The sequence below is a fragment of the Chenopodium album genome, chromosome 8 (genome assembly GCF_948465745.1).
Source record: "Chenopodium album chromosome 8, dcCheAlbu1.1, whole genome shotgun sequence".
Classification (NCBI taxonomy): domain Eukaryota; kingdom Viridiplantae; phylum Streptophyta; class Magnoliopsida; order Caryophyllales; family Amaranthaceae; genus Chenopodium; species Chenopodium album.
This window is the reverse complement of record NC_137841.1, coordinates 53,902,227-53,974,315: the sequence shown is the minus strand read 5'-3', so window position 1 is coordinate 53,974,315 and position 72,089 is coordinate 53,902,227. Positions and strand designations below refer to the sequence as shown.

The 72,089-nt window shown below is 36.6% G+C and overlaps 1 protein-coding gene and 1 pseudogene across 1 annotated transcript in view; one reads left to right on the top strand and one right to left on the bottom strand.

Moving 5' to 3' along the window:
* The window catches only part of LOC145641859 (spliceosome-associated protein 130 A), an 11,367-nt gene extending 3,559 nt beyond the window's left edge, over nt 1–7,808 (top strand). Inside the window, exons 2-4 of the mRNA XM_081692864.1 lie at nt 3,321–3,812; nt 4,251–4,405; nt 7,419–7,808. Coding sequence (XP_081548990.1) covers nt 3,321–3,812; nt 4,251–4,388 — 630 coding nt within the window. The 3' untranslated portion in view covers nt 4,389–4,405; nt 7,419–7,808. The remainder of the gene's footprint in view (nt 1–3,320; nt 3,813–4,250; nt 4,406–7,418) is intronic.
* Nucleotides 7,809–20,876: 13,068 nt separating this feature from the next.
* On the bottom strand, nt 20,877–68,276 carry LOC145643050 (uncharacterized; annotated as a pseudogene).
* Nucleotides 68,277–72,089: the final 3,813 nt, after the last annotated feature.

Genomic DNA, 72,089 nt, shown 5'->3' with positions numbered 1-72,089 from the left:
TGCTATCTAAAACACAATAACATCATCAACATTAAGTCAATGGCTTTAAAAAGGCCATTGCTATTGGCTTGATGGGTGTCGGGCATAGGGGTTTTTCTAATACCAGTTGGCGGTGAGTCAGTGACATTAATTTGCTCTCTTTTGTAGTTTTGTTTTACATCATTACTTTTAAGACTAGGGATTCTGTTGTAAACTGATCTAAGGAGGGGCATTGTGTGTAGTCTAGTATTATCACGTTAATAACCTTCATATATATTATAAATAGAGAGAGCTGCCACTTGTGCACGTGAGACAAAAGCTAGTCAAGAATCATCATAGGGATTGAAACCGTGTATATAAATTGAGAGTGATGAGGAAGGAGGAGGCATGAATACTTTGAGACAAAAGCTATTCACTAACTTCGAGATTCGTAGCTTCAAGCTTATAAGTTTGTAAGAACGGCTTAGCATTATCAATTAATGTTTATATCTCTCTTATTTTTTTGCTTATTTGCTCAAAAATATAAATCAATCTAGAATTGTTGGCTATTTGGCTCCGTTTGAAAAGGATACTACTACCAGCCACATGACATGTTTTTTGATAATTGAGACCTTGTCATATACTTCCTCCATTTTAATTGCACCTTTTGCTTTGGGCACAAGATTTAAGAAAGGGAGTAAAAGGTGGGGGTTATTGAAAACGCCCATGTGAGTACAAACAAAGCAGAGAGAAATGGTGGGGTTAATATTGGTTATTATCAAATGTCTAATAAGGTATAATGGATATTTGGTATGTGAACACATGCTCAAGGTTTATGAAAGTATACCATAAAAGGAATTGATGCAATAAATATGCAACTTCCCATAAAGGCAAATGCTGCACTATAAAAAACCAATTTATATATATTTATTTTCCCAACATATTCATTCTTGTACCTTTAGTGTAGGCATTGAGATTGACAGTCCTACTGTGGACATAGTTATGATTTAGATTGATTGGCATATGTAACTAAGAGGGGCTAGATTCCTGTAATTTAGATAGCTAACATGATTTCAAATTACCACAACGTCCTTAAGAAACTAGTTAATTGCTTTAGTAAGGGAACAATTTGTTAGCCATTGTGACTTTTTTTTTCTCAAATTTTTGGGTATGCGACTACTTTTTGAATGAAGGAATGGAAGGGTTGGTGTAAAGATGGAAGTCATGGCATCAAGCCATGCATGATCCATTTGAAAATTTGATAGTAGACCGGGTATTGTTGTTTTGGATTGGCTTGAATACAGAATAAGAATGGGAAAAGGTGGGCTGTGCCCCAAATTTGCTTTGATCATGGGTTTGGTCCTTGGTTGTAAATCTGTAATGGCTCAAACAGAAATCTATTCATGCTATACCTTACTAAGTCTAGCACATACCAATTCAATCTTTAGGCTTGGGTAAAGTTCTTTATTTCATTAGTCAACTTCTGCTTCAAATGGTTTTTTATTAAACATATGCAGGGCCATCACAGCACAGGTTTTTGTGACACTGTGAATCCAATCTTCTATGAGAAGATTGAATCAATGTGATCAACTATTTGTCCTTTGGATGTTCCACATTGTTTTGGATACAAATATAAGACATAAAAAGTGAAGGACTTGATGACACATTTCAAAAGGATTTGAAACATAACTAGGCTTAGGAGCACATAAAATAATAGAATTTATTTATGTATATAACTAGGCTTAGGAGCACATAAAGGGTACATTCTTTTTATTTTATATAAACATATTTGAACTTACCCGAACTAATCTGACCTTATATGAAGTTAGTTATGAACTTGCTTTTGTCGTAAATTAAACTTGTGTAGTCCTTATTAGCCCATATTTGAATTTATTCCCCTAAACTAATTTTATCCGGACTTATTAATTCTTATTTGATTTTATAACTTAATTATTTTTGAAATTAGTAGAATTAAGGTGAACAATACATGCCCGAAGATGAACACTTTTAATTATTTTGGCAAGGTCTCACCAGATTTCTAGTATTCCTGCATCTGACCCAACATCTCCGTTTTATACGTACACGTAACTAATAATGGCTGAAATGTAAATACCTTAATTTTGGAATTCTAAGGTTATAAAAACTAAAAGGGAGAAATGAATGTTTAGTGGCTGTCAGGTGGATTCCATTTTCCCACACCTACTAGGTTACCCCTTATTCTTACATTAAAAAAAAGGGAAAATTGGGTGCTGGAATATCATTGCAATTGAGAAAATAATGAAGAAAACCAAGCCTTTAAATTTGTGGATCTGGTCTACACATCATTCTTTCATGTTCAGAAGCTTCAATGTCCTGTCTCTTTTTTAGTGGATATCAACATCCATAGTAAGTGTAGGGGTACTGATCTCTACCAACTCCAATACCCATTTTTGTGATGGGTTGGGGTGGGTTGTGTTGACACTAGTATGACAGGTTAATTAGATGAGTCTATTCATTGATGTGTGCTAGCCTACTAGACTGCCATACTTTAATATCAGGTAAATTAGTGCCCTATAGATTTTAATCAACAATACCTTACTAGAGTTACTACAACTCATTATTTAACGAGACTTTTTTGGGGGGCTGGGGAAGTATTTAAATGATCTGCTGGAAAATAAATAAAAATATACTTCCATTTTATCCCCTATCGACTTCTAAATATACTAGAAGTATTTTAAATAGCTTAATTTCTTGCAAAAACCATTCATCAGTTTCCTTTTGTAAGGGCAAATTTTAAACTTTCATGATTGTTAATGCAAACCTTTGGTCATTAGTATCTTCTATTACTGTCTAGTATATATAAAGTTTGATTTTTGAAAGTATATTTCAAAACAAATCAAACTAGCCGAACATGACTATTGCCTTTCATAAAATTACAAATGATTGTCAACGTCAAATTGTTGCACTTGTAAAAAAATGGCAAAAGTGTAAAAAATTGCTTTTAATATGTACCATGTCCTCGAGTCTATATTCAAAATCTAGATGTTTCTATTAATGTGTCCTGTAGCGGGCATCCTTGAATTTCCAAGTCCAATATCATAGCCTGACACTATCGAACATAATAAATACTACTTTTAATTTTTCTAAAGTTACTTGTATTATATTTTTTATTCCTTTTGGTCCATTCCCATTGCTGTCTTTTGCATTGTGAGTCCTGTAATTTTTTGTAATTTTGCAATTTCATTAACTTGTTTGGAAATGTTTCTGTATGACCATTTTTTTAGCCTTTTCATCTCAGTGTTTTTAGTTGTTACAGATTTGGTTGTTTTGTTGTGTTTGGTTCTGTTGACATTTGCAAAAAAAATATCTTTTGCTGTTTGCAGTCATTCCATTATTGCAAGTATAGACGGGATGAGAACCAGCTCTACATATTTGCTGATGATGTTTACCCAAGATGGCTCACTGCGTCACACCATGTTGATTTTGACACAATGGCTGGTGCAGACAAATTTGGGAATGTATATTTTGTTCGGCTACCTCAGGATGTCTCTGATGAAATTGAAGAGGACCCTACTGGTGGGAAAATAAAATGGGAACAGGGTAGATTAAATGGAGCTCCTAACAAAGTGGAGGAGATAGTTCAGTTTCATGTTGGTGATGTTGTATCAAGTCTGCAGAAGGCATCACTCATACCTGGTGGTGGAGAATGCATTATTTATGGCACTGTAATGGGGAGCTTGGGAGCATTCCTTCCTTTCACGTCCCGTGATGATGTTGACTTCTTTTCGCACTTGGAAATGCATTTGAGGCAGGAGCACCCACCTCTGTGTGGCAGAGATCATATGGCATATAGATCTGCATATTTTCCTGTTAAGGTATGCTTGTTGCCTCCTGAATTCATCTTGTTAACCCTTTAAATTTTCATTTGATTTCATTTTAATATTGAACCTTAGGGTAGCCTTGGAGTGATGAAGGTAATTAATAAATGGACAATCTGAATTCAATTAAAGGATGGTTCTTATTAGTATATGGTCGATTGGGTGGAAGAACATAAGTTAGTAAAATTATCTGTCTGGAGTAATTAACTTCCGCTTCAGGATCATGGGCTGCCTCCAATTACTGTAATAGTTTCCTCACCACTACATCCCTCCCCTTTATCTATCAATTCCTTATTTTCAGACCCTTATTTAACTGCTTGAGCCTTGGCTGAATTAGTTTATAGGTGGGTAAGATTGTATGGTCTGCTCATTGTTAGGCTCTCTTCAAGCATTTTTATTTTCCTATGATCGCTGAAATTTTGCTTGGTTTTGTAGGATGTGATTGATGGAGATCTGTGCGAACAGTTTCCAACTTTACCTATGGATATGCAGAGGAAGATTGCAGATGAATTGGACAGAACTCCTGCAGAGATTCTAAAGAAATTGGAAGAGATTCGAAATAAGATTATTTGAGGCAGATGTTTTGGAAGGTATATTACAATATGCTTTATTTATATATTCTTTATATAAGTGCCACCTCATTTATCATCTCCTAGTTGGATGTTGTGCCAGCTTGCGATTTTTTTTGGCAGTTGATATATTTTATAAATTAGTACAGATTTGATTTGTTGGTTGAATTTCCATCATCTCTTATTGACAGCTGTACTAGCTGCAAGAACCCCTGCCCTTTTCCTGAGATTTTTATCTGCATTGATTTTGAAACTCTTGGAATTTGTCAAGTATGTATGCTTTTTAATATATTATGGTGATTGAATTGATACCGTCTCCAAAGAATAGTAACAGCCGTTTTCTATTCAACTATAAAAAGGACTAGAGACCATTTAAATCCCATCTTAGTTTAGTCTGCTACTCTGCTATTTTGTTTATATATAAATGAAAGTGCGAATTGGAAATTATATTTTTAATCCTGGATTATAGTTATTCTCCTTTTAATTTTAACCTTTTGATCTAGGAAGAACTGCAGGACCTAATAGGAAACCAAATTGGCCTTTTAGATTTTTTTAGTCTAATTGAGCAGAGTTTATAAATCTATGTGTTTTGTAGAGCTATGACAGCTCTACTATCTATTAGAATCAGCTGAGTGATTATGGCCAGTTACTGGGAAAGAAAAGAGACAAAGTATGGAGAAGATAGAGTGTATCTATGTCATGTGCCTTATTCTGGAATTTGCTTGAAATTCTTTCAAATATTATTCAATTCTGGGTTGTATAAGCAAGTCACAAGACCAATTTATAATCACAATGTACAGTCTATGAGATTTTTGTACCTATCCATTGAGGCAGGGAAGTGAAAATGGGGAACTGCTGTAAATTGTATGTGTTTAATTTATAATATTATTGTCACCTGATCATTTAAATGTGAAACTCTTGTGAAACTAACTTAAAATCTTGTCTAGTTTTTGGGGTACTTGATTTTAGAATTTAACTTTATATTACTTTAAAGGAAATTTTGACATTTGCTACCTGGAAAAACGCCTCGATTCACATTTGCTACCGTTTTAATTTTTATTTTTTTATTTTGCTACCACCTAAATCAGAGTTTGTTAGAAATTACTACCCATGCCTTACGCCGTTAACAATTTCCGTTAGAGGGGCTGAACCACCGTCCAGCCACCCCCTCCCCCCTCCCCCCCCCCCCCCCCCGCGGCCGACGCCCAAAATTACGGCTGGCTACCCCACCCCCTCCCTTTCTTCCACCCACGAAGCTAACCCCCCTCCCCTTTCCCCCACCTCCCTTCCCCCCCCACCCACCGAATTCAGCCCCCCTCCCCGAGTCCTCGTTCCCTCCACCGGAATCGACCCCCCTCCCCTTCTCCTACCCTTTTCGGCCACCCCTAAACCCTAAATCACCACCCCAAAACCACCATGAGCGAAACCCTAAAACTTGTTAAGGGTGGTTTCAGGCTGGTGGTTTAGGGTTAGGGGTGTCGGTTTTTGGGTGGGGGAAGGGGAGGGGGGTTGCTTCCGATGGGGGTAACAGGGAGGGGGGCTGATTTCGGTGGGGGTTGGCTTCGTGGGTGGGGGAAAGGGAGGGGGGTGAGGTCGCCGGCGCCGGCTGAATCTTTTGGCGCCGGCAGGGGGGAGGGGGAGGGGGTGGCTGGTTTTTTTTTTTTTTTAATATATATATTTTTAATATTTTTATTATTTATTTTAACGGAAATCCTAACGGATTCCGTTAAGTGGTAGTGATTTCTAACAAACTCTAATTTAGGTGGTAGCAAAGTAAAAGAAAATTTTAAAATGGTAGCAAATGTGAATCGAGGTGTTTTTCCTGATAGCAAATGTCAAAATTTCCTATTTTAAATGCTCAATTATTCTTGATATTAATGGTATGGAATTATAGATCAATTTGTGTACAAGTAATTTCATGTATACTTGGACTTGCTTTGCAAGGCCTGTTGGCTGCTGCAACTATGTATACATGGGAAGAGTTGCTATGTATGGTGGTGGTAGGTCACTTCTAATCAAGGCGGACCATCCCCTGTCTTCTCATGCTTTCCTCTACTACTGCAAACTGTACCATATAATTTGCAAATTAAAATTAGGCATTGCTGCGAGAAATTCGATTTCCCTTGAGCCTCCATATTTCTGATACCTCAATCATGCTTAATTGACTACAGGATGTCTAACTTGTATCCAAATTTTAGCTCTTTCCTTGATCATAAATTGTGCAAACAGAATCCTTAAGCCATTTAGAGTGTAGGTGTTTTAGTGAAATTAGATATTGTAAATCTTTAGGTGGGGAGCCAAGGGCTATGTTACTCGGACTCGGGTACCCATGTCCGACACGGGTACGTTTCCAAGTGTCCGACTCGGCTATTTTGTGAAATTTTTTTATGATTTTCAACTGAAATGAAGTGTCCATGTGTCATACCCATGTCCGAGGGTCAAGGGTCCGACACGGGTACTTGAGGTAAAATGAAGAGTCCGAGTAACATAGGCCAAGGGTGTACTGCAAATTAATTTAAAAATGCTGGAATAATAGTTGCCTTATTAAGTTGTCAGTGAAATCAGGTAAGAAGACTATTCATAGCAACCTTTTATGATTTTTTGGGATATGTGTTCTCTTGTAGAATTGAGGGATTTTGGTTTTCTTGTGTCTACTTTTGCTTGTTGCTCCTTCACGATTCAAACATTTGAGCCTATTGGTAAATTAACTTCATGTACTTTGTTTGTTATTTTTTTTTAAATTTTTTTTATTTTTTTGCTGTAAATATATTAGTCGAAAAAGTATGAAAAAGGTTGCAGTACTGTTTTCTGTTGATTTTTCTTAATTTATTCCTGCTCATCTTGACATGTCCAGAAGCAGCAAATTGTGTAAATAGTTTTTATGTGGGAAATGTTGATAAATCCTAAGATGGACAATTAAAGGAATGTTGTGAAGGAGAAAGAAAAGACATTGTTATATGTTCTTATTATGACATTACTGTGCTTTGCTAAGTTAGACACTATTGAGTTTTGATGCTGATTTTTCTATCCGCAGGCAACTTTGCTATTTCTCCATGATAATGATGTTGCACCATGAGCCTTGGAATAGAATGGTTGCAGCAAAACTTGCTCCATAATCGTGAAGTTTCACCACGAACCTTGTGAGAGAAATGTTTGCAGCAAAACTCCGAAGATGACTGTTATCCTAATTGAGATGCTAGGAATTCATGTATCGTGTTTAGATCTAGACATAGGTAGTGGTCGTGAAGGCCGTTTTTTCAATTTTCTTCTGTGCTGACTTAAGTTTTAAGCTGTATTCGTATGAGTGTATATTATAAATGACATGAATTTTTGTAACTTGAATCGTTAGCACAGTTCTTACACAATTTATTTATCGACCATAAAACTCATGACACAATGCCATCATTTTTCTTGTTTGTTAGAAGCAATGCGTTGTGTTTATTACTCTTCTGTGACCAAAATCTTGTATCAAGGGTTGGAATGATACAAGATAAGTATACTTGGATTGTCAAATTTCCTTGTGCATTTAACCTTGTCCTTTCTATGATTCCAGTGCTCAGAAAGTTCTAAACTTGTCATGAATGTGAAGTATACGCTAGCTCTGTATTATTTGGCTACCCTTTGTTCTTTGTGTTGTTTTTCTGGTTGTCAATTGCTTTTTTTTTTGGCCTATATATTCACTATGTTGCAGTGGCAAACACCAGCTAGTATACTTATGTTCATATATACTGTACAAAATTCAACACGAAGAAAACAAATGATGTAATAAGACTAATAACACAAATAAATTAAAGTGTGCAAGATGAAAGAGTTAGTCTATTACAAATAAGTACAAATTTAATTAACGTGTTAAATCCTTAATTCGAAAAATTAATGGTTTGGCTAACAAAGCATATTGAAGCCTCTGATGGGTCACCAAGTATTCGAACTGGTAAAACATTTGAGTATAGTTTCATTAACAAGGAGTTTAATTAACTTTCTTATTTCCTTCTCTCTCCTTTTCTCTTTGAAGTCGCTCTGACTCTAATTCAAGGCGTTGTCTCTCCCATTCAGCCCTTTGCCTTTCAAATTCGACTCTTTGCCTTTCAAATTCAAGCAATTGTTTAGACATTTGTTGTTGAGATTGCTCTAAACAAATTGAAAGCTGCGAAACAAGTGAAGGTTGGTAAACACTAGAAGTAGAAGTTGAATTTTCTGGTCCTAATTTCTGAAGTCGAATACTACTTGCTCCCTCATCTTTAGTGTCATCACTTCTTGAAGTAAATGCATGTCCCTACACATTCATCATATTCATTATCATGTAGAGCTCAACTATTAGTTTTTAACATCAAACGTTATATTGTAAGATTTGTAATTCAGTGTTGCTCGATTTTTACCTCTTCAAGTAGTCGGATTTGATCTTGGTCATCTTGGTTTTCTGTGGGAATTGCATAATTTCTTCTCGCAAATGAAACTGAAATTTGAGGTGGTTCCCTACTGGTACCGTCGGCTGTTTGATTGACTTCATTCCCCCAAGTAAATAACTTTCTCTGAATTGAATACATTTTATAAGGCATGGTTTGCTTTAAAAAAACAAATAACAAAAAAAAAAAAAAAAACCGCAAGGTTACTTTACACACCATAGTAAATAACTTTCATGATCAACATATTTTATAAGGCAAGGTTACTTTACACACAATAGTTCCCTTTAGGTTTTTCTTGTGAGGGTTTTTCTAGGAATTCTTCTAGCCTTCTAGGTTCTCCTTATCTCGAAGGTTTTTTCTCGATCTTGAATCGATGTTCTAATTGTGATTACGGCATCATTTTTTTTTTTTTTTTTCATATTCACTATCCTCCCCCCACTTTAAGCGGCAAGATTATTTTATACACGATAGTAAATAATCGTAATTATAAGTGGAATAAATTATGTTTTCTTAGAACACAAAATGTTTTAATACCTCCTCAAGCAATGTTTTTAAATCTAAACTTGACAAATTAGGGAGAAGAGAGAATGAATAGCCTTTGTATTGCTTGATTATTATTCATCAATAGGTTGAGTAAGCTCATAAGATAGGAAACAATCTTCCTAAAAGATATACGTCTAACCATAAACCCTAAAGATATATTCACAAAATAATATCTTAACATAAATATCCTAATTAAATATATTATTCTCTTAAATGATATCTACGGAAAATATATCAAACATATATTTTCCGATATCTCTAACAAAACTAGAACACAAAATGTTTTCTTAGATTAAATATAAACTAAAAAGATGTACTTCAGATTATTATTGATTTGGGTATTTTATACCCGGCCAGGTGGCCCAATCAGAAAGCGCCACGTGTCCTCCAAAGAGGTGCCATTTGGACCTATGGAATGATGACACGTGGAAGGCGGACACTTTTCTGTCCTACGCAGACTGATGATCCAGCATGGACTATTCAGTTGGCGACACGTGTCACCCAAAAGATGCCCAAAGGCCTTTTGGGCTCAGTGACACGTGTCACTCAGGCATTGCCCCTGGGATGGCGGCCTTTAAAGGCCCAAATCCCGAGGCGCCGCAAAACGGCGTGACCTAATTCCTAGGTAACCAGATCCTAGGAGGGGCACACTTTCCAAAAGGACCCTATAAATAGGGACATTCTTACATTTATGACAAGACAGAAAATATACACGCAATACGAGACAACACGTCACTTACCACAGAGCTGTCGTTTTCAAGGAACACACAGCACTTTACCTGAGCTTGGAATCCGAGCAGATAAACTTTACTTCCGCACGTTTTATTACCGAACGCTTATTAACTTAATCTTCGGAGGCGGACCACCGACCATCCGGCGGTCCGTTTGCTTTGCAGGTACAGACGTCCTTTGCTGAATCCAGTCTCAGTGTTGTAACTCTCCCAAGGGACAAAAACCCTCGAAACATTTGGCGCCGTCTGTGGGGAGAGTACCTCTGAAATGGCTTCACAAGCACCTGTACCGAAGCCAGAGGCCAATCGGCCTCCAGAAGACGTAGAGGTCCAAACGGATCATGACTCAGGTGACGACGCTGATGTCGAAACCTATGTGGATCCAAATGGATCCCTCATCTCTAAACGCATCCGCAGTAAGGAGAGGCGGGAGCGCCACCATGACCAGGCAGGCCCAAGCAAAACTGCTGGTCAGCCAAAGAAGCCCTCGGGGCGGCCAGTTGATCCTTCCCAGGCGGCAAGATCGACTCCCGTCACTCGAGATGAACTAATGACAGTCCTGAGCAGCCTCAGGGGTGAAATCAAACAACTCGTCTCAAAGAAGTCGCCTGCTCCTAGAAAGGAGCAGTCGGCCAAGAAGCCAGCCCAAGCTGGCAAACAGAAGTCGGTCAGGGACCGTCAGCCAACTCCTCATCCTGCCCCTAAGGAGAAGGCCCGACCCTAATTTGACCTTACTCGGCTCCGTTTCCCAGAAACGGGAGCAAGAAAACCCATCCGGCACATACAGCCGGATGGTAGCAAGAAAACGTTCTCTGACGCTCGACAATACATTGAGGAGAAGAGAACCCAGCTATCAGAGTCGGCTTCAACGTCGACTTATCATGATAGCTTTCGGAATACATCTGTGAGGTGTTCCCAGTCTGTACATGAGACTCCAGCAAGCAGCCTACGGGTTCAGTCTGGTCCTCATATGATTCAGTCGGCCCAGTACATGGCACAACCATTGTACCAGGCGCCAGTTTTACCTTACATGCAACCTGCCCTCTTTGGAGGACAGGCGGCATACGGCTATCAGCCGATGGACTGGCAGCTTAGGATGCAACACCTTGGAGATCAACCCTCTGCTTTCTCCAAGGAAATAACTGAAGCCGTACAGCCGGCTAAAGTTAAAAACGTTCTGGTTGGAGCCTATGACGGGACCTCCAACCCAGAAGACCACCTGCTAGCATACACCCACCTCATGTATTTACAGGGGTTGGATGATGCCGCATGGTGTCGTTGCTTTCCAGCCACCCTGAAGGGCATAGCCCAGCAGTGGTTTGGCAATCTGCCGGCTGGTTGCATAAACAGCTTCAAGACGCTTGCGTTCTTGTTTGCTTCAAACTTCTCTATGAACATCCCTGCCAAAAAGACAAGCCTTGACTTGGGCAATGTATAGCAGGGAGATAGAGAAGGCTTGCGTTCCTACGTCAGGCGGTTCAATCTGGTCCGAATCCAGATTCATGGGCTGTCTGATGAGGTCGCTTTCACAGACTTCTTTAAGGGTCTGAAGGACGGGTCTACTTTTAAGTACGAACTCGTCCGCAAACAAATCTTTACTCTGCAAGGAGCCTTGCGAGAGGCGGAAGCCTATATACAGGCGACCGAACTCTTCTCCTCCAATAAGCAGTCGGACCATAAGAAGTCCGACTGACAGAAAGAAAGTCGGCCTGCTCAGCCGGCTCCTAAGCCAGAAGAGAGCAAAAAGAAAAAGCAAGTCTGGGCCATTGATAACTCTGATCAACCGGCCCAGAAGAAGAAAAAGGAGTGGAAACCGTACTGTAGGGAATAGTTTCAAGCCTTTAAAATCCCACTAGCTTGAACCCCACTGTGATCATACACTAAAGTACGGTGGCGTCCAAAAGGGAAGAAGATAGAGCAAAAGAGTCGCCAACAAGTTTTTAAGGAACTTGTAAACCGTTCACGAGGTGAAGGTTACACCCCTTAACGATCCAAGAGATCGTCAACTCCATAAGGTCATGAACCAAATAAGGGTTCGGGGATGATGGTACAAATCCAACCTAAAAGAGATTGAACCTGCTCTAATAATAGGCCTCTACTTTATTCTGCTCGTATTCATGTGCGCTTTCTGATTAACATACAATCAATAGATTAATCCTAACCTGTTTAATGTATGTTGGTTGAACATTAATGCACAAATAAACTATTATTGGTGATCACTTGAAATTATAATCACAATTAACCTAACAAGATTATTAATTATCTTATTTAGCGTGATTGCAAATACCAATTCCCTTTAACCTGCAATAAAAGGTGATCAAGCAATAACAAATAAAATAATATGCATATCAAGCAACATAATAAAAATCAACATCATGAATAATAATTATAATAATAATAATATCAATCATAATCATGTTAAAGCATAGCAAGATCCTAGGCATGATACTAACAAGATTAATAACAAACCCTAGCATGTCACTAAGCAATAAAAATCAAATCTTTAGCCCTAACATGATACTAACAATCATAAATATTAGGAAGAAAATAGGAAGCATCGCAGGAATCATATTTAATATTAAAAACACCCTAGACATGATACTAGGAATATCATAATAACGATATAAACATCATTTCTACATCATAATATCAATAAAATCAATTAAAGTACTTACTTGGATGCCTCGTACCTCTTTCTAATTACAAAATACACACGTTAGTAACTTCAAGGAAAATAATAATCAAAACAATTAACTTAAATAATTGAAAGAGAGATTTGGGACCAAACCCTCAGAAATTAAAACCTTTCACGTCTAGGGCGAAGGCAACTTCGAATATGGCTAGGTGTATCAAGATCTTGTGAATGCGGAATTTTGTATTAAAGAGCAAAGTATAGAAAATAATACTAAAAGATCAATAATTCATAAAGTAATTGTTGACGATTGATGATTGTAGATGATGATTGAAAACGGAATTTATTAAAACTTCAGAATAAAAGAAATTGGTGAATGAATAGATATAGATGAATGAATGGTGAATTAATATTGATAATCCGTCCCTCAAAACGGAGTTTTTGATACGATATTTATAGAGAAAAACATCCAAAAAAGATAATTTATCAAAACAGAGTCTGAAGATCGCAAAAACCACCTTGGCGCCAGACCTGGCTCATTGGCGCCAGGACCAGTGGCTAGCGCCAGGCTCCAATGGCTGGCGTCTGGCGCCATCCTGGTTCCAGGCGCCAAGGCCTGGGGTTGGACGCCAAACCGGATTTTAACGCGTTTTCGAAAATCTGATAAAATTCCCGTACTGGAAGATAAAATAATATAATTTCACTCGAAAATGCTATTTGATCTAATTAAAACTCTGAAGAATCCTAATTGAATTAAGAATGATAAAACCTTCTAGAATGTTCTAGAAGACCAAAACTATTCCTAATTACATTAGGAATGATAAATCATATTAGGCCCTCCCCTAGATCATTGGGCCGTACTTAAAACTCAAACCGGGCCCAGTTTAGTAAATTGGCCATAACTTCCTCAATATTCATCGGAATTGGGCTTATAATATATCGTTGGAAAGGTCTTTGCAAGCCCCATCCAACTACACCACTATTGGACCCATATCATGGACCAACCAAACTGGATTGACTGTTTTCTTAAAATAAAGTTTTCAAAAACAGAGAGAAGAGAAAAGAAAAGAATAAAAAACTTTCCGCAACACTAGACCTTTCCACACTTTCGTTTCATTCGATTATGATTCGACGTGAAAGGCACTCATCACTGGGTTTGGTTTTGGGGAGACACAAATGGGTGTCTACACGTACGTCCCAAGGTACGAATTCCACAAGGGCTGCTGCTCCATCCTCTTGGAAATTAAGGATCGGCTAACTCTTGAAAAGCTGACTCCTATGAAAGATTCCGCCGAAAATCGGAACAAAAACAAGCATTGCCATTTCCATGAGGATGTTGGCCATGACACGAACGACTGCTTTAGTCTCAAGCGGGAGCTCGACCATCTGGCCGACAAAGGACAACTGAAGTCCTATGTGAAGTCCAAAGTGACTTCAAAGGCAAATCCGGGGCAGTCCAAGAAAAAGACTCCCCAGCCTGCTGTGCGTGCCGAAACTGATGAAGATCCGGTATACACCATAGCAGGAGGATTTGCCGGTGGTGGCCCGACCATTCGGGGCACCAAGGACCATCTGAGAAAGATGGTCAACTCTGTTGAGGAAGGGGATGTGGCAGGCACATCCACCTTCCCTAAAGTTGTCATCACCGAGCAGGACAGAGGCAAAGTCCGTCGGCCGCAAGATGACCCTGTTGTCATTGAGTGCAAGGTCGCCAACCAGTTGGTTGGCCGAATTCTGATTGACACAGGAAGCTCCTCTGACCTCATCAGCCTCAAATGCTTATCCAATCTCAAGTATAAACCGGATAGCATGATGGAGGTCTCCCACACCCTTGTTGGGTTTGAGGGAGGACTTGTGCACCCAGTCGGACGAATTGACCTACCTATCCGCCTGGGAAGCAGGGGAGACGGTCGGCACATGACCATCCGTTTCCTAGTGGTTGAAGAGCTCACAGCTTACAACCTCATATTTGGCCGTCCCACTCTTAACGAGTGTAAGGCCGTCATCATCCCTGCTCTCATGCTACTCAAGTATGAGAAGGATGATGGAACAGTCGGCTTCCTTAATGGGGACCAAAAGACGGCTCGAGAGTGTTACCTCTCGGATGTCAAGCCCGCGGCTGTAGCATCTGGTCGGGGCAAGCAAACAATCGACCTCGACGATGTCGAGGAAGAACAGTCAGCCCCACCAACCGGAAAGAAAAGAAAGACTGATCAGCTGGTGGTGGTCAAAAAAGAAAAACAATAGCAATCACTGACCGGGGAACGGTCGGATGACCTCCGTCCTCAGCCTACTGGTGAACACATTGATATCCCTCTGGACGACAGCCGTCCAGAGCGGACTGTTAAGGTGGGGACGGTTGCATTTGCAAAGCTGGGTGAAAGCCTTCACCAGCTGCTGAGGGAATTCAAAGACATCTTTGCCTTTGAAGTGGAGGAGATGCCAGGCATCAGCCAGGATCTCGCTGTCCACAAACTCGCTGTGGATCCTAAAAAGAAGCCCATCCGGCAAAAGAAAAGAAACCACGGCGAAGAAAGAAGTCAGGCGGCAGCTGCCGAAGTAAAAAAGCTGTTAGATGCCAAGTTCATTCGGTCGTGCAATTTCCCTGAGTGGGTAGCTAACGTTGTGTTAGTAAAAAAGCCGAATGGAACTTGGCGGATGTGTGTTGACTACACAGACCTCAACAAGGCATGTCCAAAGGATAGCTATCCATTGCCTAAGATCGACAGTCTGGTCGACTCAACAGCCGGACATGCCTTGATGAGTTTTATGGATGCCTATTCAGGTTTCCATCAGATCCCCCTGTGGAAAAAAGATCAAGAAAAGACGACATTCGTCACTGATCAGGGGTTGTTCTGTTATACGGTGATGCCGTTTGGTTTGAAGAATGCGCCTGCTACTTTCCAACGAATGATTAACACGGTCTTCATTAATCAAATCGGAAGGAATATAGAGGCGTACATTGATGACATGATAGTCAAATCCAAACAACAGGCGGATCATTTTGCTGATCTTCGAGAAACGTTCGCCACACTCAGGCGGCACAAGGTCATGCTAAACCCAAAAAAGTGTGTCTTTGGTGTTGAGTCTGGGAAGTTTCTCGGATTTTTGATTGACCAAAGGGGAATAGAGGCCAACCCTGAGAAAATACAGGCGGTAATCGACATGCAGTCGCCCTGTACTGTAAAGGAAGTGTAAAAACTAACAGGTTGTCTGGCGGCCTTGGGGAGATTCCTCAGTCGGTCAGGTGACAAGTGCCTCTATTTTTTCCAGGCAATAAAAAAGAAGACAAACTTTGAATGGGGGGATGATGCAGAGGCGGCCTTTCAAAAGCTGAAAACTCATCTGCACTCTTTGACGAGGCTTGTCAGCCCTTTGCCCAAAGAGAAACTCTTCATGTACTTATCCGTCTCTGATCATGCCCTCAGTGCCGTTCTCTTAGTTGAAAGAGACGGCATCCAGCTCCCGGTGTATTTCATTAGCCATGTTCTAAGAAATGCGGAGCTTCGGTACCCCATGGTTGAGAAATTCGGCCTTGCCCTTTACATGGCCATCAAGAAGCTTAAACCCTACTTCTTGGCGCATGCGGTAGAAGTCTATACTGACCAATCGATCAAACGGCCACTCACAACCTTGGAGTCTTCTGGACGAATGCTCAAATGGGCGATTGAAATGCAAGGATTGAAAATCACTTACGAACCAAGGAAAGAAATAAAGGGGCAAGCATTCGCCGACTTTATTGTGGAAATGACAAGGCCGGTTGCTCCGGATGATACTAGTCAGGTTTGGAAAGTGTATGTGGATGGGAGCTCCACTGCGAACGGCTTTGGTGCAGGAATTATCTGTCAGTCTCCTGAAGGAGACAAATACGAGTATGCACTACGGTTCAAGTTCCAGGTCTCTAACAATGAGGCCGAGTATGAAGCCCTACTTGCTGGCATTCGGTACTGTAAGGCAGCAGGGGCAAAGAAAATTGACACCTGCTCGGATTCACAACTGGTCGTACTCCAAGTCAATGGGACGTACGAGGCCACTCATCCGGCCATGATTAAATACTTGCAGGCGGTCAAGAATGAAGTTGGGACACTTGAAGAGTTCAATCTAAGTCAAGTGCCCAGGTCTTCAAACAATCAGGCGGATGCTCTGTCCAAGCTGGCATCATCCGCCTTCTGTGAAACGCCTCGGTCAGTTTTCTGGGAGGTCATGGAAAGAAGAAGTATATCTGAGGAAGACCCCATTGGAATTCTTGACCGAAGCTCAACTTGGATGGACAGCATCCGGGCCTATCTTGCAGACAGCACGCTCCCTGACTCACCATAGGAGGCGGCTATTCTGAAAAAACGAGCGGCTAACTTCGAGTTGCAACAAGGAGAACTCTTCAGGGCTGGTTTTCTGAAACCCCTGTTGAAGTGTGTAACCCCTGAGAAGGGTAAGGAAGTCCTCGAAGAGTTGCATTCGGGATTCTGCGCCTCCCATATAGGCGGCAGACCCCTCGCTGCCAAGACCAACTCTGGAGTCGTATGCAATGGAAATGGTAAAAAAATGTGACAAGTGCCAAAAATTTGGCAAGCTCATCCATCGTCCGGCCACAGACCCGACGGCCATCCACAACCCAATACCTTTTGCCAAATGGGGTATGGACATTCTGGGGCCATATACAGCTGCACCAGGCGGCAAGCGCTATATACTGGTGGCTGTGGATTACTTTACCAAGTGGGTAGAGGCGGAGGCAGTCAAAAACATCAAGACAAAAGATGTTATTTCCTTCATCTGGAGGAACATTATCACTCGCTTTGGGGTGCCCATGTCTATGGTTTTTGACAATGGTCCTCAATTTGAGACGCCTCAACTCAAGACTTGGCTAGGAGAGCAAGGGGTCTCAAGCTTCTTTGCATCAGTCGGCCGACCTCAAGCAAACGGCCAGGTCAAAGCCTTCAACAAGTTAATCTCAGACGGGATTAAAAAGAAAATTGAACGGGCTGGTGGTCTCTAGGCGGATGAATTACCACACGTCCTCCGGTCCATCAGAACGACTGCTAAAGGGGCAACTAGAGAAACCCCGTTTCTCATGGTGTATGGAGCAGAAGTTGTTCTGCCCATTGAGCACTTTGAGCCGACTCTTCGAATCATGCTGTATGATGAAGAGGCGAACTGGGAGGCCATGCGCCTAGCATTGGACTCACTTCCAGAGCGCAGGGGCAATGCTGCCTTGCGTCATGAGATATACCGTCTGAGAATGACTCGAGCTTACAACAAAAGAGTACACAAGCGTCCTCTCAAAGTGGGGGACTTTGTGCTACGGAAAATGGAGGCAGTCGGTAGGGCGAATGAATAGGGAAATCTAACCCCAAATTGGGAAGGCCCCTACCGAATCTATGAGGAAGTAAGAGACGGCACCTACCGCCTGGAAGACCCAGACGGCAGGCAGCTGCCTAGAACTTGGAATGTAGACAACTTGAAAAAGTACTACTCCTAAGTACGAATGTAAAGACTTCAATTTTGTTATCTCAAGTTTTGTTAATGAGAATATGCCTTCATTTCCTAACTTGTCTTTTTATTTAAGTTTCTTAGTGTCGCCTGTACAAAGTACAGACGACCAATGCGTTTGGAAAGCGTCTGTCCCAACAGCAGACGCCCCAATCCTTCTGAAGGAGCCGATTGCTTTAGAACAGTTGCTCCTACGAAAATCATTAAGTTAATATCGACACTTAACAAATATTTACTCAACCATTTAAGAGGCCTAAGGCCAGATAAAATAATGATGAGGCCCATGGCCGGATATTAATAAACCAAAGAGACCGAATGGTCACAGTCTGCTCCAACATGAGTATGACTGTCTGCTCCAACATGAGTCAGATAACCGGCGACGTCCATTCGGGCGAATTCGTCGAGGAGAAGCATCTCCCATTTGGGTGGCACATTGCTCTACAAATATAACAAGCGGCCCTACCAAATGCTAAGGCAGCATTCGCAGTCATTTGTTTCAATCGAAAGTGAAATCTAAAAGGCCTGAATTTTCTAACTGTTCTAGCACAGCTCGAAAATGGTCACTGTTTCATAAGTAGAGGCTAAAGAGGCATTAAGCCGGATGCGCCTGTTTTTGCCCAGGGGCAAAGCAGGCGGAACATTCTTGTTAATATACAAGTTAACTACTTAAGCACCTAATGAGGCTTTTGACTGGATGACGCCTGTTCTTTGCTTTTGGGGCAAGACAGGCGGACAATTCTTTTTAAAGACCATTTTCTAAGTTATAAACTTATCTTATCTCAAAGAGGCCTATGGCCGGATGCGCCTGTTTTTAGCTCACGGGGCAAAACAGGCGGAAGTTTTCCCCTAGCAAAATTTGCTAAGTTGGAAATTTGAGTTTTGTTTGAGCCAATGGCCGAATGAAAACTTTAAGTTGCCAATTCTGGATGGACGTCTGCCGAATGGTTTGGGGCAATCACCATAGTGATTGATTGACTTAGAAACCATGAATACTCTTCTAAGTATCAATAATTTCTAAGTCAATCAATCCAATAGACCGAAACCACTCGACATCCGTCCAGGGGCAAGAACATTCACATGGTATACAGGTTATAATACTTGGCCAAAAACATGCAATGAAAAATTCAAAAATGCAAAGGACAACAATATGAATAACTTCAGCCAAATGGCCGAATGATTTAAAATTAAAAAGACCAATCGCCATCAGACGACTGGTTAAGATTGTTTTCTGGCAAAGCCAGAGAAATTGTCAAAGTACCCGACCACTCGGTCGGTAAAGAAACATCAATACTCGGCACGCAGGCCGGAAAAGCAAGTACATGACCATTCGGCCGCAGAAAAAATAAAAAGCTTAAGTGATCAGGGGAGAGTCTCTTCATTGGCAGCCGGCCTGTTGCCCTTCGGCTGCTCTTCATCATTTTTCTCTCGTTCCTCCACCTGATCTTCCTCCTCTCCACCAGAGGACGACTCCCCAGAAGAGTCGGACCTAGAGCTCTCCTCGGCCTCAGCAGCAGCCCTAGCGTCCTTCTCAGCCTCGTCAAGAAGGCGAGCGTCGAATGCTTTGCTGGCTCCATCAAACTTGGATTTCCAAGTCTGATAGTCCGAGTCCGGCTGCACAGCCGCCCAAGTGTCCCGCATGATGGCATCATAGTCGCTCATCATTTGCTTAACAAGAGCTTCTCTCTCTTGTTCAGCTACGGACTCAAACTTGGTCTTCAGCTGATGCTCCTGGTTGGTGAGGCGCTGCTCCAGGCGGCCCACCCTCTGCTTGGCTCTCTCGGCCTCTTCCTTGGCATCCTGAAGAGGCTCGAGCTTCTCCTTAAGACTTGTGATTTCTTTCTTAAGGGAAGTGATGTGCAGGCGGGCCGAGTCCAGATCCTTCTTCACCTACATGTTGGCTTCCGCCTGCGAATACATCATACCAAGCGTCAGAAGCTCATTTTGAGCAATATCAAATTGAGCTCGATCCAAGGCGGACTCGGCCCAACCTTTAGCGGCTGTTACCTCTTTGGACTTGTCCTTGAGGGGTTACCTGAGCCCTTAGACGCGCAGCATGGCCTGCAAAAAGAGCCGAATGGTTAAAACCAGGCGGATAAAGACTTGAGCAAAAAAAAAAAAAAAAAAAAAAAGAGAAGAATTGCTTAAGTTAAGACTCATACCTCGCAGAGGTTCCCCAAGATGCCAGCCAAATCCAGAGTGCCGACCCCTCTGACAGACGCTTTGTCGTCAGGATCAACCGCCCTCAGCATGGACTTGGCCATCTGGATTACAGTCGGCCTCTGCACAGGGACTGAGAAAGAAAGAGAGTTAGAAAAATAACGCAAATATATCTAAGTGGAAGAACAAAAAAGGCGAATGGTTTTTACCGTCGTCCTGTGGTTCCTCCTCTTTCCCCAAACTCCTCCTCTCTCCTGCTGAGCCGACAGCAGTGGTGGGTTGCTTGAAGCCACCCTTCGATGTCCTCTGGACATCCGGTTTGCTGATCCCCCTATTAGCTTCGAGAGAAGAGGCGTCTAGGCCTTTCTTGGGCTTGTGAGCAATGTGCTTCCGGCCGCCCTTGCCGGATGCGCCCACATCACCCGCCCTTGTATTTTGGATTTTAGGGTCGGATGGTTTTGAGGGAGATTTGGTAGGGGCACCCTACATCGACACAAGATAAAACAAGTTAGAAGTCATTCGGACAAATTTAGCATTAGTCAGAAATGGCAAGTATAACAAGTTCTCACCTTGGGGGTGCCTCCAGTTTTCTGCTCATCCACCTTGAGGTGGGTGGTTGCCTCTGCCCTGTTTAGAACATTTGATCTGTATCGAGCAGCAGATACAGCCGACTTCCTTGAGGCCGAAAGCTTCTCCATTGCATTGTCTGCAAAAATGAACAAGTGTTAGCACCATCAAACAAGTATTGAAAAGCAAAATGAAATTACATATAAAACAGACGGCCGACTACCTCTCGGCATTTCAGAGCTTAGCCCACAGGCGGCTAAGAACGTTCCCTCTTCAAACCATTTTTACAAAGGGAGATAGCATTGAGGGGTGACCTCCTTATCCCCCTCATCATTCGTCCTCACGGACACGGTAAACAACCCCTTTTCCATGATCTCCTCCTTTGCCCGCCTAGGAAGAGGCGGCAATGCACTCCTGCCTTCTAGGAGAGGTGGATTCTTATTCCACCTGTTATACTTTTGGTTCAGGCGGCTGTCGGCAGACTTGACTATGTAAAACTTAGTCCTCCATTCTTTCCACTTGTTCTCTTTGCCAACAGCCATCATGTACCCCTTGCAAGTGGTCAAGGTGTACCAGCCCTCACCGCCCCTAGCAGGCGCCCTGCTCAGATAGTGCATGTGGGCGAACGCTTCAAAGCTCGCCTCCACCTGCAGCATCTCACAGGCGGCAACGTACCCTAGAATATTAATCTAGGAGTTGGGTACAAGTTGCCAGATACCCAGTTGGTATCCATCCAGGATCCTCTCCACGACCGGATGGAGAGGGAAGCGGAGGCCAGCTTGGAAGGCCGCGTCATAGCAGCCGAATGCTCTGTCCTGATAGCTGGCCAGGCTCGGCCAAGTAATGGTGTCGCCCTCGTTAGGGACCGACAAAGTATAGCCATAGCCTAGAACGACCTTGCGCCTAAAATTGGCAAGGCCGGATGCCATGGAGCTCCGCCTGCTGGGCGGAACATGATAATAGTAGGGGGATCTCTCCAAGCGCCTGGAAGCGCTCGGCTCGGCCCAGCTTTCCCCCTTATCCACTGCCAGGGACTCCCTGGCAGAATCTATTTTCGTTCTTGCCTCCTCTGAAGTTATGAAGGCGTTCTCTGAAGAAGATGACGAGGCCGACTCATCATCAGAGCTCTCATCAGAGCTAGGGGACCGCCGACTAGTGCCAGCGGGGTCCTCCCCCAGACTCTCTTCCGGAGCCTGTCCAGAAGGCACGGGTTGATATTGTTCATCCGCCTCCTCCAGGATTCCATCACTGGGAGTTCCACTAGATGTGGGCGAATGGTAATAGGTGGGGGTTGGAGGAAGATAAGAAGGGCTGTCAGGATGCTCCGACACCTCACTTCGAGGCACCCTTATTGAGCCGTCTGAATAAACAGTTGACCCATCCGAATGGTAGAAAATTCCATCGGAGCTACATTGTCTTGCTGTTCTTTTGGTTCTGGCCATAGTGTCCTGCACATACACGGAAACGGTCGGATTCGGAGAAGTTCGCAAAGCAGGGTCTTTGGCCAAGCATTCGGCACTGCTAGTTCTAGATTCAGCCGTCCCCGATGACCGGCTGATCACTATCCTATGCCGTGCCGCATGCGATTGGGGAACCATTTTTTCGAAAACAAAGAAAAAACGAAGAGTAAAAGAAAAAACAGGCGTTACCTTTAGAAGAAGGGTGAAAGACGCTTGGTTGACTGAAGAACGGTCGGACAGTTGGCCGAGTGTCGGATGCTTGAAAAGTTAAAACGCTTAGGAAATTTTGAGATTCTTTAAGTCAAAAAGTCCAAGATTCTCCAAAGATTCGCAAAGGTGTGAAACCAAGGGGGGGGGGTCAAACCTCACTATTTATAGGGGGGTAAAACCCTAAAAATTTTCCCTCCAACAGTAACTTTTTGAATCCGACCACTCGGATACTGACACCTGTCACAGGTGTCACGTGCAATGCACGTGACCCCTGTGAGGGGCAAATGATTTGGGTATTTTATACCCGGCCAGGTGGCCCAATCAGAAAGCGCCACGTGTCCTCCAAAGAGGTGCCATTTGGACCTATGGAATGATGACACGTGGAAGGCGGACACTCTTCTGTCCTACGCAGACTGATGATCCAGCATGGACTATTCAGTTGGCGACACGTGTCACCCAAAAGATGCCCAAAGGCCTTTTGGGCTCAGTGACACGTGTCACTCAGGCATTACCCCTGGGATGGCGGCCTTCAAAGGCCCAAATCCCGAGGCGCCGCAAAACGGCGTGACCTAATTCCTAGGTCACCAGATCCTAGGAGGGGCACACTTTCCAAAAGGACCCTATAAATAGGGACATTCTTACATTTATGACAAGACAGAGAATATACACGCAATACGAGACAACACGTCACTTACCACAGAGCTGTCGTTTTCAAAGAACACACAACACTTTACCTGAGCTTGGAATCCGAGCAGATAAACTTTACTTCCGCACGTTTTATTACCGAACGCTTATTAACTTAATCTTCGGAGGCGGATCACCGACCATCCGGCGGTCCGTTTGCTTTGCAGGTACAGGCGTCCTTTGCTGAATCCAATCTCAGTGTTGTAACTGTCCCAAGGGACAAAAACCCCCGAAACAATTATGTACATAAAAAAAATGATATTAAAAATCAAATTCATATACATGAAATATAACACATGAAAACTATAATCATCAATAACAATATATTAAAAGACACACCAGCAATGACACGTAATGACACGTGTCATCTTGTGGTGTGTCCTTAGTATATTTTTTTAAAAAAATAAAGTTTTTAAAAATTGATAAAAAAAAATATACGAAAAATATTAATTCCAAAATTTGGGAAAAAAAAATCATATAATAATATATTTACTAACTTAAAAATCTAACAATATCTTTGTATAAATAAATTCTTATATTAGTGATAATTTTTATTTTTATTTTTATTTATTTTTATTTTTTTATAAGAATTAGTGGTTACTTTTTAATGTATAATGATTATTTATATATAGGTAAAAAAAATCATGAATATATATTTTTCAACTTAACACAGTTGGTGAATGAAAAATTATATTTGGAAGAAAAAAAAAATGATATCAAGGTTCAAAATAGAAGAAAGCAATATAATACGTATTAAAAAAAGATATTAAAAAAATATGTCCTTGTATATTTTAAGTAGCTTGATTTGAGATAAAATAAAATAAAAAAATTAAATTGATACTCTGTGACAAAGGTTGAAAAATCGTGCATAGCACATGATCTAATCTAGTACAATAATATTTAAGGTACCGATTAGGAGCATCACCCAGCTAAACACTAGTTACTATTTAAACTTAGCTGTAACATTGTTTTATATCAAGGGTCTAGATTGCTACTTATTCTTCCTATTTTAAGGGACCTTCTCATATTATGCCTTGTAACTTATTCAACCGTTTATTATATTCAAACACTCAACTAACCTCTTATAAGAAAGATGGTTTTTTAACAATCTAAATTAATCATCAATCTATAACTTAATACTAAAAGCGAAATCAGTGATGGCACATGTTACTCACTAGTTAACAATTTTCCCTCCATTTTTTTTTTGTCTTTTTTTTGTTTTGTCAAAAAATTATTTATAGCCTATAATATTCAACTAATGAAATATTCTTATATGCATACATTTTATATTAAGCAATTTTGTAATATTCTCCCAGATTTCTACAATATTCTCATTAACAATTTTCCCTCCATTTTTTTTTTTGTCTTTTTTTTGTTTTGTCAAAAAATTATTTATAGCCTATAATATTCAACTAATGAAATATTCTTATATGCATACATTTTATATTAAGCAATTTTGTAATATTCTCCAAGATTTCTACAATATTCTCATGCTAATATTTCTATGATGCTAATATTACTCCGTATAATTTGGGAAAGCCTTACTTCTATATTAATCTCATGCTAATTATTATTTTATTTATTTATAATAGTATTTGATGTTTCATTATTTTCCTCACCTTACTTATAAATTATAATAAGACTCACTCAATAAAAATTTGATTTTTACATATAGAAAACTAAAGTTAAAGTTAACTAAACTTGAATAAACCAATTTGTATGTCAAATTATGTAAACAAAATAAGGACAAGATAAGGAGTATTGCACAAGTTTTAAATAATCAATAGACCTTAATTTTTTTTCTTCATATTTATAAAGTCTAACATCAATAGCCTTAAAAATTTACATGCATCATTGTAAATAAAAAAAATAAAAAAAAAAGTTTGCATGCATCATTGTCAATATAGCTATTGTTTTTTAAGTTTATAAATATAAATCTTTGTTTATATATAATTGTTAATTTAATGTATAGTTTATTAAATAATTTTATAAAATCCGTGCATTGCACGGGACTTTAACTAGTCATGTTATAAACATGAAAATCAATGAATATAATTGTAAATCACAAGATTTATTTAATCACAAAATGTTTTAATAATTGGTTTTACGGCTATTTCACCAAATGCCACTGAGTACTTTAAAAATTCACCAAATTAAATGCCATCGGGTTTAAAAAAATTCACCAAATGCCACTGACAAACATTATATTGACATGGCGTGCCATTAATCAGGTAGACCGTTAACTATTTGTTACTATAATTCTTAATTCACCAAATGCCACTGACTACTATTGATTTTTCATGAAATGTCATTATTGATATAAATTATTACACAATATACCTATGCCCTAATGAGTTATAACGCCTAGTTAGTTTCACCATTTTTGAATTTTTTTTGGGGTAAAATAGCCATTACACCCAATTTGTTGTATAAATTTAAATGCACAGCTAAATTGTTATGCCATTTTAGTTTTATAATATTAGAAGTCAACAGTGTTGAATAATTTAGAGTATTTGAGACAAATTGCATGGTGTTTAATTATTTGCTTAGAAAATGGTGCTGCAATTAATTAAAATTGTATTAAGAGCAAATCAAGGAGTAGTAAACTCCATTAACGCAACCCGATCGACGCGAGAGTGAGGGTAAAACTCACTGAATTGCAGCCCGATCAGGTCATCACCACTTGATCTGATTGGGCGCGTATGCGAGGTTGAGAAAATCTGCTCCGTCGCTCGATCGCTCTAAATTATTCAACACTGTTGACTTTTAATGTTCAAAAACTAGAATGGCATAACAATTTAGCTATACAACAAATTGGGTGTAATGGCTATTTTATCCCAAAAAGAAATTCAAAAAAGGTGAAACTAACTAGCTGTTATAACTCATTAGGTCATAGTTATATTGTGTAATAATTTATATAAATAATGGCATTTCATGAAAAATCAAAAATAGTCAGTGGCATTTGGTGAATTAAGAATTATAGTAATGGATAGTTAACGGTCCTACCTTATTAATGGCACGCAATGACAATATAATGTTTGTCAGTGGCATTTGGTGAATTGTGAAAAACCCGAGGACATTTGGTGAATTTTTAAAGTACTCAGTGGCATTTGTTGAAATAGCCGTTGGTTTTAATACCTCCTCCAGCAATGGATTTTGATCTCCCAGGCGTTGATTTCTTGCACCGATTAAGTTTCCCTCCTTCATCGACGAGGTTAAATTTTTAGAAGGAATTGGTTTTTCCTGAAACATAAATTCCAAATTCTTATATGCTAAGATAAATGCTTGAACAAAATACCTCATTACCTCATAAAAATAAATACACGATTGGAATTACTCTATATATTACATGTGTCTAAGATCATAAGGATTCTATCTACATCCTAAACTTTGAAGTAATTATAAACTCAACAACTAACAAAAACTTATAATGATGGTCAGAACCCCAACGTCAAATCTATACTTTTATAAAAACAAACCACAAATCTATACTAAGTCACATGTCACCATAATCACTCATGTCACATGTTACCAAAATCACTCATATGCCACATGTCACTTACCTTAATCTTTCTTTTTATATTTCCTTTTAAAGTCTTTATGCATTTCAAAACTTGCAATAATAAGTAAGAAAATGAAGGGTTTCATTTACAATATAATAAATCAAAGTTAAACTAATTAGTATACATTACATAAACAATAAATTAGTCTTTTCATCTCCTAAACTTAAAATACTCCGTATAACCTAAACCTACATGTCATTTCATACCCATATATATATATATATATATATATATATATATATATATATATATATATATATATATATATCTACCAACACATATAACATAAATATGCAACATATTTCAAGAAAAATAACCTAAGTAACGACCTGTGCATCAAACGAGTCAAAGGCTGGTTTTATTTTATATTCTATACATGAGAATCCCCACACAACATAATAAAAAGTAATTAATGTTTGTAAAAAATAAAAGACGATTGATCCTTACCTTTTCAAGGCCCTTGTCTAAGTTTTTATTTGCTGGAGGGAGTAGCTTCACTAGTATGTAATGCAAAATGGTCCTATTTGCCAAAATAACAATGAAAGAGCACATGACGATGATAATAATGATTGCCCATAAGGAGTCATGCGCTATCATAGTGTAGAATTGTAGATACCGGTCATAAATGCTACCATCGTGCCATATAGGCCTTGCATAAGTATCAATACACTTCGATCTACCAATATAAAAGGAGTGTTGTTATTTGTCGCTCCCATTTTACCGGGTAACGCTCCCTTTTTGTCTTGAAATTCCAATTTTACCCCTAATATATAAATACGGTTTTTTCCTTCCCGACCAACATTTCTTACTTTCTTACTTCTCTCTCTAACTCTCTTACTCTCCAACTCTCTTACTCTCTAACTCTCTAAAACACTCTATTTAAAAAAAAAAATTCAAAAATTTTTCTTAATTTTTTAAAAAAACAAAAATCATCATAAACACAAAAAAAATGGGTGATTCGAGGCAGATTAGGCTGAGATTCGGAGGGAGGAGCTTCGGCGGCGCTGGTGGCAGCGGCGGAGGCGGCGATGGTGGCGAAGAGGTAAATTTTTGTTTTTTAATTTCGGATCCCAGGAACTTCCGCCCAGAAATTCCGGATGTTCCATGGAGGATCCGCTTTTTTTTTTTTTTTTTTTTTTTTTTTTGCCCGTTAATAAAATTGTTAATTTAATTTTTTTTTTCGGATTTTGTTTTTTTTTTTTTTTTGGATTTTGTAGTTTTAGGGTGATTATTGTTATTATTATTGTTGATATTATTATTATTGTTGTTGTTATTATTATGGTTAGTATATTCTGTAATGTAATTATTTTTAAAAATATGATAATTTTTATTATTTTGTTGAAATTAGGTTTTTATTATTAATGTTAAGGTTATTGTTGTTGTTGTTAATTTGTTTTTTTTTTTGGATTTTGTTATTTTTGTTGTTATTTTGAAGTGTTATGGTTAGTATTATTATTATTATTGTTGTTATTATTGTTGATATTATTATTATTATTATTGTTATTATTATTATTATTATTATTATTATTATTATTATTATTATTATTATTATTATTATTATTATTATTATTATTATTATTATTAGTGTTGTTATTTTTAAAAATATGATTAGTATTATTATTAAACTAATTTGATATTAGGGTTTTTATGGTTATTGTTGTTGTTTAATTTTTGTTGTTGTTGTTGTTGTTGTTGTTGTTGTTGTTGTTGTTGTTGTTGTTGTTGTTGTTGTTGTTGTTGTTATAATAATATTATTATTATTGTTATTAGTAGTACTATTATTAATATTTTTAATTATGATTAGTATTATAGTTATTGATATTAGTGTTATTATTATTGTTATTATGGTTATTGTTGTTGTTGTTAATTTGTATTTGTTGTTGTTGTTGTTGTTAGTTAGTTATTGTTGTTGTTAAGTTTATTTGTTGTTGTTAATTTGTATTTGTTGTTGTTGTTGTTGTTATTATTGTTATTATGGTTATTGTTGTTGTTGTTATAATAGTATTATTATTATTATTATTGTTATTATTATTATTATTACTAAAATCGGATTATTTTTTTATTTTATGTAGATCGAGGGTTCTGGTGCTCGACATGCAATATCACGACATCTGAATGCGTCTGTTAGGAGACAGACATCTCGATCTTCACCGCTTCAGCCCGAGCAGCAGCAATACGGGTCTACTAGTGGTTGGTCGAGAGACCAACAGTCTGGTAGTAGTCGGCCCTTGTACTCTACAAGTGGAGCACCCATATCTGACGAGGAAGAAGAATGTTCGACTAGTCATGCTGGTGACCGGGATGAAGAACAGGACCCTCAGGATTTCCATATGGTATATAGGGGTCAGTCTGGGAGATCTGTTGGTAGTGGATCGAGTCAGCCTACTTCCAGCTCTGCAGAGGCATGGTTAGTGCAGGAACCGATGCCGGGTGGGCCTGAGGATGGGTTAGTTATCCCTAGTTTTGGCGGTCACGTGGCACGGTATATCTGGATGGAGCAGGAGCGTAGTGTTTTGCACTGTTTGAGTAGGACAAAGTTATGTTCTGACTTGTTCACTTGGCGAGGTCGTCAATCTGTGGAGGACCTTGCGGCGATTGATGCTAGTTGGTTGTCTCACTTGCCCGGCCTGATGTTTAAGAGACTTGATTGGCCGTTGATTTCTGCTTTTGTTGAGAGGTGGCAGCCAGATACGAACACCTTTCACATGCCATTTGGGGAGATTACGATCTTGCTGCACGACGTGTACAACATACTTGGGTTACGGGTTGCAGGCAATATGGTGACCACTACTCCTAGCACGGACGTGTTACGGGACGCGTGCTCGGTCACCATGGATATGACTCCAGATGATCTGTCTGAGGTTTGTGGCACAAAGACCATTTGGCAGGGTAGTGGGGTGTTGACTGATAAGATTTTTGAGTCGACATTGGCGGTCGACCGGGATTTTAGTGAGCAACTTGATGCATACTTGTGGTTAGTGCTTGGAGGTACACTGTTTGTAGACAAGAGTGGTAACCGTACGCATCCTTCCTTCCTCCACGAGCTATGTCACACGGATGTCCCTATTAACAAGTATGCTTGGGGAACAGCTGCACTGGCCTACTTGTATCGGCAACTGGGCACAACATCGCAGAAAGGTGCTGATTCGATTGCTGGTTGTCTCACGCTTCTGCAAGCGTGGATTTACGAGTACTTTCCGTGCTTTCGGCCACAGCAGGGCCTCGTGCGTCTGCTTGGGATGTTGGAGCAGGATGTCCTAGCAAGAACCTGGAGCGCCTGTTAGCTTTTCGTACTAGGATTGATGCGCTTACTGACCGTGAGGTGAACTGGCTACCGTACGGAGCTGATCCTGCATTACGAGTGCCCCCCACTTTATTCATTGGCTGCATCCAGTACCGTAACATCATTGAGCCGTACATGCCTGATAGAGTGGTGCGCCAGCTTGGTTTCGTGCAAGGCATTCCCCGCCAGATCATCAGGCCAGAGAAGGCCAAGAGGCCGACTAACTTGAAGATGTATCGGGTAGACTTCCCGACTGAGATGACAGCTGTGATGTGGAACAGGTTTGTCCCTGGGGTATCTCAGAGTGTTGTTTTAGGTGCCCTACCCAGGCTTAGTGCTGCAGCTCCTTCGGTTGCGCCTGGTTACATGCAGTGGATGTACAGGTTTTCTCACCCGCGGGTATCTCCAGGTGCAGGAGTTACAAGCAACCTGCCTGAGCGGACTAACACTGATTACGTAAGTATTTATGCTTATTATTATATTAACAATGACTTCTATGAATTTTTGTGTTTATAATATGTTATTGTTTGATTTGCAGTGGATGGGTCGGTCCATGGAGATTCACCAAAGAGCACTAGATGAGTATCCTGAAATGTCGAGTGAGACTCGAACAATGATTGAGCAGCTTGTATTTGATTGGAGGTCAAAAATGGGACTTTAGATTATGTTGATTAGATGTTATGTTAGTGGTTTTAATTATGTTATGAACTGATTTTTAATTTTTTTTTAAATGTAATGTATAAACTGGACACTTATTTTATTTTATATTTGATGTTTTGTTGCATATCATGTTAGATTAAAAGCAAATACATTTAAAATTAATTTCATAATTCTAATTTTCTTACAAATGTTCAAAGTTAGTGAATGTACATTACAAACTACCTAACTAATGCATCCCACATGTCCCTTCTCTCAAAGCCGCACAAAGCCCAAGATCACGGTCTGAAATAAATACAGATGGCTCTATATCAAACCCAATCAACTCCCTTAATCTCTGCAACACCCACCGATAGCTAGCCGTGCACTCGTCGCGCATGAAAACATATCCAACTAGAAAATTCTGGTTTGTCGGTGTCACGCCTACAACCTCAAAGAAAGGCATGTTATATCGATTGGTCTTGTAAGTAGAATCCATACCTATGACATGTGGGTATGTGCAGAGTATGTTGACCATGATCGGGTGCACCATAAATGCATGTTGCAAAACGTTGTGATCATCGTTCGTGACCCAGTAAATGTATTTACTCTCTCTCGCCAGATGAAGAAATTGCTGAACAACTCCTCTTCCTTCGGACATCTCCATCCTGAAGTCATTTCGGCAATTGTAAATGTGTCGGATGTTTGGATGATCATTAGGAAATTGCTCGGCAATAGTGGACATGATGTTACGGGGAGCAACCTTGGACTTTGTCATGTCCCGCACAACCTGTTTTGCACCCGGACTCAATCCGCTCACTTTACGGTGACCCTCTGGGTACACAATCATTGGGTGGTTATGTGTCCCGGTGTGATCATTTTTCGTAATGATCTTCCAACTTTCGGTGCTCACATCATAATATATCTTGATGTAGAATGGACAACCATTAGCTTTGGTTTTGGCGTCCTTCCGTATCGTGTTCTCCAAATCTCTTGGCTTGCTCCTTCGTGACCGATCACATCGCAAATACCGATACGGCCGACCATCTCTGGTTTTGTTATAAGACGATTTCACCAATATAAATCCCAATTTTATGGAAACACCATCAGCCCATGTAACTGCATCGTCAAATGTAGGAAAAAACGTATCGGTGACAAAATTCCCACTATAATTCACACCGTCACCGCCTTCCTCAGATTCCATATCCTATACAAATTAAACAAAACATGCTTTATGTCAAAATAATAATAATAATAATAATTATTATTATAATTATAATAATAATAATAATAAAAACAATACTAATAATAATAATAATAATAATAATAATAATAATAATAATAATAATAATAATAATAATAATAATAATAATAATAATAATAACAATACTAATAACAATAACAAAAAATACAAAACAATAACAATATTAATGATAATAAAAAATTATAATAACAACTACAAAACAATTTATAAGACCATAACATTAATTAATTAATTAATAAATAATAATAATAATAATAATAATAATAATAATAATAATAATAATAATAATAATAATAATAATAATAATATTAATAATAATAATATTAAAATTATATTTCTACTAATTAATAATAACAATATCAACAACAACAACAATAAAAATAACAGCAACAACAACAATAATAATATCAACTACAACAACAACAACAATAATATCAACAACAACAACAACATCAACAACAACTACGATAATAATAATAATAATAATAATAATAATAATAATAATAATAATAATAATAATAATAATAATAATAATAATAATAATAATAATAATAATAATAATAATAATATTTTCAATAATAATAATAATAATATAAATAATAATAATAATAATGAAACAAAAAATAAACATATTACTAATAATCATATTAATACAACAAAATTACATTAATTATCAAATACTAAATCACAACAATAATCACAAGACCACGAAAAAAAATACATCAAAAAAAAAAACTTAATAAACATAACAAAAATTAAATAAACGTACTTAACATTTAAAAAAAAAAATATGAATAGGGACATCCGCCTAAAATTTTCGGATGTACCATGGAACATCCGGATTTTTTAGGCGGATCCCATCTTCCGCTTGAAATTTCCGGATGTTCCATGGTACATCCGGAAATTTTAGGCGGATGTACCTAGGACATCCGGAAATTTTAGGCGGATGTCCTAATTATCGAAAAAAAAAAACTTACAGAATGATCCGACGCATTCTCCGGCGTACGTATGTTCCACTCGCCGTCCATGACCCAAGACCCGTCGGAAAATTTCACGATTTTTAAAAATAGAACATTTAGGTGGTCGTGGGGACCGATTTGGTTGCAAGGCCGTGGGGACCGATTTTGGGAGGCTCGAGACAGCAATGTCGTGAAGTGAGGGGACCGTTTCATGTATGGTGTCCAAATGGGGAACAAGGTCCTTTTTATAACACAAATTGCATAAAGGGCATAGTGGTCCATTCAAGTCAAAAAGGGAGCGTTACCTGGTAAATTGGGAGCGACAAATAGCAGTTGAGATATAAAAGACAATTTTATTTCGGAAACCATAGACCATATCAAGCAAAATAGGACCATGTTAGAGATAATATCGGAAAATATATGTGTGATATATTTTCCGATATTATCTCTAACATAAGATATCCTAAGGAAACAATATTCCTAAAAGATATACTACCATAATCATAAACCATAAGGATATATTCTTTAAATAATATCTTAACATAAATATCCTAAATATATTATTCTCCTAATAAGATCAATACGGAAAATATATCACACATATATTTTCCGATATTATCTCTAACAGACCAACATGGACATGCGCGTCTGCTAGTATAAACACTAGAAATGCTGCTTTCTTTGCCAAAATGGCATTCCCAGATTTATCATCAAGGCCACCAGGAAGTGTAAATCCAGCCGCAAATGTGATTGTTGCTAAAAGAGCTGCTACAACAGATAGCGTGGTTCGCATTTGATCCAAATTTGTCTTTGGGTTAACGTATGTGGTATTCAAGTGTGGAATTATATTCATCTCATTGCACATCACATTCTGCACGCCATTAGATATGTTAATTCATCATCTCCATACTATTGATTTTGCACGTGAGTCAAATAGATTAGAAAAATGGTCATTGAAATTAAATTCAAATAAAAAAGAAGGAAACATTGTCAAAAACTACCCAAAGAATAGACCATTTAAGCAAGTACATGTTGACAAAATGAGTAATGTTACCCAAAGTTTTTAAATCTAAGGATAGTTTTTTATTTTTTTATTTTTTATTTATTTATTTATTTTTTTTTTATATGAATTTAAGCAAGTACATGTTGACAAAATGATATATTGAGTGGGTAGTTTTTGACAATATTTCATAAAAAAACATAGATAAGTAATCCTAATCCTTAAGATGACTACAAATATACTTAATTTTCATTGACCAATTTTTTTATCTTTTTATTTGTTGGTCAAACATATTAAAAATTTGGTCCTTTTTCGGGTGGCCGGAGTTACTTATTTTGGGGTACTCTGTTAGTTAACGCGTTTTGTTGGGATTACTTATTCAAAAATTACTTATTTAGGGTTTACTCAGTCGATCAAGGGGTACTTATTATGGGGTTACTTAGATGGAACGCACTAACCGACTGAGTAACACTTGACCGATCGAGTAACTCCTGAATAAGTAACCCTTAATAAAATTTAACCCCAGCCACATATGAAAATTTGTGCTATTCTAAAAATCAAATTTTTTATATAATTTTTTTATTTTAATTATCAATAAATTAAAAATAAATAAGTAAATAAATAATTTTTTTAGGAAAGAGTTTTAATTAAATTTTTAATTATAATATAGATTATTATCCGTAAACACTATTAAAAAAATAAATCTACTAACTATTATTAAAACAAAACATTGCTGACATAATCAACTCTCAAACTATCATATATGTCATTCTCATATTAAAAATTTTCCCTCCAATTCTATGTGTATGATGTCATCAATTATTCATGTTTTTTTTAATATTCACTTTTGACTTCAATGCATAAGTTTCTATATAAAATTTAATTAACCAAGTTCTTCTCCTAAATTATATTTTCACATACCTAATTTGTTTGATATTTTATCGCGATTAAAATTTTTATGTACTTTTCTTATATGTAAATTATTTTGTATCTATTTTTAATCTTCATATGTAATTACAAGAAAGATTAATTTCTAACTAACCTAGAAAGTAAATAAATAAAAAGAATCATCCATAGACTCTGAGGCTTGAGTATACAATTAGAGCAAGATTAGCCCTAGGTCTTAAGACGATACATGACATTAGCAAATCACTTTTAAATTGTCTTAATACAAGACTTCACAAAATTTCTGCATTTATAAAGCAAAGTCTTAATGAAGTCTTAAATCGAGTCTTGAAAATTCAAGACCCAACCCTTAAAACTCATTTTAATACTTTATACACTGTATTTTGCCTATGTATGTATATGAAAGCACAGTTTTATATATATATATATATATATATATATATATATATATATATATATAATAGTATGTAAATTTAAGAAATCTTAAATGAGTATGAGGAATAAAGATCTAAATTTAGTTGAATCTCTAAGAGTGTTAACATAATTATAAAATATAAAAAATTATTAAAATATACTGTGGCATGTGAAAAAAATCTTAAAACGAGATAGTGTTAATCTTGCTCTTACAAAGAAAAATAAAAATAAAAAAAGGTTATGGAAAAGCATACTGTAGACACCCATTTGTGTCTCCCCAAAACCAAACCCGGTGATGAGTACCTTTCACGTCGAATCATAATCGAATGAAGCGAAAGTGTGGAAAGTCTAGTGTTGCGGAAAGTTTTATTTTCTTTTCTCTTCTCTCTGTTTTTGAAAAATTATTTTTAAGAAAACAGCCAATCCAGTTTGGTTGGTCCATGATATGGGTCCAATAGTAATATAGTTGGATGGGGCTTACAAAGACCTTTCCAACGATATATTATAAGCCCAATTCCGATGAATATTGAGGAAGTTATGACCAATTTACTAAACTTGGCCCGGTTTGAGCTTTATATACGGCCCAATGATCTAGGGGAGGGCCTAATATGATTTATCATTCCTAATGCAATTAGGAATGGTTTTGGTCTTCTAGAATCTTCTAGAAGGTTCTTTTCATTCCTAATTCAATTAGCATTGATAAATTGACTTTTGACTTTTCAGAGTTTTAATTAAAATCAAATAGCATTTTCGAGGAAATTATATGATTTTATCCTCCAGTACGGCAAACTTATCTGATTTTCGAAAACGCGTTAAATTTAAGCTTGGCGTCTGACCCCAGGCCTTGGCGCCTGGAACCAGGCCTAGCGCCTGGCGCTAGTGTTGGTGCCTGGCGCCAGCTAGCCAGGGTTGGCGCCAGCTCTGTTTTTTATGCGTCAGACTCTGTTTTGTTTAATTTATCTTTTTTGGCTGATTTTCTCTACAAATATCGTATTAAAAACTCCGTTTTCATTCACCTACGAATCAGTTTTCATTCGCAATCGTTAATTCTCTAATTCTCTCTTAATCATTCACCAATTCTCATGATCTACAATCAGTTTTAATTGGCATTCATTCATCGTTCTTCTCTAAACTTTGTTTTTATATACAAAATTCCGCATTCACAAGATCTAGAAACACCTAGCCATATTCGAAGTTGCCTTCGCCCTAGACGTGAAAGGTTTAATTTCTGAGGGTTTGGTCCCAAATCTCTCTTTCAATTATTTAATTTAATTGTTTGATTATTATTTTCCTTGAAGTTACTAACGTGTGTATTTTGTTATTAGAAAGAGATACGAGGTATCAAAGTAAGTGCTTTAATGGTTTTAATCGATGTTATGATGTAGAAATCATGTTTATATTGTTATTATGATGTTCCTAGTATCATGTCTAGGGTAATTTTAATATTAAATATGATTCATGCGATGCTTCCTATATTCTTCCTAATATTTATGATTGTTAGTATCATGTTAGGGTTAAAGATTTGATTTTTATTGCTTAGTGACATGCTAGGGTTTGTTAATAATCTTGTTAGTATCATGCCTAGGATCTTGCTATTATTATTATGCTTTAATATTAACATGAACATGAATATGATTATAATTGTTATAATTGATGATTATATTATTATTATTATTATTTCGATGATGATTATTTTATTTATGATTATTATTGTTATTATTATTATTATTCATTATTTATTTTTATCATGTTGCTTGATATTTTATATTTATTGCTTGATCACTCCTTTTATGCATGTTTAAAGGGAATATGTACTTATAATCACGTTGAATAAGATAATTAATAATCTTGTTTAGGGTTAATGTGATTATATTTCAAGTGATCGCCAATAATAGATTTGTTTGTGCATTAATATTCAACCAACATAGATAAACAGGTTTAGGGTTAATCCTATTGATTGCATGTTAGTCAGAAAGCGCACATGAATGCGATCAGAATAAAGTAGAGGCCTATTATTAGGGCAGGTTCAATCTCTTTTAGGTTGGATTTGTACCTTCATCCCCGAACCCTTATTTGGTTCATGACCTTATGGAGTTGACGATCTCTTGGATCGTTAAGGGGTGTAACCTTCACCTCGTGAATGGTTTACAAGTTCCTAAAAAAACTTGTAGGCGACTCTTTTGCTCTATCTTCTTCCCTTTTGGACGCCACCGTACTTTAGTGTATGATCACAGTGGGGTTCAAGCTAGAGGGGTTAAAGCTTGAAATTTATTCCCTACACATACCCAATCGTTGTTCTCCTCGCAAAGCTCAGCAAGCAAATCCATGGCAGTTTTACCACGACGATCCTTTATGTGACGTTTAACACCGGCGCCGAGTAGGGCCTTAACAAAATGCATGTCTTTCCTCTCCAGGGCACGATGCAAAGGTGTTGCAGCCTCATAATCAGTTGTATTTGTTGGAAATAGTAATGCAAACGGATGACTCGCGCCCGATTGGGCGGCTCTCGCCCGATCGGGCGAAGGTGGTCAAGGAAAAGTAGGAACTCTCGCGCCCGATCGGGCGGGCTTCGCCCGACCGGGCGACAGACACGAGTTTTTCTACGAGATCTCTCGCGCTCGATCGGGCGGGCTTCGCCCGACTGGGCGGCGGACTTAAGTTTTTGACGAGCCCGATCGGGCGGCTTTGCCCGATGGCTCGCCCGAAATGGGGATTTCAGATCGCCCGACCGGGCGGTGTCCACCCGACCGGGCGCGACACTACGCCTGGAAAAACTTGATCTTGCGCCCGATTGGGCGGCAGCTCGCCCGATTGGGCCCGCCTTTTTCCTAGGTCGGTTTGCTTACGTGTTTCTTTTTCCAGGACTCATATAAATACGAGTCTTACCTTTTCATGAGATTCATTCACTTTTCTAGCCGAAAACACAAACCTACCTTTTGAGGTCTGAACAGTTCTTGAGCAATTCCACTCTTCGAGTTCGGGTGCACGGATTACGGAGAGAGTTGCGTTAAACTTGGGGGGCGTGCGTCACTAGGAAACTTGTACCGGTGGTGGCGTATTTCGCTTCTAAGGCAGTGGATTTTGTTCCACGGCGCGACTGTGAGTTTGGGATCTTCAATCCAGGAAAGTTCTAATCTTTTATTGTTTGTTATTGATTTCAACAGTTATTTTAACAACAATTTAGAAGCGAAATAGAATTTGATTTATTCTGTTGATATCATGACTAGTAATTCTCAAACTCGTCTATACCTAGATTTGTCTAAGGTTTAGTCTCTTGATGGAATTAATTATAAGAGATGGTCACAAAGGATGTTGATTGCTTTTGAACAAGTAGAGATTGATTATGTCTTGTTTAGGGATGCTCCAAAACCCATTGAGCAAACCAATACCATGATTGAAATTCCTAGTACTCCTGCTCCTGGGAATAAAGAATCTAGTTCTAGTCAAAGGATCACTACTATTATTGCTAATGAATCTGAAATCAAGAAAGTTGATCGTGATAATAAATTCATTAGAGGTCATCTTTTGAACATTATGAAAAACAACATATTTGATTTGTATGTCAATATGAAATCTGCTAAGGAGATGTGGGAGTCTTTAGAGAAGAAATATGGTGCTGATGATGCTGGGAAAAAGAAGTATGTGACTGGAAATTGGTTGAATTTCAAATTGGTTGATACAAAGCCTATTATGGACCAAGTCCATGTGTATGAAAATTATGTTGCTGAAATTCTTGCTCAGGGTATGAAGATGTGTGAAATCCTTCAGGCTAATGTCTTGATTGAAAAATTGCATGATTCCTGGTCTGATTATAGAAATCACCTCAAGTATAAAAGAGGGATATAACCCTAGAAGAACTTGTGAGCCACATGAAGATTGAGGAAGCCAATAGGCTTAAGGATGTTTCCTCTAAGCCTAAGAATGTGTTAGCAATCAAGGCTAACCTTGTTGAATTTGGTGCTGACTCTGACAAGAAAACAAGTGATAATCGTGCCAAGAAGGGGAGCTCTGAGAAGAAGGGAAATCTCCAAGCTAAGGGCAAGATTGGGAAGAAAGTCACTGTCAAGTGTTGGTCATGTGGTGAAGTGGGGCACTTTGCTTCACAATGAAAAAACAAGAAGAAGAAAAATCTGAAATCGAGTGGAGGAATCAAGGGTCATGCTCATCTGGTTGAGAATGAGGATGAAGATGTCATTGCTGCAGTTGTTTCTGAAGTCAACCTGGTTGAGAACAACAGTGAATGGATCGTGGACACTGGTGCATCTAAACACTTCTGTGCTAACAAGGACCTGTTTGTCAGTATGGAAGATGCAAAGGAAGGTGAACAAGTCTACATGGGAAATTCAAGCAGCTCTGAGGTACTTGGAAAGGGCAAAGTGGTTCTGAAGCTGACTTTAGGGAAGACCTTGGCTCTTCACAATGTGCTGTATGTTCCTTCTCTTCGTAGAAATTTAATTTCTGGTGCTTTGTTGAACAAAGTAGGAGTTAAGTTAGTTTTTGATGCTAATAAACTTGTGTTAACCCGTAATGGGGAGTATGTTGGAAAGGGTTACCTTAGTGGGGGCCTATTTGTTCTTGAGATTGTAACTGTTCCTTCAATGAATAAGATTTCTACTTCTGCTTATATTGTTGAGTCCTTTGAATTATGGCATATTAGATTGGGTCATGTTGGTGCAACAAAAATTGAAACAAATGAAAAGTTTAAATTTGCTCCCAAATATGTCATTAGATGGATTTGAAAAATGTGAAGTGTGTGCGGAGTCTAATTTCGTGAAGAAACCCTACAAATCTGTCACGAAGAGAGAGACCACACCACTTGAGCTAATTCATTCAGATTTAGCAGACTTTAAGAACTTGGAAAGTAGAGGCGGGAAACGCTACTATATCACCTTCGTTGATGATTGTTCTAGATATAGCAAGGTGTATCTTTTAAGGACGAAGGATGAAGCTGAGTCCAAGTTTCTTGTTTATAAGGCAGAGGTAGAAAATCAGTTGGAGCGGAAAATAAAGAGAGTTCGCTCAGATAGGGGTGGAGAGTATGGCTCCGATTTCCTCAAGGACTTATGTGAAAGTGAGGGAATCATTCACGAAGTTTCGGCCCCGTATACTCCGCAGAAAAATGGTGTGGAAGAGAGGAAAAATAGGACCTTGAAGGAAATGATGAATGCAATGCTCCTAAGTTCCGGGTTGCCAGACAATTTGTGGGGTGAAGCGGTACTATCAGCTAATTATGTACAGAACAGAGTAACTCACAAGAAGTTAGACAAGACTCCATATGAAATATGGAAGGGTTATGCTCCAAACTTGAGTCACATGAAAGTGTGGGGGTGTCTAGCTAAGGTGGGCTATCCATCGTTCAAGCGCTCAACTATAGGTTCTAGGACCTATGATACAGTATTCATTGGCTACGATGAGAATAGTGCCGCATACAGGTTTATGAGTCTGGAAGATCGCTCTATATCTGAATCTCGTGATGCAGAGTTCTTCGAACAGGTATTTCCTTTGAAGAAAAATTTAGTTACTAACGATGTTTCTTTAGTTCCTTCATCTGCAGAGCCAGAAGATGCTTTCCCTAGGATTGAAAGTGAGATTCAACCTAGGAGAAGTAAAAGGCAAAGAGTGGAGACAACCTTTGGACCTGATTTCCTAACAGCCTTATAGCAGAGTGCAGAAATCTAGGTGAGTTCGAAGATGATCTAGATGAGATCATGTTGTGTCTACAGGTTGTGGATGAAGATCCGAAATCGTTTGAAGAAGCTATGATTTCAGTAGATGCAACCTTCTGGAAGGAAGCTGTAAATAGTGAGCTCGACTTAATCATGTCAAATGGAACCTGGGAGCTTGTGGACCTGCCAAAAGGGAGCAGAGCTATTGGGTGCAAGTAGATTTTCAAGAGAAAAATGAGAACCGACGGCACCGTGGAAAGGTTCAAAGCTAGATTGGTGATAAGAGGGTTCACTCAAAAATTTGGCCTTGATTATTTTTATACTTATTCTCCGGTGACTAAAATTGCCACTATTCGTGTTTTGTTTGCCTTAGCTTCATCTTACAACTTGATTGTGCATTAGATGGATGTTAAGACAGCTTTTCTGAATGGCGATTTGGAGGAGGAGATCTACATGGAGCAACCTCCGGGTTTTGTAGTTCCTGGGATGGAGAATAAGGTGTGCAGACTAAAGAAATCCTTATATGGCTTGAAACAAGCTCCGAAGCAATGGTATGAAAAATTTCATAAAACTATTCTTAGTTTTGGTTTTGTTGTCAATGGTAGTGATGCATGTGTGTACTCTAAGATGTTTGGTGCGCAATGTGTGATATTATGCCTGTATGTTGACGACATGCTCCTGTTTGGCACAAACATGTATGTCATAAATGAAACTAAGAAATATTTAAATTCAAAGTTCGAGATGAAAGATTTGGGAGAGGTAGATGTGATCCTTGGTGTTAAAGTTACTAAAACCAAGAAAGGGTATTTTCTGTCTCAGTCTCATTATGTGGAGAAAATTCTGAAGAACTTTAATTGTTTTGATTTGCCTCCATTGAGAACTCCTTTTGATCCTTCTGGAACTTTGGTGAAAAATGTGGGGGACGGTGTGTCTCAAACTGAATATGCTAAGGTGCTTGGTAGTCTGATGTTTTTGATGAATTGCACTTGCCCTGATATTGCTTTTGCTGTTAGTAGACTTAGTCGCTATACTCATTGTCCTAGTGAGCAACATTGGGTTGCTTTAAGGCGTGTGCTCAGATATCTATGTGGAACCATGTCTTGGGGATTGAATTTTGTTGGTTATCCTTTGGTTCTTGAAGGGTATTGTGATGCAAATTGGGTAACGGATAGTGATGAAACAAGCTCTACAAGTGGCTATGTGTTTACCCTTAGTGGGGGTGCGATTTCATGGAAGTCTGGTAAGCAAACGTGTATAGCTAGATCAACTATGGAAGCTGAGTTCATCGCATTGGATCTAGCTACACAAGAGGCAGATTGGTTGAGAAATTTGCTTGTTGATATTCCTTTGTGGGGGAAGCCGTCACCACCTGTCTCTATGCATTATGATTCACAAGCCGCTATATGTGTTGCTAAAAATAGCGTTTACAACGGTAAGAAAAGGCACATAAGAGTCAGACACGAGTCTGTGAGGCAGTTTATTGTGAATGGGGTTATTTCGTTGGACTATGTTCGAACAGAGAAAAACCTGGCAGACCCTTTTACTAAGGGTTTGAGTCGTAAACTAGTGGTGGAGTCATCAATTGGTATGGGTTTAGGACCTTTGTTGTAATGACTTGAAATGGTAGCTATTCTAGCTATGTGACATGATACATTGGTTTTTAATAAATCAGGAACCTGTTTTGGTTATTTTGTTTCATTGGAATGAATCATGTGGATTTGTTATATGTGTATCATGTGTTTGAATCTATTACTCTATAAGAGTGGTAAGTTTTACCAGTTAGATTCTGCTAGGGTGAGTTTATCTCTTAATGTCATTAGTCCAGTTTTTTTTCTGAGCAGGGATACATGGAGGTTCTTAAGAGAGTTAAGACCTTTGTCCCAGTAGCTCTTAAAACAGGATAGATAATGACACCGAAAGTTGAAGGGTTGAACTTATGTTCTTAATGTTCTAGTTCCATTGCATGTAATTCTTTGGTTTGCAAGGTGCTTAAACATGTTTAAGCCTGCAGGGAAAGACCTTTGAATTTGTTGGGAACGTGTGTGAGTAACACATAGGATGAACACCTACGTGAGTACGAGAGGTGGCCTCTCTCAAGGGAAGACTGAAGTATTGTTTTCCTGAATTACTCATGAGAGCCCAAGTGTTGGCCAAGATTGTCGGAGTTGCTTAAGCTCTAAAGTCAAGGTATGTGCATTCAAGGTCCCTTCCTCGCTCCTAGGAGTTCAAATCTTAGGATACTCACTAGGGAAGTGTTGAAAACCTTGTGTACTAATGTGTTAGTTCAAACCTTTGGATACTAGCATTTAAGTACTAAGACTTTCATTTACTGTTCAGATTTCATGTTGAAGATCCGCTCGCATTAGTGGGGGATTGTTGGAAATAGTAATGCAAACGGATGACTCATGCCCGATCGGGCGGCTCTCGCCCGATCGGGCGAAGGTGGTCAAGGAAAAATAGGAACTCTTGCGCTCGATCGGGCGGGCTTTGCCCGACCGGGCGACGGACAAGAGTTTTTCTACGAAATCTCTCGCGCCCGATCGGGCGGGCTTTGCCCGACCGGGCGGCGGACTCAAGTTTTTGACGAGCCCGATCGGGCGGCTTTGCCCGATGGCTCGCCCGGAATGGGGATTTCAGATCGCCCAACCGGGCGGTGTCCGCCCTACCGGGCGCGACACTACGTCTGGAAAAACTTGACCTCGCGCCCGATCGGGCGGCAACTCGCCCGATCGGGCCCGCCTTTTTCCTAGGTCGGTTTGCTTACGTGTTTCTTTTTCCAGGACTCATATAAATACGAGTCTTACCTTTTCATGAGATTCATTCACTTTTCTAGCCGAAAACACAAACCTACCTTTTGAGATCTGAACAGTTCTTGAGCAATTCCACTATTCGAGTTCGGATGCACGGATTATGGAGAGAGTTGCGTTAAACTTGGGGGGCGTGCGTCACTAGGAAACTTGTACCGGTGGTGGCGTATTTCGCTTCTAAGGCAGTGGATTTTGTTCCACGGCGCGACTGTGAGTTTGGGATCTTCAATCCAGGAAAGTTCTAATCTTTTATTGTTTGTTATTGATTTTAACAGCTATTTTACCAACAGTATTATTAAGTTCCGCAATTGATGGCCTCTTTAACAAATTCAAGTACTCTTCATAAGAATGCAATTTGATGTGGTGCAAAGGAGTATCATTCAGTTCAAGACAAACCTCACGAAGATGTTTGAAAGTATCAATGAACTTAAGTACAAGGTGTGCCTCATATTTCTGACATTTGGTAATCCAATCGAAGGATTTTCTTTGTATTAAAGGTCTCTCTAGTAAATTTATAAGCCATGATATTGATGATGTATATGGATTATGTGCTAATCTCCTAGCGATATCAAGGGCGGTTATTCCATCATTGTTGGTGAAGTCGATCATCCACCAATGTTTCTCAAGCAATTGTTTGCATACATCCTCTTTATTCACAAATTAACATAATAGCATAAGTACATAACGTCAGTATCCAATACAGAGTTGTGTGAAATTAAACATGGATCAACAATTGCCAATATTCCGGCTAAATCTCCAAATTGTTACTAGAGCTAAAAAAAATTAATGTAACAAAAAGTTTTTAGGCAAACCGGCAAATGGCTTATTACGGGCCTGTTCTCATACGTTGAAATTCAGTTCAGTTCAGTTCAGCTGAGTTTAGTCAATGAGAACAAACTCTACTTATTAGTAATTATTTCGACTACATTGGTGATCCTTTTATATATATATCAACTTAATGAAATCCGAGCTAGACCCTATTTATTATTTATATTCTGATCTATATTAACAACTTATGTTCATATCTGCGATAAAAATATTTTAAAAATAAATTAATTAAATAAAAAGTTATTTTTTTTCATCTTCTTCCACCTAGTGCAAACAAAGTAGCACACCACCATCACCACACACCACCATCACCATACTTGCTTCTTTTTCACTCCATGAACGCCATCAACAACCCCCTTATTCCATGAATACCGACCAGATGGTGGCTTCGCCGCCAAACTTAAAGAAAACCCTAGGAAATAATTCATAAATTAAGAGAATGCTAAACCCAAAATGGTAGGTGTTTTCGAGCGACGGTATTTGGGTTTTGACAATGGAGCAACTTTGGGGTTCGATTTGACGAAAATCGAGCTTGAAGAAAGCTTTGTGGGTTCAATTGTTGATGAAATTGCTCCAAAATTGGGTTTAAGAAGGTAAAATTGTATCTTTTTGGTGGTTCGACGGGAACTCATAATAAATGGTGGTGGTTGTGGCGGTGAATACTCAGTCACCCTCTATCACAACCACTTTTTGTCGACCTAGGTAAGGTCGTTGACCATCCCGCATAGGCACGCAAGGCCTTCGGGATCTCGCTTGCCTAGACGCGCAAGTGCACGCTCAGTTGAGGAGGACGAGCCAAGTGAGGCTAGGAAATCTCACTACCATGTCTAAGGCTTGTGAGGTTATCAGGGATAATGCCCAAGTGCTTAGGCTATGGTGCTTGCAAAGGCTTGGTCAGCTAGGCCTTGGGAATATAGCTAGCACGCGCGCACACTTTAAGATCCTCGGAGTGTTTGGATGAGCTAAACTCTATAACAACCTTTGATACTTATTGTGGTGACTTATTAAGATCCTTATAGATCATACATGGCCATATGGCCAAGGCTGGGTTCAAGGATCGGGCTTGAGATCCCATTATTGTGCTACCCTCGGCTGGGTGTACACTAGTATTTCAAGGCCAGGACAAAATAAAGATATATAGGGGGCGAAAGCTCACTCAAGGGTTAGTGGCTGACTTAAGGGTGGCCTTAGGGCTAGAGGCCTTGGACATGGTCTTGGACATAGGATGGCCTATGGGGACTATAGCACACTTGGATGGCCTATGGTGGACACTCGATAGGACAAACCGACTCGGTAGCCCCGACTAGGGGCAGGTGCAGAGTGACTAACGAAGGCCTATGGCGTACTACAGTGCATGCTATCTAGGTGGTGTGTGGCTTGACTAAAGGATTCTCTTGGGATCATGTTAAGGTGTCCCTATGGTGGTGACCATAGTGGCTCTGGCATGGAGGAACAAGTGCAGCCCGGGTCAAAGATGACTATATGGTGCCTTAGAGGGAATATGGTCTTGTGTGGTCATATGTTGGATGATAAGGAAAGACCTTGGTTTGTAGATTGGTGATGAGTGACATTTATGTCACTCTTAGGAAGTAGTTTTAGAGTCATTTTCGTGCTCGGTTTCTCTTATTTTCCCTTTTATTCTCTTATTTTCTATTTAATAAAATTTCTTTTCATTTTGGCAATTTTGGCGTGTTTTAGTTTATTTGGTTTATTCATTAATTTTTGAGTTTATTTTCTTATTTTATTTGATTTTATTTAGTTGTATAATTTTATTAGTTTAGTTTTATTTATCTTATTTTCTATTCTATTTTATTTATTTTATTTTATTTGTCCTAATCCTTTCCTCGGTTTTGTGTGTAGGTGTTCGGGTTTCATGTCAAGTGAGTTTGGGTTCCAATGGGAGTCAAATGCCAAAGCCCTATTTCATGAGCATACTGCCACAACACATATTCTACAGCCCACACCTTATCCTTCACCACACTCCCCCTCTCTATTCCCCTTATCCTCCACCTCATTAAAATAGCCTCCCCTGCTCCAACACTCCTTCTCACGCAACTGCACACCAATCACTCAATCACAGCCTACACCACCGCACCTAGCAGCCAATAATTACATCCCGTAATTCACATCTGACCTGCAATTCCAACCACTAATTACCACCTCCATCCCGCAACACCTCCTCACTCAACTCATACCAAACGACTCCACCTTCGCAACTCAAAACACAGAGCAGCCCCTACTGCCCTTAATCATCTCTTACGCATCCCCCTTACACAATTCCAGCCGCATTTTTCCTCTATCCCACCGCAACCAACACAACAACGAATTCTGGCCACCACTCTTCATTAATTCCCAAACCGAAAAACCACATTCGAACCTCAATTCAGCCCCAATTTGATTAGGGTTGTTCGCGGGCGCGCAACACTGTCAAAAGGCGCACAAATGGTGTCCAAAACAGATTGTAGGCAGTAAGCTATGCGCGACGTCTTCGCGGGCGTGCAAATTTGGGTTCAATCACGAGCTTCTCATGTGATTTTAATGAAGATCGAACGGCCTTGATTTGATGCTCAGTGATAGAGGATGAGGATGAACAGCGATGATTGAAGATGATAATGGTTGATGAAGACGATCAAGCGGTGGTGATGATGATTCAAGAGCAGTTGAATTATCGAAGAAGAAGAGATGGGTCTGATGCGATTTAGTGGATTTGGTTTTATTATTTTTTTTACTAATTCTTTGCCCGAGCAATGCTCTGATATTCACAAGAAAAAATATACAATTGTAGACACCCAAATGTGTCTCCCCAAAACCAAACCCAGTGATGAGTGCCTTTCACGTCGAATCATAATCGAATGAAACGAAAGTGTGGAAAGGTCTAGTGTTGCGGAAAGTTTTATTTCTTTTCTTTTCTCTCCTCTCTGTTTTTGAAAACTTTATTTTTAAGAAAACAGCCAATCCAGTTTGGTTGGTCCATAATATGGGTCCAATAGTGGTGTAGTTGGATGGGGCTTGCAAAGACCTTTCCAACGATATATTATAAGCCCAATTCCGATGAATATTGAGGAAGTTATGGCCAATTTACTAAACTGGGCCCGGTTTGAGCTTTATGTACGGCCCAATGATCTAGGGGAGGGCCTAATATGATTTATCATTCCTAATGTAATTAGGAATAGTTTTGGTCTTCTAGAACATTCTAGAAGGTCTTATCATTCTTAATTCAATTAGGATTCTTCAGAGTTTTAATTAGATCAAATAGCATTTTCGACTGAAATTATATTATTTTATCTTCCATACGGGAAATTTATCAGATTTTCAAAAACGCGTTGAAAGCGGGTTTGACGTCCAACCCCAGGCCTTGGCGCCTGGAATCAGGATTGGCGCCAGACGCCAGCATTGGCGCCTGACGCTAGCCACTGGTCCTGGCGCCAATGAGCCAGGGCTGGCGCCAAGGTGTTTTTGTGGTCTTCAGACTCTGTTTTGATAAATTATCTTTTTTGGATGATTTTCTCTATAAATATCGTATCAAAAACTCCGGTTTCATGGACCAATATTCACGGATTATCAATATTCATTCACCAAAAATCTTCAATTCTCTTCTTAAAATCATTCATTCATTCTTTCTTTAATACTTGCTTTTTAATACAAAATTCCGCATTCGCAAGATCTAGAAACACCTAGCCATATTCGAAGTTGCCTTCGCCCTAGACGTGAAAGGTTTTAATTTCTGAGGGTTTGGTCCCAAATCTCTATTTCAATTATTTAATTTAATTGTTTGTTTATTGTTTTCCTTGAAGTTACTAACGTGTGTATTTTGTAATTAGAAAGAGGTACGAGGCATCCAAGTAAGTACTTTATTGGTTTTTATTGATATTATGAAGTAGATATCATGTTTACATTGTTGTTTTGATTCCTAGTATCATGTCTAGGGTAATTTTAATATTGAATATGATTGCTATGATGCCTTTTATTCTCTTCTTAATATTTATTCATGTTAGTATCATGTTAGGGCTAAAGATTTGATTTTTATTGCTTAGTGGCATGCTAGGGTTTGTTATTAATCTTGTTAGTATCATGCCTAGGATCTTGCTATTATTATTATGCTTTAATATTAACATGAACATGATTATGATTATAATTGTTATAATGATTATTTTATTTATGATTATTATTGTTTTGATAATGATTATTTTCCTTTATAATTATTATTTATGATGATGATTATTATTTATTATGTTGCTTGATGATTTATTTATTTATTGCTTGATCACCTTTATTGTGTATTTAAAGGGAATTGGTACTTGCAACCACGCTTAATAAGATAATTAATAATCTTGTTAGGGTTAATTGTGATTATAAATTCAAGTGATCGCCAATAATAGATTTATTTGTGCATTAATATTCAACCAACATAGATTAAACAGGTTTAGGGTTAATCCTATTGATTGTATGTTAGTCAGAAAGCGCACATGAATACGAGCAGAATAAAGTAGAGGCCTATTATTAGGGCAGGTTCAATCTCTTTTAGGTTGGATTTGTACCATCATCCCCGAACCCTTATTTGGTTCATGACCTTATGGAGTTGACGATCTCTTGGATCGTTAAGGGGTGTAATCTTCACCTCGTGAACGGTTTACAAGTTCCTTAAAAACTTGTTGGCGACTCTTTTGCTCTATCTTCTTCCCTTTTGGACGCCACCGTACTTTAGTGTATGATCATAGTGGGGTTCAAGCTAGTGGGATTTTTAAAGGCTTGAAATTATTCCCTACAACAATATTTATATATTATTATAAGTTTGTATTTGTTTATAGATTGTGTATATTTTTAATATTTAATTTATTTAAATTTATTATTATTGTTCTATTATTATTTAGGCTGTATATATATTTTTTTTCAAATAAGTATATATATTCTTTTTTTTTTCATCAATTATCTTTTTATTTGCTAAGAAAATAATAAAATAAAAAACGTTTTTGGCAGGAATTATTTTTAATGTAAATGTGACACGTGTAATTCTAGAATATTACTGGTGATTACTTTAGTATATAGTATTGATTTCATTTCTTATTTCTTTTTATTTTTCCTTTTCCTTTTCTTATTTACTTTTCTCTTTTATTTTCTTTTGATTTCCTCTTTATTGTCTCATTTTCTTATATTTCTTTTATTTTTCTTAGTTTTATTAGCTTTATATAAATACTTATTTTTGGGGTAATTAGAGAAACAACCATTATTCAATTCTCTTAATTAGTTTTAGGAGAGCTTCTGTCTCTAGTTTTAGGGTTTAAGGAGGATTAACCTCCAGAGTTAGGGTTTAAGAGAGAGAAAGTCATTGATCTTCAATGGTGGTATATAGAGCTTGAAGAACCAAATTGTGACAATTATTTTGGAGATCTCATTATTAAATCAATGAGAACTTCTAACTTCCTCTCCTCTATTTTATTTGTTTTTCTTTGATTATTGCTTTAATTGTTAGTATTACTTGTTAATCATGTTAATGCTTGGTTACTTATTAATTAATCTTGTTGTTGGCATGATTAGTGAGTAATTTCCCATTAATGGGTTGGTTATGATTTAGTTAAATCTTGAGCATCTTCTAGGGATAGGAGTTGATTTGTTTCTAATTAAAGTCTTTATATGCTTGATTTTCTTCAATCTACTTGCAAAATGCATGTTGTTAGTTGATTGGAAGTGATTTATTGTTAGAAGATGCGATAGCGGATCTAGCAAGATTCATTTGTATCGATTGTTATTTGATATCACCTTCTAATATATGGTTCTAATGTGGAAGCATAGATGCTATATTAGGAGAAGCCGATTGACCTCGGAAGGTGGCTAGATTGGACTCTTTATCGATATTCATGCATGTTTAGTTCATGATTAATTTAACTTATATGCCTTTGTTTATGTTTGAGTGAATGCTATACCTAAACCGTTTCCCTTAGTGTTTTATTTCTTGTTTTTGTATCTTCAGACTTTAGTTTACTTACCTCCTATTCCGGACTAGCTTAGTTGTTGATAACATTTGGTGGTGTTTATTCGTTCCCTGTGGTTTGACCCCTATGCTTGCCTTATACTCGTATTAGGTTTGTTTAGGTGTATAAATTGTATTTGATCTAGGGATAGACAAGTGACGACGCATTTATTCCCTTGTCAATTAGTCTAACTAAAGCTTCCCTTGGTGGACTATTTATAGTTGGGACTCCTTGACGGTTATGCTTTGGTGCCTTCGAGGAAATATGGTCTTGCGTGGCCATATGCTGGATGCTAAGGAAAGACCTTGGCTTGTAAATTGGTCTAACTAAAGATTTCCTTGGTGGACTATTTAAAGTAGGGACTCCTTGACGGTTATGCTTAGTCATCGTGAATGCATGCAGTTGCCTTAAATCTAGGGATTGGCTAAGTAGTGGGGCGAGTGGGCGGTTGCGGTAACCACCCACGTTGCACCACTCTCCCTAAATTCTCTGGACAGTTATGCTGATTTGTCACATGGGTGAGTATGGTTCCTATATATAGGATCATGATGTTAGTGGGTTGACTAACGGTTTTCTTGGCCATGTTTCTGACTGAGGTTAAATGGGAACGCGATTAAGCCACTACGGAGGCGGTTTCCTATAAAAGAGGAACACCAGAGTAGTGGGGCGTGACCATGAACGTGGGTAGTTATTTTGAGAGGATAAGGCCACATCATGATGAGGAAATTACACCACTCACTTTGTAAGGAGGGTGTGTCCATCGTAGGAGATTCTTCTCCTTTATGCCCATGACCCTTTAAAAGCCTAGGACTGTACACTTTTTAGGGTGTTTTAGGATTTGAATTCCTAATTGTTTAGGAGACCTTTGAATTAGAGTTGATCCTATCATCATGCTTTTTTTGTAAGAAACTAGTAAAGAGTCGCCAATGAGTTTTAGAAAAACTCATAAACTTCGTTCATTCCTTTCCCCCTAGTAGGGTTCAAGGGATATTTAGCATGAATCATAAGTTTACCCCATGCCCAAATTGGTCTATGTATACCACAAAAGAGTACGGGAGCGAGGGTACTAAAATAACGTTCCCTTTAGGGGGAATCGCTATTCTTGCCCTAGTGCGGCCTCTACTAGCTAGCTCTTCCTTTTTTCACAATTTCATCACCAAACAATATATGCAACGTGATACCTAAAACTAAGGGCTTGTTTGGCATCATTTTTTGTTTTTAGTTTCCTGTTTTTTTGAAAACTAAAAACCAAAAACAGGAAACAAGAAAAAGGTGTTTCCACTTTTTTGTTGTCAGTTTTCAAAATTATCATGATTTTAATAAGTCTAAATAATTTTTGATTCATTATGTGACATATATAATATACTTTTAAAAAACAAAAAACTAAAAAACAGAAAACCACAGCAATGCCAAACGAACCCTAAGTTAGTTGATTTAGTTACAAGCATTAATCATGTAGGAATTACATTGTGAAAATTGTTATTCTTTTGTTATTCAAATTCGTGAAAAGAACAATAAATAAACAATATTCGCCTTGACTTAGATGATATAACAACAATTCATTATTCAATTCTAATCTTTGATTAACGAAAGAATATTATGTGAATAAATTAATTAAAAATTTATTTAAATGATCAAACAACACTAATTAATTAATAAAGGTGTTTAAATAATAAAAAAAGGTGATTTATCTAAGTGCTCGGGAAACTAACAACTTTTCTTTGCTAGATCTTCGCTTAGAACACTTATGGACTCCTTCTTGTTTAGGAACCTCCACCTTAAGGAAAAGTAATAAGAGGGGTAAGTGTTTAGGACAAAAGGGTTGGTAGTACACAACTTCACAGAGTTTTACCATGGTTTTGTTTCTGTGTGTTTAAGTTTCGTATGGGTGCGTTTCGGGTTTTGAGAATTCTGCCGCAGCAGGTGCCGAGCGCAACTAAATGAGTTGCACGCGCTGCTGATCGCAAGTGATTTAGGTGCGCTGCTATTGGCAGCGCAACTGCGTGTCTTGCACGCGGTATTATGGTAAGATTCGATTTTGTATTCTCATGAAATTCCGAATCTTTTGCCAGCGCAACATTAAAGATCGCACTAAGTGTCACGTGCAACTTTATGTGTCGCACTCAAGTGCAACTTTTTGTGAAGTGCGCAGTGTTATGGTAATATTCGATTTACATTTTTACGTAAACCTTAAAATTTTGCTAGCGCATCACTTGAGTTGCGCGCACCAGGCCAGCACGTCTCGTTGAGATGTGTGTGTCTTTTCCATCGACAACCTTAGATTTTAACCTAGGCACCTCTAAGTCCGTCAAGATTAGGTTTCAACCTTGGGTTTAGCCTAATTATTGATCGGGCTTAGTTAATTGAATTTTAGTTCATTTTGTTTTAAGTCAGGTTAGTTGTTTTGTATTCTTGTGACTTAATCACTAGTCCATAAGTATCCTTCACGTTGATCCAATTCAAAGATGGATTTATTTATCGTCATAGCACTTCTGATCGGGACATGAGGCCAATAGTAGATGTAACACTTAGTGGCCTTATAAAATAGGAACACTGAGGGAGTGGGCGGTTACACTAATTAATCAGGCGGTTGAGCGCCACATAAGCACATTGATGCATGTCTCCTAAAATGTAGGAGCATGTCATAGTGAGGCTTGGCGGTTACCAAGAAGTTACGAGGGCATGCTGAACGTGGATAATATCCTTGAGTACGTGGATAGGTCCAGATTCATCCAAGTAACCAAGAAAGTGGTGCGCAGTTACTAGATCATGGGTGTAATGAGCGTAGTGGGTAGTTATCCTATCTGACTCGACTGTAGTCAGTGTCTATAAATAGGCTAAGGCGTTCATTTGCTGGGCATTGAATTTGGAGAGCTCTAAAGAGATATTCTAGAGAGAGAAACTCCTTATAATTTGTAAGCCACGAAAATAATAAAGTGTTTACGTTGTTGGTGCTTGTCTTTTGCTTGTGTGCGTTTGTTCCTTATTGTTTGAGTGTCAGGCTTATCTAGGCGCTATCACGAGAACCTCCTAAGTTCCTAACTTAGAAAAAAAAATGTAATCCACAAAATATCCCGTGACACCCTCCATGGTAGAAGGTTGAAGATCTGATGTTGGTGAATTTACACAATATCCTTAAATAATTCATGAAAATGACATTTATACCCTGAGATAAACAAGTTTTGTTAATAAATGATATTAACTTGTGTTTTCTCATGAAATCCACTAATATTGATTTATGATTATCTAGTTAGGGTTCATACGAGAAATTATAAGAATTCAATTTGTAAGTATAAATTTATAATACTTTCTCCATTTTTATAGTTGCATCATTTGCAAATGGGGTACTCCAAATTCAGGGATCAATCTGGGTGGTTAGGTTTCAATCCCCTCCCAATTGTTGTTGTGGGGGATTGAACATAGGTCCTCCCTACCAAGTATAGTCCCAATCACCATTACATTAACATCCAGTTGGTAGGTAGTCAATACAGATTATATCATATCATATAACTAAAATATAAAGCTAAACTTTTTAGAGCGACAAAAGTAATTCAAAACAAACACCATCCATTTATAATATTTTTTTTTGAGGAATATATAATCTATTATAAATGATTGAAATAAAATATTTCACAATCTAATTTAATTTTATTACTATATGTAGACCTGCCAATTGGGTCAGGTCACAAGTCATTACGAGTTGGATCAGTTCAGGTCACAGGATAAGAAATGTTCAACACTAACCTAAAATTTCTTGTTCGGATCAACCTAATGGACTTATCACATTTTTTTCATTTAATTTATTTTGGCTCAATTTAGAAATTTCTAATATTTCAAGCTTACTTTCCTTTTTTTTTTTTTTTTTTTTAATTTTTTTAGTTGAACATTTTCACCAATATTATTATTAGTCATTACATACTTAATAACTACATTATTTAAAATTTCATAAAAAGCACATCAATTCTTATCTAATTTTGTATCAATTATATATTACAAAATTAGGCATATACAATGTTAAAAAATTAAAACACACACACACACACACACACTTGGCATATAGATAATAGTTTATTTTAAAATTCAACAAACAACTCGGACATCGCACAAAGCACAAAACTAGTACTTGTATACTAAAGGCAGATCAATAGTGACACGTGCCATCCCGTGTTTGGTTTTTATTTTTTTTTGTCGAAAAAATTATACTCCCTCCATTTTTAAATACATGCTCCACTTTCCGTTTTCGGTCGTTTTTAATTAATACTTGCTCCATTCCTTATTTGGAAAGTCTATATAATATTTAAATCATTTTTTTCAAGTAGTGGGACCCAATAGAATTATGTTTTATTACCTTTAGATTATCTCTCCTTCAATTTACCTTTCACTAACCTCACTACCTCCATATTTTATTACTTTCTTCAATTTTTCGTAAAACTCCGCGCATGGAGAATTTGACAAGTATTTAAAAACGGAGGGAGTATTAATTAAAGTTACAAATCTTATACAAGAATAGTTTCCTAATCTTATAAAATAACTTTTTTTATCATGAAACAATAAAATTAATTTAATAAAAAAATCTAATATATTTTTACCACAGTTATTTATATGGCTATGAAGAAAACATTTTTAACATAAGTGAGGACTAATCTTCACATTAGGATTCTAAGTGTGACAAACTTAGAAAATCACAAATCAAATTAATCAATAATTGCAAATCCAAAATCAAATGGCCATGTCAAATGAATTCATAATGCAACATAGTTTAGTCACCAAGGCCTAATCAAACTTAACACTTGCAAATCTCCATTATCAATTTAATCTCAACAATCAATCAACCAAAATTCCCAAATAATCACAATAATCAACCAAGCATTCTTTACACAAACCTAGCAAGCAAACTCCTAACTAGCTAGGGGTAAATATGGTCTGGCTTGGTACGGTTTTAGTCCAAACCAAACAATAATAGTATTGAAATCGAACCAAACCAAACCGTAATAATACGGTTTGGAGCTGTATGGTTTGCGGTTTGTGTTGAGATGACATTTTTTTCTTATAAATGCTAAATAATACTACATTAACTTAATATAAAGTTTAAATAATTAGCCTAACGGATTAAACTGTATAAAAAATTTACATATTATTATTTTTAATATATAATAATTATTTTTATTCATTTAAAAATTATATAAATATTAAAATACGGTTTATTGGTTTACAGTTTTGTTTGGTTTATAAACTTTGAAAAACCAAACCAAACCGTAAACCTTATTTACAAAAAATTCAAAACCAAACCATATTTTTATAAACCGTAAACCAAACCAAACCGCTAAAATAAGGTTTGGTCTGATTTGGTTATGGTTCAGACCAAACTGTGTACATCCCTACTACTAACTAAGAATCATCATCAATTCAAACAAGCAATTGAAATAAAAAATCAACAAAATATGAAGAACAACTAATCTAATCAATAATCAATCAACAAAACTAAATCAAACAAGTAATTATAGAAAGCAATAAAGATGAGATAGAGTAATAAAAAAAAAACATTTTAAAGATGATTTTAATCATCTTCTATTCCCTCTATTTTTTAAAGCTACACTTAATATTATAAAAAAAAAATTATGAAAATTAATATCTTTAGATAGTGATTAATAAATATTATGAAAAATTTATTTAATATATAAAATTAGAAATTATGACAAATTCAACATCTTATAGGAAAATTGGCTTAGAATAATACCAACTATCAATGGTATGTTCAAAATATATAATACAAACTTTACTATTTGCTATTAACGGTACCACCTTTTGTACTATACATTCTAAATAGCACACCGGTCACCTATTGCGAGGAATATTTCGTCTACATTTATTATGATTATTATTTGTTATTAATTTTCTGTTTTCTACAACTTTTTTTTTTTAATTGTCAATATGTATTAATTTTTTTAAAAAATACATGTAGTAAAAATTTTACTACCATACAATACTAAACAATGTATTTAAATGCATTATTATATTGATATACTTAGTTTCAAAAATTATTTAAAAAATACAAAATAATTCCCCATATTATTTTGGTTGGCGAATGTGGGAAAATTTTGGATTTTTGAAACAATTTTAAACTAATTATATCAAAATAATAATCCATTTATATACATGATGAGTCTATTTTATACATATATTTATTCCCCGTCTCATGGTCATATTTGTGCTTATATGAGCTCTGCGGAACTAATTTTATTACTAATATACGTTTTCTAGTGTTTTTGTAGAGTTGATATTATTTTGTAGGAATTTGCAGATTTATGACAATTCCCGAGCTTATTGAACCACTATACTCCCTCCGTATTTTTTTAAGTGATACATTTTCCATTTCCAGCCGTGTTTTTTTTAAGTGATACATTTCCTTTTTTGGCAAAACAATACATTAAAATATTATATCTCTCTCCTCTCATGGCCCCCACCCAAACCCACTACTACTTTTTTATTATATCTTTCCTCTCAAATTCATTACTTTTCAATAAATTATTAACCCCACTATCTTTCTTTAACAATTTTTTAATACTCCACTACCCCACTTACTTCTTATTTTATTTAAGTTAATTAATTTGCCTAAAACTATGTGTCGGTCAATATGTATCACTTAAAAAAACACGGAGGGAGTAAATATATTGGAGTTTAATCATATTGTATGAGAGTGATGGATAGCTCAAGTGGTTAGAGCTTCCCTCCCGATTCCAGGAGATCCTGGGATCGATTCTCACCCCCGCCCTTGTGGCTCTCTAAACACCAAAAAATAAATATTGTATGACTGTATATTTTAAGCCCAAAGGAGGTCCAAGATTTTACAAACTATTATATCACGGATCAGAGAAGCAAAGAAACTAGGGATAATGAATTATAAAAGCCCAAGCTCAAGAACAAAAGGGAGATGGACCATTGAAGCCCAATGATTTTCTTGATTGATTCGAGATTCGAGAGATGAGAATTGATGTTTAGGCTTAATTTCAATAGGCAGGTTAATTTGTAAGTGTTTAATTCAAGATTTGAGAGATGTGATTTAATACCGATAGATTAATTCTATTATTGTAATACATAGCGAAAGCCCTTTATAATAATCTGGTTAATTTATGTATTGATGATTGATTGTTATGTTTTATCTTGAAGTATTAAATATTGGTGAATCTATTACCCTAGGTTTTTATTTATTGATTTCTCTCTACTTTTATTCTCCTTAGTTTAATTCTCTTTACAACAACTTGGTTACTTAATAATTTAGATTATATTAATTAATTAGGAATAAAAGAACATTATTTCCCTGTGGATTCGACCCTACTTCCCTATCTACATAAGTTAGAGGACTTAGGTAATACTTTTGATTAGGTGATACGACTTTAGCCTGTCAAAATTTGGTGGCGTTGCCGGGAAAACGGTTTATTTTTATTTCTAATCATTGTTAGAGTCTAGATTTATTTTATTTTTTTTATGAGCTGAAAATATCCATGTTTACGCCACTAGAAGAATTATATGATTTTTATGCAGCACCTGACTACTGTTGTTGTCAACATCTTTGTCATGAAAATCTTGAATGCCCTTACAGTGAGTTTTTTCATGCGTGCTCCTGATGAGTTTAGAGTCTTTTCATTTACATATGATCATATTCGGAAATGATTAGTTGCTAATGAAAGTTATTGGAAGGCTCTTGATGAAAAAGTCTATGGACACTATAATAAGAATGTTATTGAGGATGAAAAACCATCGGTTATACAATTTGTGGTTGAAAAATCATTGGTTTATGAATCGGTGATTGAAAAATCATTAGTTGTAGAAACGGTGGTTGAAAATTTTTTTGTTGATGATAAGGTTATTTGTGAGGATAAAATTTTATTGGATGATAAAGACAATGACTACCTCCATGTTCGTTCTATTAATTCTAAATTTTTAGCAGAAGAAGTATAAGGTTGTGGTGTATTTTCATCTCTCTCTTTTGATTTTTCTTTCTACTTTGAGTTCTCTTTATGTGTTCATAACCTTTCCTTTGTAGGGATTAATGTGCTTGCAATTAAGCCCTATCTAATGCCTAATGAAATATTTGCAGGAGCGTTTGATAAGTTTCTCAAGGCATTAAATTCTTCCGATTGAGAGAAGGAGTATGGTCGAGCGAGACCTTGATAAACTAGCACTTTGCGGAAGGCAACCCGTATTTTGTTGCTTTTAGTCTTTTTTTTTTTATTTTTATTTTTGTGTGTGAACTTTTTGTTTTGTTTTAGAGAAGTAAGGAGAGTGTATGCTTGTGTGAGTTTGTTTTTGTGCAGATTTTGATCTAGAGAAGGCTGCATTCACGTTGGACTGCAATCGGGCCCGACCGGGCAGATCTCGGCCCGATCGGGCGCGAGAGCGGATCAGCAAAACTGCTCAACTTTGATAGGCCATAACTTTTGCGTTTCTTATCAGATTTAGACGTGTGACCTATCGTTGGAAAGCTCTTCAAGTCTTCTTTCCAATTCAATTAGAACCACTGCATTATCACTTATATATCAAAAGTTATGATCAAAAGAGTACACCTAACTCAAATTTGGACTTTTCCCCACTAACACTTTGTTTCATTCTTACCCAAATTTGTCCCAAAGAGATGCATTGCAACCCTTGAGGCATTGGTGACATTGATGTGGTGATGATGAGGAGTAGTCACCTTGACTACTAGCTTCCTTCTAAGACAATGAGGACATTGTCTAATTTAGCTTGGGGGGAGGTTCTCGTGTGCGCTTGATATTTCTTTCACCCTCTCTCTTTTTTATTTTATTTTATTTATTTATTTATTCCTTTTGGTGTGCTTAGTATAGTTTTTATTTCTTTCTTAGGTTAGATTTATTACTTTCAAAAAATATAAAAAATCCAAAAATACGTTCAAATGAATTATAAATCATGCTTCCCTGTGCCCCTTGATGAAATTTTTTTGAAATTGTTTTAATTTTTTGTTATTGATGATAAATATTGTGGATTAGTTGATCATGATTTGATGTTTGATTGCCTCGAAATCTTAACATGCATTAATTTTGCTCAACTACTTGTGAATATAGTGCTTGACTGGTTGATTTGGTTAGAAATGTGTGTTAGTTCATGATATATCAATTAATTTGAGTATTGGTTTTTAACTTTGAGTAGTGTTTATATAATATTTTTCACATTGAAAAGGACGAAGGAGTTTATTCTTTTAGGTGGCTTTCAGATGATATTATATACATTTGTTCTCTTCTTACTACCCATGATGTTGCTTGTTCCCTTTTCATTGTTTATTAGCCATATTACAAGCCTATTTAAGCCCCATTGGTTACTAGTCCCAAGCTTGGCTTGGGGGAGCTAATAGTTAGTGAGGTGAGGGAGTTTGTAGTGTGCTTATTTATTTGCACAATGTGGGTGGATATGAGGAGTTATTTGTTCTTATATGTTGATTGGAAAAAAAAAAAATTAAAATAGGTGTTCAAAAGTTGAAAAATTCCAATGTGAGATAAAAAGAAAAAAAAAAGAGCAAAAGAAAAAATTGTTTCAATGTTCAAGTGTTCTAATTAAATGTTGCTCAAGAAAAAATTCAAAAGAAAAAAAAAAAAATCAAGTTCGATGAAAAAAAATTGTTTAAGGTTTGCTATTTCACTCAAGTTCTATATTATCATATTTTTATGAGTAGAGTTGTAAGTGTTGGGAATTTTTGATATAATTAGTTGTTCGGTGAATTTTTGTAGAGTTGAGTTGTGTTAGAGATGATTTGGTCATTATTTATTTTTGACCTTAGTTTTATTAGGGTTTTTGCTCCATTAAGCATGACTTTACTCTCACATTTTCCCAAATAGTTCCTACCCTTTACCCTAGCCTTACATTACAAGCTTTGAAGACCTTCCGACCTTTGTGCATAGAGTTGTATGAATGTGAAAGTAGTTGTTTATCAATGGAAAGAATGATTTGACATATTCCGAGTCGATTATTAGGTTGAGTGTATGTCTTTAAACACACGAGTGCGTGAGTTGGGAGAGCATTGTTCACATATGAAAGAGTGGTTGGAGAGCGATCGAGTACACTTTTACTCGCCACATAAATGAGAGTTGAGTGTTTGAGCACTAGTCTTGAATTCTATATGCTCTTGTGGTTTGCTCTATTTGACAATTGTTAGGGAAGATTGGTAGTTGGATGGATTTGATTAATTAACTTTGATACTTATTTTTAGGATTCACCTTGAATTATTTATTGATTTGAAAAGTATTTGGGGTGAAGTATTGATTTATTTATTCATTGTTTTGCTTAGGGACAAACAAAGGTTTAGCTTGGGGGAGTTTGATGAGTCTATTTTATACATATATTTATTCCCCGTCCCATGGTCATATTTGTGCTTATTTGAGCTCCGCGGAGCTATTTTTATTACTAATATACGTTTTCTAGTGTTTTTTTTTAGAGTTGGTACTCCTTTTGTCCCCAAAAGAACGACCCATTTGGCCTAATTTTAGTCCCGAAAAGAATGACCCATTAGCATTAAAATACCCACCAATTTGCAACAATATTTGTGCAAAATTATCTTCCCCATATAAAATTTTATTTTTCCATTTACTTTTATTACTATCTATCTCTACTTTTTTGTAAACCCCATGTAAATTTATCTTTCCAATATACTTTTACTTCTTTTTATTTAACTTTATTAATACCCGCGAAATCAACCCAAAGGGTCGTTCTTCGGGGACGGTGGGAGTATTAATTTGTAGGAATTTGCTGATTTATGACAATTTCCGAGCTTATTGAACCATTATAAATATATTGGTGTTTGATCGTATTGTATGACGGTATATTTTAAGCGCAAGGCTGAGTTTGAGAAATTTAATCCGATAATTAAGGGCTCAATACGAAAGGAGGTCCCAGATTTTACAAGTTATTTTTGGGGATGGAAATGGATCAGATTCGGATCAGGTGGAGCTCCACCCGTATCCATCCGTTTCACCCGATCCATCCGTCACCCGCATAATACATCATCCGAAATCCATCCATCCACCATCCACGGGTGAAACGGATGGGCCGGGTGGTAAAATGGTGGGTGAATAAAAATTAATTTTAGATAAAAAAAACTTGAGAAAACTATTTGACCCTTTAATATTAAAATAATTATTGTAAAATAATTGTGATATGTCAAATATTAACATAAAAAATAAAATATAATCGTACCATACAACTTCTAATATGCAAATATTATATATATATATATATATATATATATATATATATATATATATATATATATATATATATTTATTTATTTTAAAAAAATAAGAATATTTAAAATACTAAACGGATGGATGGATGGGTGACGGATGGGATTAACCACCACCCGAATTTGACCCGATCCATCACCTGATTCATCCGTCACCCGCCTCTCATCCATATAAACCGGGTTTTTCACCCGTTTAATAAATCGAATGAACCGGATAGTCGGATCATCCGTTGGATATTTCCATCCTTAGCTATTATATCACGGACCAAAGAAGTGAAGAAACTAGGGATAATGAAGTATAAAAGCCCAAGTTCAAGAACATAAGGGAGATGGACCATTGAAGCCAAATTCGTTACAAATTTTTACCTACACCCCACGGCAGGGAATACTACCTGCACCCCCTCACCCTTCGCGCGTGTCCCGCCCCGCCCTTTTTAATTTATGAATTTCCTGCAAATTTTTATAACATGCTCATTTTTGTACTGGTAAATGTTCATTTATGTATTATTAGATGTTCATTTTTATATTAAGAAGTTTTTTGTTCAAATTAATATACTCTTTAAATTGAATTTCAAGTATTTTTTATAAATAAAAATGAAAGCAAATTTATTTATAATAATTGTTGTGTTCAAATCATTTTTATTATAAGAAGTATTGCATCATCCAATTTCATTTTTGTTTATTCGTGTTTCAACAAATGATCATTTTTATATCATCACATGTTCATTTCAAAAGCTATGTTTAAGTTTCCTAGAAAGATGTATGCAAATACATACATATTAGAATTCTTCTTTTTTAAATAAAACATGGTTTAAAAATAATTTCCACTATAAAATGAATTTAATATCCTCCTTTTTGCACTTCCAATTATATATTTGTGTGTTTTCTTCCATGAAAATATAATCTGAGCACAATATATATGTCGCCTTCTACTTCCTCACTTGATTATACCTTTACAATAACAGATCGATTAAGTTTTTTCAAAAAAAAAATAAATTAATAATAACAACACATTTCAAACAAAAGTACGTGAAATCTAAATATTAAAAATTGAACATTTACACAGGAATAACAATTACGAAAACAGAAATAAACACGCTATAAAGATATAAAAATCTTTCAATATGAGAATGAAAACGTATAAAATATAAATGAACATGTATTAAATTTTAAATGGACATTTATTAATATAAAAAAGAACATATATCAAAATCTAAATAAATATCTATTATTAGTACGTAAATGACCATTAATAATAATTCTATATATATATATATATATATATAGAGAGAGAGAGAGAGAGAGAGAGAGAGAGAGAGAGAGAGAGATCAAAATACAACCAAAATGGAATTATATTTTAAAATGGAATTATCAAAAGTCTATGATGAATGAACAATATGTGATTTCTTTTTGAACATTTGTTAACTTCTGAATGAACATACATTAATATATGTGTGAATATACACATATCCAAATACAAATGAACATCTATGTATTAAATTCAAATAAACATCTATCAATATTAGAGTTAAAATGTATATATGTGTAGTATTATATATTCAAATGATGCTCATGAGCATATATTAATTTAATACTCTCTCTCTCCCTGAAAGAACGACCCTTTTGGCTTTGATCTAGTCCCAAAATTATCATCCCATTTGCATTACAACATTCACCAATTTGCAACAATATTTGTACAAAGTTAGCTTTTCCATGTACTTTTATTAATTTCTCTCCTTACTTTTTTGCAAACCCCATGTGAATTTTACTTTCTAATATACTTTTATTACTAACTTTTTATTTTTTTTAATACCCGCAAAATCAACCCAAAAAAGTCGTTCTTTCGGGGACGGAGGGATTATGGAGTTAAACATGTATTATTAATTTATTATAATCTATGTAGATATCTTTATTATGAGAATGAACATGTACGTATTTGAATTCAAATAAGGAACATTTGTTTAAATACCAGTAAACATTATTAATGCGTGAATGATTATAAACAAAACTAGGGTAAGTATATCTAAGGTAATAATGTTAATGATTATGTACTTATATCATAATGAACATCTATAAAATTGAAAATGATTATCTACCGAAAAGTCATTTTCAATATAAACTAATTTAAATCTTAGTTTTCTACGAAAACACAAATAATCCAGAAAATTAGCAAAAACAATAACCAAATGATATTTATGAATATATTTTCCAAATGAATTTTATCTTTCAATATGATAATGAACATTAAAATTAAAAACGAATAAACATCTAATAAAATTCTAATGATAATCTGATTTATTAATATGTGAATGAACATATATTAATATTTTAATGATCATTAATCAAAATGAGAATGAACATTTATCAAAAAATAATTTCCACTATAAATTAATTTAAATTCCAAACAATACAAATTCATGCCAAAATTACTTGGATCTGTATAAAAGAATTAAAGATGCATATATATATAAATGAACTTTTTAAAAAATTCTGATGATGATCTATTAATATGTGAATGATAATTTATTAGTATTGTAAATAAACATATATCAAAACGAGAATGAACATCTATCAAAATGAGAATGAACATTTTATCAAAAAGAAAAATTAAATTCTTAGTAATCCTACGAAATAACTCAATTAATTTAGAAATTTACAATTGTCATTTTGAGTCCAATAATTTTATAATTCAAGAATACACCATTCATTAATTCAACACAAATCTAGAATTTCTATATTATAACATAATCCAACCCTAATTATATTACTTTCACAAAAAATATATATATATATATATATATATATATATATATATATATATATATATATATATATATATATATATATATATATATATATATATATATATATATATATATATATATATATATATATAGACTTCAAAAACTCTTACAATCTTTTTAGCTCTAGAGAAGAAATTGTAGAAGAAGACAAATATTACAACGAAAAATTTCTAGCGACAAATGTGACAAGATTTCGGTGACGCTTATAACAATGGAAAATTACAATCGATCGGTTTGCAATCCTTTTGAGGTACTAGAAGAAGGACATGGTTGTTTGAGGAGAGAGAAAATGAAGAATTGTGGTCTTTGAAAGTTTAGAGAGAGAAAACAAGAATTGTGGTCTTTGGAGAAAGAAAATAAAGATGGTATAATGAAGCAAGTTCCTTAAATCAGTAATATGAGTATATTTTTTGTAAAAAATCTGGTCCATATATTTATGGTAGTGGGAGGAGTTTAATACATTGCGTTTAAGGGGGGTGTAGGCAGTTTTAGCTACACTAGGGTCTAGCTCTTACTAATTACAAATTCGTAGCCCCAACTGACCGGCCCCGGTCGGGCGGTAGCTGGCCCGGTCGGGCGAGAGTGTTGCTGCGAGCTTTTTACTTCATCATAGTGGGCTAGTTGTTTAGGCCCACTTGATTATAGTTGTGTCGGTGATTTGTGTTTATACAGGGAGTAGTAGTACACCGTAGGTTAGGTAGTTTTGTTTTACTTTTCTAATTTTCTTTATTCTTAGTTTTAGATTTCCATAACTTGCTAGTTAGGATTTTCTTAGGGCTTGTTTGACATTATTTTTTGTTTTCAGTTTTCAGTTTTTTTTGAAAACAAAAAACCAAAAACAGTTTACAAGTAAAAGGTGTTTTCACTTTTTTGTTGCCAGTTTTCAAAATTAGCATGATTTTAATAAGTTTGACTAATTTTTTATTCATTATATGACATATATCATACACTTTTAAAATACAAAAAACCAAAAAACTAAAAACCGCAACAATGCCAAACGAACCCTTAAGTTTTTGTTTTATCTCACTTTTCGTCTATTTTGTCTTAACTCTAATTACTTTTGCTTCTAGTTTGTTTTATGATTATTATTTTTGATTCTACTTTGGTAGTTTTTTTTTAATATTGATTATTATTATTATTATTATTATTATTATTATTATTGTTATTGTTATTGTTATTATTATTATTATTATTATTATTATTATTATTATTATTATTATTATTATTATTATTATTATTATTATTATTATTATTATTATTATTATTATTATTATTATTATTATTATTATTATTATTTATTTTTCTTTAATCTCTTGTTCTTGCTTTTAACCATACTTTCTAATTGCTTTGATTAGTTTAGTTTTAATTATGCACGAGTAGTTTATTTCTAGGGTTCTTGGAGATCCATGAATAATATGAAGAGATAATTTATTATTCTTGATTGTTAATGTTTTAGTTTAATTTCCTATTGATTGATTTAATGCTATGCAATTAGATTAGCGCTGGTTTAATTGTATGAGTTATGCAATATTGATTCGAGATTCGAGAGATGAGAATTGATGTTTAGGATTTATTTCAATATATAGGCATATTAATTTATAAATGGTTAAGTCAAGATTCGAGAGATGCGATTTAATACCGATAGATTAATTCTGTGATTGTAATACATAACGAATGCCCTTTATAATCTGGTTAATTTATGCATTGATGATTGATTGTTATGTTTTATCCTGGAGTATTAATTATTGGTGAACCCATGACCCTAGACTTTTATTATTGATTTCTCTCTACTTTTATTCTCCTTAGTTTAATTCTCTTTACAACAATTTGGTTACTTAATAATTTAGATTATATTAATTAATTAGGAATAAAAGAATATTATTTCCCTATGGATTCAATCCTACTTCCATATCTTCATCAGTTAGAGGACTTAGATAATACTTTTGATTAGGTGATACAACTTTAGCTGTTAATACCCTACATAATATTGTGTGATAGTAGAAATTACTACATTACTTTGACAATTCAAAAAACAAAAAGTCTAACAATGATAAAAACAAAAAGTTTAATAAAGAGGCGGGACATTATTAATTTGGATTACAAAGGAAATTGTTAGGATAATATTTATTTTGAAAATAAAACATTAAAATAATAATAAAAATACCCCCTCCGTTTTTAAATACTTGCTTCACTTTTCTTTTTTGGGCGTTTTAAATAATTGCTTCATTTCCTTACTTAGAAAGCTTTTACTAAAATATTTAATTCATTTTTCTCATCTTGTAAACCCAACATAAATCATACTATATTATTTTCATGTTCTCTCTCCTCCAATTATCTCAACTACTTATTTTTATTTTATTTTATTTTTTTATTTTTTATAATTTTTTATTCTTCACATTGCACCACTACCTCCATATTTTATTACATTCTACAATTTCTCCTTAAACTCCGTGCATGTAGAAATGGATTAAGTATTTAAAAACGGAGGGAGTAATAAATATAGGCGGAATATTCCTCAAACTAATATTTCGGTGACTGGCATACTGTTTCGCACATATAATATAAAAGGTGGTACGACTAATAGCAAATAGTTGATTTCGTAAAATTTTTGCGCACATTTTTTTAAAGTTGAAATTATGTTAAGCCAATTTACCCATCTTATATGATCATGCATATTCATATATTATATATTAGTAAAAAAATTAAGTCAAGGATAACATATAAAAAAATTAATAAATTAATTTACACATTAAGTTTACAATCTTTGGCGGATCTTGATTTAATAAATTAATTCCCACGGGTGTCAAAACATATAAATATAGTGTGAAATCTCAAGTGTAGCTTTTACAAATTAAAAAAATGGAAGAAGTACTTCATTTTATATCTAATATATCTTTTGTAATCCTTTGTTTTGATCAATATTTATGAGCTATATTTCTGTTATTTAATTTATATAAAATAACTAATGGTAGTATAATAATGGTTATTGAAAATTAATGTGCATTGAAAACTATTTATTGATATGAGTGAGATGGAGAGAATGAAAAAAGAGAACCCATGTGATATGAAAGTATAGAGAGAATTTATTAATTAATCGGAAAAATACACTTTAATAATCTCAACTATTACCGATATTTTTCTAATAATTTCAACGAAGGTTTAATTTTTAATAATCGTAAATATGCCTTTGACTTTGCCTCCAATAGTCTCAATCGGTCATACCAAGTGATCGACTTATTGTAATAGGTAACTAATACATGTGTCAGCATGTGATTGACCTATAATAAAAAAAATTTTAAAAAAATGTGTTGAAAACCAACTTATAAATTTTTGTCAAAAGCAAACCTGTTTTTTTTTTAAAAAAATTGTTAAGTCCCACCAAATATGCATGTGAGCATGCATTAAATTAGAATTAATCATTGGTAATGAAAATTTAATTACTGTAATGTTTAGCACAGAAGATATAAATCAGTGGACAAACCTGAAGAGTTAGCTGCAAAATGAAGGGGAGTGGAACCATGTTCACCACTAAGACAATAAGAGAAAGATGACATCAATATCTTCTCAGCAACCTTATTGCACCCAAGTTTTACTGCAAGGAAAAGTGGGCTGTTTCCTTTATCGTCTAGCATGTTACAAAGTAACTCCATATCCATTGACATTATCTCCATTGCACTTTCCTCCCTATCCCAATACAAGGCCGTGTGCAACGGTGTACATTTAATAACTTCACTAATTGCTAACCGTGGTTTTTGAATAGGTGGATCTAAATGTGATTTGAAGACATCTAAGATTAACTTAACAATTTCAACGCTAGCCCTTTCATTAGACGACCAAGTTGCATCATGAAGAGGATTAGAATGGCTACAGTCCTCTTGAGAGAGGAGTAATTGTTTTTGTTGGATAGTGAAAGAATACTTTCCGTGGATATTCTCATTGAAGAGCCTCGTAATATATACAGCTTAAAAGATTATGCTAAGCCACTAATCTAGCTATAAACATGGAAGGGAAATAATCCTAAGGCTATATACAAGGAAACCGAAATATACAACAATATTTACACTTATCTTAACACACCCCCACAGACGAAGCGGGAGGTGGACGGACACAGAGACTGTCCCTAAAATCATTAAAGAGAACTCGCGGGAGCCCCTTTGTAAATATGTCCGCAGTTTGAAACTTTGATGGCACATGAAGAACTCGGACTTCACCACGGGCAACCTTCTCTCGAACAAAATGTATATCCATCTCAATATGTTTTGTTCGTTGATGCTGTACCGGATTACCAGATAGATAAATAGCACTTACATTGTCACAGTACACCAATGTCGCCTTTTTAATCGGACAATGCAATTCGAGAAGAAGATTTCGGAGCCAACATGACTCAGATACCACATTGGCCACACCCCTATACTCGGCCTTTGCGCTCGATTTAGATAACGTTGGTTGTCTTTTAGATGACCAAGAAACCAAGTTATCCCCCAAAAAAACACAATACCCTGATGTCGAGCGCCTTGTATCAGGACATCCACCCCAATCTGCATCAGTATACGAGACTAGAGTAGAAAAAGAAGAAGGATACAAGTGTAGACCGTAGTCTATAGTACCCTTAATATATCTGACCACCCGTTTAAGAGCTGACATATGTTCAACCCTCGGGTCATGCATATGAAGACACACCTGTTGGACGGCATATGAAATATCCGGCCGAGTGAATGTGAGATATTGTAGAGCCCTTGCAAGACTCCTATACAATGTAGGATCATCAAACGCAGGACTAGATGTAGCACTTATCTTTGGGTTGGTGTCAACCGGAGTGGGAGACGACTTACAAGAGGACATCCCGGCGCGCTCAATTATTTCTGCTGCATATTTACGCTGTGAAAGAAACATACTGCTCTTATGTCTGGTGACAGCAATGCCAAGAAAATAATTAAGAGGACCTAGATCCTTCATAGCAAACTCGGAGCTAAGAAGATCCATGATGGAACGCCGAAGAGTATCTGAAGAAGCTGTGAGAATTATATCATCAACATACAATAATAAGTAAGCCATGTCCGACCCTTTCCTGAAAATGAACAAAGAATTATCCATTGTACTGTTGGAGAATCCAATAGATAAAACAAAGTCAGCAAAACGCTTATACCAAGCACGAGGGGCCTGCTTAAGACCATATATAGCCTTATTCAAAAGGCATACATAATCAGGATGAGTCCGATCCCTGTAACCCACAGGTTGATGCATATATACTGTTTCCTGTAGCTTACCATGAAGAAAAGCATTTTTGACATCCAACTGATGAATAGACCATGCCTTAGATAGAGCTATGCTGAGAACAGTACGAATAGTAGCCGGTTTCACAACCGGACTAAATGTCTCCCCACAATCAATGCCAACCTGCTGAGTTTTTCCATCACCTACAAGACGGGCTTTATGCCTCTCAAACACACCATCAGATTTAACTTTATGAGCAAAAATCTACATAGACCGAATAACATTAACATCAGGCGGACGGGGTACCAATTCCCACGTCTTATTTTTAATAAGAGCATCAAATTCCTCATCCATGGCAATTTTCCAGTTAGGGTCACGAAGTGCCTCAACCGGATTTCGAGGTAAAGGAGACCTCGTGACCGAAGTGTGTAGTGACTGGTGAGTGTATTTAGGATTGGGCTTAACAATCCCATGTTGACTCCTAGTCACCATTCTGGGTTGGTGTTGAGGATTTGGAGGGGGGGTTGGTATTGGGCCTGTTTGGGTTGTTTGTGTTTGGGTCTGCTGAGTAATGGGTGAAGGAGGGGTATATGGCGGGGTAGATGAGGGAGGAGTAATGTGAGGTGGGCTGGAGGGAGACAGAGGCCCACGGTCAGGCCCTGACTGGGTATGGGTAGGTTGGGCCGTGGGTGTCTGATGCAAGGAAGAATTAGGAGTTGCATTTTCGTGAGCCTGGGAAGTTGAGAGATGATGCATAATATATGGGTTTACGCCATCATCAAGAAAATCATAAGCATTAGCATGTGGAACATAGAGATTAGCAAATGGAAAAATAGTCTCATCAAATAAAACATGGCGACAAAGTATGATTTTATTAGAGGATAAATCAAAACATTTGTAACCACGATGGTTCGTAGGGTATCCCAAAAAAACACAAGGAGTTGATCTAGGTTGTAGCTTATTAATGGTAGTAGAGGGAATGAGAGGGTAGCATAAACAACCAAAAACCCTTAAGTGAGAGTAAGAAGGAACCCGTTGATAAAGAACCTCAAGAGGAGACTTATTTTTCAAAAGATTGCTAGGAAGGATATTAAGAAGATATGTTGCCATTTGCAATGCATGGTGCCAAAAAGAAGGGGGAAGAGAAGCATGAGCAAGTAAAGTACGAGTGAAATTATTTATGGATCTTATTTTTCTTTCGGCTTTCCCATTTTGTGAGGAGGTATGAGGGCAAGATAATCGGAAAGACATGCCATGAGTCTTACAAAAATCCCAAAAAGAACTATTATCAAACTCTCTACCATTATCACATTGAACATTTTTAATGTTGCGCTCAAAATGGGTTAGAATATGTGTTTTGAAGGTCATGAAATTATCAAACACATCCGATTTTCTAGATAAAGGAAACATCCATAAATAATTCGAAAAATCATCCAAAATCAACATATAATATTTATGACCCAAAGAGCTCAAAACAGGAGAAGACCATAGATCACTATGAATAATGTCAAATGGCATAGTAGTACTAGACATAGAAGAAGAAAAGGGTAGTTTAATGTGTTTTCCCAGTACACAAGAACCGCAAATACTTGAATTAGAAAAACTATTACAATTAATGCAATTATTTTTCCTAAGAGTATCTAAGATGGGCGCCCCCGGATGACCCAAACGATCATGCCAAAGCTTAGGAGAGATGGCAGCAAAAGTGGAAGTAGCTTGATTATTGATAGTGGTGGTGATAGGGAAGAGATCTCCATGACTATTACACCTAATTATTGGCTTCCCCGTCCGAAAATCCTTCACAGAAAACCCAAATGGATCAAATTCGACAGATACATAATTATCAGTTGTAAATTTACGAACAGATATTAAGTTTTTGATTATTTTGGGTGCATGAAGAACACTGTTAAGAGATAAGGGAGGATGAGGAGAGGGTAAAGTGGATTTTCCATAACCAACAATTGGAATAGAATTGCCATTTCCAACAAGAATACCATTATTAGGATGAGTGCTCAAATTAAAATAAGACGAGAGATTACCGGAAGAAGAAGTCATGTGGGAGGTAGCACCGGTGTCCATGTACCATGACGGGTCCGGGGGATTAAGAGCCATAGTATGCATTGCTGCCTCGAGGTCCGTTGGAGTAGAAGATGCGGACTGCCCAAATTGAGAAGCTACATACGCTTGAGGCTGCTGACCCATGGGTCTTGGTCCAAGAATGCCTTGAGTTGGGCCCTTTTGCTGCTGTGGCCTGGTCCACCCTTGATTGG